A 72,089-nucleotide genomic window follows, 5' to 3' on the forward strand; every position below is an offset into this window, starting at 1 on the left:
TCCCCCGCTTACACCGCATAGCGTGAGCCATTCGAATCAATATGTGTGACAATCCATGCTACTCCCTATCATCTACAACAATCATTCAAGCCATGGTGAGAAACACTTCATCTGCGGAAGAGCGGTTGGCAAACTTGATGGAAGCAATCGCTGGCTTGATCAAGTGCATGCAAAATCAAGATGTTAGAATTGACAAGCTAACAGTCAGGGTTGGAAACTTGATTGAAGAAGAATCCACCCATGCACCTGGCAAGCTCCCAAAAGTTCCAGAGATTGATTCTCCCCCAAGACGAGCTATCCCTGTCTCATTTGAAAGGATGATTCCCATCGATCAACTGAAGGAGTTCATTGAAGGAACGATTAAGAATAAGTATGAAGTTGCTGCTAAGTCCTCCCTTACGTACGCAAAGCCGTACACTACAAGGATCAATATATTAAAGATGCCTGCTGGCTATCAACCTCCAAAGTTTCAACAGTTTGATAGTAAGGGCAATCCAAAACAACATGTGGCGCACTTCGTTGAGACATGCAATAATGTTGGGACTTATAGAGATTACCTTGTCAAGAAGTTTATCCGCTCACTAAAAGGAAATGCTTTTGATTGGTATACAGACCTCGAGGCGGGATCTATTGATAGTTGGGATCAACTAGAGCAAGAGTTACTCAATAGCTTTTATAGCACAAAGCACACTGTGAGCATGGTGGAACTCACAAATACTCGTCAACGAAAGGGTGAACCATCTATCGACTTTATCAATCGTTGGAGGAATACAAGCCTCAACTGTAAAGACAAGCTTAGTGAAGCTTCTGGCATAGAGATATGCATCCAAGGCATGCATTGGAGATTGCGCTATATCTTACAATGTATCAAGCCTAGCATATTTGAAGAACTTGCAACTCGTGCCCATGACATGGAATTGAGCATGTCCCCCATTGGAAATGAAAGGTGCCCATCTATGAACCTCGTAAAGGGAAAGACAAGCAAGAAGTCAGGAAGTGGGGCAAGTTCGTACCCAAGTCTGAAAGCAAAGAAGCCATGAATGTCAGCACATCACCTGTGAAGTTCACGACGAAGGTGAGCAAGAAACAGAGTATGAAATCCACTTTTTTTCAAGATAAGCCAAGTGGAAAGTTGACTCTAAAAGAAATGCGAGAGAAAGAGTACCCATTTCTTGATTTTGATGTGCCAGCCATTTTTGAAGAACTCCTCGAGTTAAATCTCATTGAGTTTCCGGAGATGAAGCGGCCAAATGAAGCTGGGAAAATTGGTGACCCAAATTACTACAAATATCATCAACTTGTGAGCCACCCTCTGGAGAAGTCTTTTGTATTCAAGGACAAAGTTATGGACTTGGCTCGTGAAAATAAGATCGTGCTTGAAGATGAGAAAGCAAGCACAAACCAAGACTCTATCACATTTGGCTCATTCAATCCAGATGAATTATGATAGTTTTAAAGAACGTAAAGATGAAGAATTACTGGAGAATAACGAAGTTGAAGACGATCAACCTGATGATGATGAAGGTTGGACGTTGGTGACTCGTCGCAAGCGCCACAAAGGGAGCCCACGAAAATGATCAATGGAACAAACAACAAGGAAAATGATGGTGAAAAGACCGAGGAGATGAAATCCAGTTAAGCATTTAAAGAAAGCAAAAGTGGAGGTGCACCACCCTTAAAAGCCACGACATCCAGTGACCTTGGAGGAGTTTTTACCAAGGTAGTTCTGCACGAAGATTTCCCATGGGGGTATTGATGCCTCTTGTTGCCATGCTGACAAAGGAGAAGAAAAGAGTGATGACCTACCATTGGCACCATCTTCGGAAAAGCTCATCGAGTCCACTCCTCAAGAAGTTAATGCTTGTGAGGAAAAAGTTACGTTCACGAATGACGATCTTCTACTGGGTGACACTCTTCACAACCGTCCATTATACCCGGTTGGCTATATGCGCGATGAAAGAGTAAATCAAAGTTTGGTTGACGGAGGATCCTTAGTGAACATCTTGCTAGTTCGCACTATGAAAGAACTCGGCATTCCCATGAACAAACTCTCGGAAAGTCGTGTGTTTATTCAAGGATTCAACCAAGGGAGGCAAAGAGCCATAGGCGCAATCAGGTTGGGAATCACCATTGAATATATGCAATCAAGTGCATGGTTGCATGTGAACGATGCAAAGACTTCATACAACGTCTTGCTTGGAAGGCCTTGGATACATGAGAATAAAGTAGTTCCATCTACCTACCATCAATGTTTAAAATGCTACGAGGGTGAAGTCGAGAAGAAGATAGTTGCTGATGATGAGCCATTCACCGAGGTTGAGTCACACTTCGTCGAATGTCTTAATATTTGAGCAAATAGTATAGTTTCGTACCACTATTTAAGTTTTGTCCTTATTTAAGGAATTTGTGCAAAAATAACATTTCTAAGTATAACGAAAAACATTTTGAATACCCTCCTTATTCCTCCTTCCTTTTCCTTTACTCACTCTAGTCACTATTGTATGAGGTGTAGTTAGTGTATTGGGAAAAATTTACTCTGCATATTGGAGATGACGTGTCATGACACGTAGACTGGTCAAATAGTCAAAGAATCAAGGTTGTTCAATAGGTACGAGCAACAACAGACACGAGCAAGTTAAATAGAAGAGACACGAGCAGTCATGTGAGACATTCAATGCTCGTACCCGTTCAAAGCATTTAGACGCAAAGACCGTGAAGAGTCAAAGGAATGAATCTGAAAACAAATAAGATCCCAGATACAACATTTAATGCGAGAAACGTTAGAGAATATGTATTTAATGTATATGATTACATAACGTAACATTTAAAGTCTTTAACTGCCCATAATTGTCTTATTATGACAAAGGTAAAGTCTGAATTCCAAAAATGGCTATAAAAGGGAAAGTCATAAACAATTGTAAGCACAGAAAAAACACTATTGAAATATATCTTGATTTACTAGCTTTCATATCTTATTCTCAAATTTCTTTCTTTATACTCTTTTTCGATTATCAGTAACCCGTGTTCTTCTAAATTCAAGCTTTGACCTCAAATCTAATTTTTTGGTTAAACAAATTGGTTCCGTTACCGGGAATCTGATAATCAATTATATCTCAGCTTGATTTCTTTTGTGGAATCAACTATGTTGAACAACAATGACAATATCTAAGGAAACCCAATCAATCAGCAAAATCAGGGAAATCCACAAAATGATCAAACACCACGAGACTCACCATGACAATCTCGTGAAGGCACTCCTGAAGGATCTCACACAGAAGAACGAGGTCAATTTGAAAATGCTGAAGCTATGGATGATGCCTTACAAAAACTTATCGCTACTTAGGTCAACAAAGCTTTACAAGCTTTTGTTAGTCAATTACCTGCTGCTCCACCCACACCTACTCCAAATAACAATACTTTGGAGAACCCTTGTTATGGACTAGTTAATTCAGGCAGCGGTAGAACCCCCAGTGAAACACAGGAGGGAGACCCAGGTAATCCAATTAATTCTGATTTGCAAAATCTAGTGCTAACATTGCAGAAACATCTTAGGGAGCAAAACGACCGCATAGAACAAATACCCGGAGTACCACCCGTGATCAAGGGAGTAGATATAGATAAATATTCCCAACAGCCATGGAAGCCAAGTGTCGCCCTCTCCCAATTCCAAAGAAGTTCAAAATGCCCGATGGGACAACAGACCCACGAGATCATGTTACTGCATTTACAACAGGAGTCAAGGGCAATGATTAGACTAAGCAGGAGATTGAATCAGTCTTGGTCAAAAAATTCGGTAAAACACTCACTAAAGGGGCACTAACATGGTATTCTCTCTTACCCGAAAATTCTATAAATTGTTTTGCTGAGCTTGCAGACTTATTTATCAAAGCACACTCGGGAGCTCAAAAAGTTGAAAAAAGAATGGAGGATATCTTCAAAATCAAGCAAGGAGATTCAGAGCTGCTCAGAGAATTCGTGGATAGATTTCAACGGGAAAGAATGACATTGCCACGAGTACCTGACAATTGGGCAGCCATAGCCTTCACCAGCAATTTGAATGAGAAGAGTTCAGAAGCCACGAGGCGACTCAAGGAAAGCCTTCGAGAATTCCCAGCAACAACGTGGAATGATGTCTACAACAGATACAGTACAAATATGAGGATTGAAGAAGACATTATTTTACGATATAAAATAGAAGAAAAAGTAAGCTCAAGGCGTGTGGAAAATGAAAAGAGATCCGGTAAAAACAGGTACGAGCCTTACATGGGACCTGCGGGAAAGGACTCACGGTCAAGGAAAGATAATCAAAGGTACGATCACAAACCTAGAAATAGGAAATCAGGCTCCTCATCAAGGTTCGGGAATGATCAGAACACACACGGGTCACGAGACGATGATGGAAGTCTAAAGGCAAGGTTCGGTGGTTACAACTTCAACGTAAGCACCTCTGAACTCGTAGCTGTTTTAAGAAGCATGGGAGATAAGGTACGGTGGCCAAAGGAAATGCGATCGAATCCAAATAGACGAAACCCTGATCATTGGTGCGAATTTCATAACGATCACGAGCACAAAATAGTAGATTGCAGGTTTTTGCAAGGTGAAGTTGATCATTTGCTAAAACAGGGGCATCTCACTGAGTTATTCAGTGAGAAAGGTAAACAAGCATACATGAAGAACAGGCAAGAGCCTCCGAAACCACCTTAACCCAAGAGAACTATGAATGTTATAAGTGAGGGTGAAGAGATCAACGATGTATCATATAAAAAGGTTTCAAAAGTATCAATTACCCACGGGAAACGGCCTCGATATGTACTGGAAGAGGAGAATATTATATTCAACGACGCAGACGGCGAGGGACTCTTAACTCCGCATAACGACGCACTTGTAATATCGTTACTTGTACATGACACTAACGTGAAACGAGTTTTGGTTGATCCAGGTAGTTCTGTAAATATTATTTTAATACGAGTATTGCGCGAGATGCAAACGGAGGATAAACTGATTCCAAAAGCACATACTTTGTCGGGATTTGACAACTCTAGTATTGTAACGAAAGGGGAAGCAATACTTACTACATTCGCAGAAGGCGTCGTTAAAGATACCAAATTTCAAGTCGTAGATATGGAAATGGCTTACAACATGATTCTTGGGAGGCCATGGATTCATGACATGGATGCTGTTCCTTCAACCTTACATCAAGTTATTAAATTTCCATCTCCATGGGGAATACGTCAAATCAGAGGCGACCAAAAAACATCTAGAAGCATCAATTCCGTTGAAGATTCAACTGTTAAGGGTGAAGACAAATAGCAATTACAGAATTTAGGTGAGGGTAAAACGGTGTCAACCTCACTTGAACAAAGGCAAACGGATGTGGATTCGAGACCTGATATCATTCAAGAACCGGAGGAGAATGAGAACATAAAAACAATGATAGAAGAGCTAGAGGCCGTGGTGTTATTTATACATTGGCCCGAGAGAAAAGTATATATAGGAGTTAATCTTAGCCCGGAGGTAAAACGTAAATTGATTGAATTTTTAAAAGCTAATGCAGATTGTTTTGCTTGGTCCCATTCTGACATGACAGGGATACCACCGGAAGTCATGACCCATATAAATTGAATGAAGATCCATCATATCCTCCAGTCAAGCAAAAGAAAAGAAAGCAAGGAACTTTCAAGAATAAGGTGATTCAAGAAGAAGTTCAAAAATTGCTAAAAATTGGTTCAATTCGTGAGGTAAAATATCCTAACTGGTTAGCTAATACTGTCGTGGTTCCTAAGAAGAATGGTAAGTGGCGAGTCTGTGTAGATTACACAGACCTTAATAAAGACTGTCGAAAAGATTCTTTTCCTTGACCGCACTTAGATCAATTAATTGATGCTACTGCAAGGCATGAGCTATTAAGTTTTTTAGATGCATATTCAGGCTATAATCAAATCAAGATGGATCCAGGAGATGAAGAAAAAACTTCTTTCATAACAGACAGGGGGACTTACTGTTATAAGGTAATGCCCTTTGATCTTAAGAATGCAGGTGCAACGTATTAGAGGTTAGTTACCCAATGTTTCAAGAACAGGTAAGACCATGGAGGTATATATAGATGATATGCTAGTTAAGACTCAACATACGGAAGATCATATATCACACCTGTCTGACACGATTAAAATTTTACGAAAACATAATATGAAGTTGAATCCAGAAAAATGTGCATTTGGTGTGGCATCAGGTAAGTTTTTAGGTTTTTTTGTTTCTAACCGTGGTATTGAAGTGAATCCTGTGCAGATTAAGGCCATTGTAGAAATACCTGATATACTTTCAAACAAGAAAGAAGTTCAAAGACTGACAGGAAGAATCGCAGCTTTGGGAAGATTCATTTCTAAATCATCGGAAAAATATTTCAAATTCTTCTCGGCCCTTAAGAAGCAGGATCATTTTGAATGGGATGAGGAGTGTCAACAAGCACTTAGGGATTTGAAAACATACTTGTCAAATCCACCTTTGCTAGCAAAACCAAAGGCTGGGGAGAAACTTTTTATCTACCTTGCTGTTTCAGAAGTTGCGGTAAGTGCAGTTTTGGTTCGAGAAGAGCAGGGTAAACAATCTCCTATCTATTATGTTAGTAAATCTTTGTCAGATGCAGAGACACGGTATCCACAATTGGAAAAACTAGCACTTGCTCTAATCATGGCATCTAGGAAGCTAAGACCATATTTTCAATGTCATCCCATTGTTGTAGTGACTGCATACCCCTTACGTAATATATTGCATAAACATGAATTGTCAGGGAGGTTAGCTAAATGGGCCATAGAGATAAGTGAATATGAAAGCACGTACCTACCTAGAACAGCAATAAAATCCCAGATATTAGCTGATTTCGTGGCTGACTTTAGCCAAGGGATGCAGTTAGAAGCAGAAAACGAAGTACAAATACTTAATGGGGCTAATCCAGGAACATGGACCTTATTTACTGATGGTTCATCTAACGTAAAAGGCGCAGGATTAGGAATTGTTTTAGTACCACCTACGGGTGAAACTATTAGGCAAGCTATTAAATGTCATTCCATAACTAACAATGAAGCGGAGTATGAAGTTGTGATTGCAGGTCTAGAATTAGCACGAGAACTTGGTATAAATCAAGTGGTGATCAAAAGTGATTCGCAACTCGTGGTTAATCAAATGCTGGGGACTTACACAGTTAGGGAAGCAAGGATGCAACAGTACTTGGAAAAGGTACGGGAACTGATAAAGCAATTCCAAACTTGGAAGGTCATACAAATATCAAGGGATGAAAATGTTGAAGCAGATGCCTTAGCTAATCTCGCATCCGCAACTGATGTGGCAAATGATGCAAACGCTTCAGTTATACATTTATTTCATTCAGTTCTCGAACCTAATAAGAATGAGGTAAATTTTAATAATTTAACTTGGGATTGGAGAACGAAATTGTTGCTTTTTTTACAGTATGGTACCGTCCCTGATGACAAGAAACAAGCGCATGCACTTCGAAAAAAGGCTGCTCGTTACTATTTAAAACAGGGGAACCTTTATCGTAAAATATTCGGTGGTCCCTTAGCAAGATGCCTCAGACCTTCTCAAACGGAGTATGTAATGAGGGAAATACATGAGGGGCATTGCAGGAATCACGCAGGAGGAAGATCACTGGTGAGAACCTTGATTAGAGCAGGGTACTACTGGCCTAAAATGGGAGAAGAAGCGGAAAGTTTTGTGGCTAAATGTGATAAATGGCAGAGGTATGGTAACAATATGCACATGCCAGCAGAATTATTACATCCAGTCATTGCGCCGTGGCCATTTATGAAATGGGGAATGGATATAGTAGGACCATTACCTCAAGCAAAAGGACAGGTAAAGTTTCTTCTCGTACTTACCGATTATTTCACTAAATGGGTAGAGGCAGGAGCATTTAAACAGGTGCGAGAAAAGGAAGTTAAAGATTTTATTTGGCGAAATATCATCTGCCGATTTGGTGTACCAAAGGAAATTATATGCGACAATGGCCCTCAATTTATCAGAGCTCAAGTCACAGATTTTTTTGAGAGTTGGCAAATTAAAAGGCTTACATCTACACCTTATCACCCAGTGGGTAACGGGCAAGCAGAATCAACGAACAAAGTCATAATCAACAATTTGAAGAAACGTTTAGAGGAGTCAAAGGGTAATTGGCCTGAAGTGTTACCCGGAGTTTTATGGGCATATCGCACGACAACAAAGACGAGCACAGGTGAAACCCCTTTCTCTTTAGTTTATGGAGCTGAAGCACTAATCCCGGTTGAAATAGGAGAACCAAGCATAAGGTTCTCACAAGCGACACAGGAATCAAATGATGAAGAAATGCGGGTCAATTTGGATTTGTTGGAAGGTAGGAGAGAAGCTACATTAATAAGAATGGCAGCACAAAAACAAGTGATCGAACGATATTACAACAGGAAAGCACGCATGAGATACTTCAAAATTGGGGACTTCGTGCTTAAAAAGGTTTTTCAATCTACAAAGGCAGCCAACGCGGGTAAAGTAAGTCCAACCTGGGAAGGACCCTACAAAGTTCGAGATATTGCAAGAAATGGAGCATACGAGTTGGAAACAATGGACGGGAAGGTGCTTCCTTCACATTGGAATGCAGTTCATTTGAAGAGATACTATTTTTAAGGAAAAAACCAACGGTCAGGTATCACTATGTTAAATTATATATTTTTTTGAATTGTTAAAATTTTACTAACGATTTTAGATGATAGGCAAAACGCTAGCCCGTACTAAATGATGAGTCACGACCTGTAAGGCAAAATGGAATAAACTAAAATTCCTAGCCCAGGTTTACAATTATTCTGATAGAAGTATACACGGGTTAAGCAGTCTTCGTCTATAATCGCACCCCGAGTCTCGTATGTACTTCCTTTTCAGGAAAAAGGACCAGGTGAAGGAGACTATCAAGTGCTCGAGGCTTCATACTTCAACACTCAAACACTTGGGGGACTACATAGTATATACAGTCACGTGTATAAAAAAGGCAAAGAAAATTTAGAAAATCAAGCCTAGAAGAATCAAGTACGGAGTGAAAGTTACGAAGTCATGGCATTCATCATAGTATTCTTTCCCATGAGAACAATGGCATTCATCATAGTATTCTTTTCCATGAGAACAATGGAGTCATCTCTCAAACTCTTCCTAATGTTCTGGAGCTAAAGGGACTATGTACTAAAACGGGTTATAAGGAAAAACCCCGTATCTATTGTTCTTCTTTTGTATAAATCTGTTACAAGGAAAATAGTTACGAGAAAGTTATAGATGTATTTCAAATACATGTAAAGTATTACTCAAAACTTGTCAAGGTTCAGAAATAAACACTTGTCGAAGTTATTGCAAAAAACATGTGTGTTCCTATTTCTTTTATCGTATGATAACACCATTATGAAGTTGAGACGTCTTCTTCATTAAGTGTCAAAATATAAAAGGGCCCTCTTTTATAAAACTCATGTTATTTAGTCATGGGATTAACAGAAGCATTTTTCAAAGAACAAAAATGCAGACTATTCTTTAAGTCCTTGAAAATAAAAAGGCAAGAATAGAACAGACAGTTTAATGATAATAAAAACTTCTTAATATTTAAAACTAAAGACTAAGTATAAACTTAGTCATCGAAGTATTTATACAAAATGCCCCATAACAAGACTTGGGGACTTGTACTTCTAAAAATAAACCCTCAAGTGATAGCCAAGGGTTTGATTACAGAAACTCTCAAATGAATTCAAGAACTTTAAACACAGTTTTCCAAACAGGTACCTGCAAAAAGGGAATTTAAAACAGATATAAATTTTTTCACTAAGAGGAAAGGACTGAAGAAGGATCATCAGCGAGCTCAACTGGAACAACATCGCCAACAGAAGCGGGTTGATTTTCAACCACAGCAATTGGAGTATCAATAGACGAAGTTTCAACTTGACTTGCAACATGAGGCACGGTTGAGCTTGAAGAGGGTGCATCACCCGAGACAATTTTAGCGTTCATAGGGACTTCAACTGCAGAAGTTTCAGCCAAGGGAGCCTCACTCACCGGAACTTTACCCACGGGAACATCAACTCCGGGAACTTCAGTTTCGAAAACTTCAATTGCGGGTGAAGGGAAGTCCAGTGGTTGTTGAGCTTTTTCAATAGTCTCCATCACCTTAGCTAACTCTGACTCCAGATTAAAGTTTTCTTGGCTAGCTTCAACTAAGGCATCACGACGGGAGTTCAGAAAAGCCCAGCTTACATCAACTGCAACCTTATCTTCAAGAAGCTCATAATCTCTTTCCCAAGCAGCAATTTCATTCTTGAGACCTTCATTTTCATCCAAGGCTGAGTTGTAAGAGGCTTGGAGAGAGGCATGAGATTTTTCCAAGGCCTGCATCTTGTCTTTAGAAGTTCACAGATTTTCTTGTGTCTGAGTCAAATTCTGTATCAAATCTCCAGCATAAACTTCTTTTTGACTTAAAAGAGCTTTCAGCTCTCTAATCTCTTCACTTGCCTTAGATAATTGTTCTGAGAATGAAGACTCGAGACACTCTCTTTCTTTCTCTGCCTGACTTGAAGAAGCCTTGACAACCGCAAGCTCTGAAGTTAATGCTCTTATCTGCTGTTCCAGGTTATTCTTGTTCTCTTGCAAATCTTCTATAGTAATTTGAGCACTATCAAATTGTTCCTTCCAATTAGCTGCTTCCAACTAAAAGTCACGAGCTTCCCTCTCTAAATCAAGAACAGCCTTTTCAGAGTCACGTGCCACCTTCTCTAATAAAGAAACTCTACTCATCAGCTCTGTACCAATAAGGTTGGCCTGAAAATGGTAAGGGAAGAAAAATTAGAATTCTAGAAAAATTCTGGTAAATTAAAGAAAGAAAGGACATACCTTCAAGGTGGAATGAACAATGTCGTTCATCAGAGTCAGACAGCTATGGCTATTCAGTTTTTCTTTCTCAATTGGGCCTATTAAAGGTTCAAGCCAAACATCCACCTGACCGGATTTCCTCAAAAGGCTGTTGTTAGCAGGAACTTCGATAGTCACGCTCCTCATAGCAATCCTTATACTTGTAGAACCCACTTCTGTATTATGGACAGTAGAAGGAGGAGCGGTAGAAGAAGTAATAACAGCAGAGGGAGGTTCGGAAGCAGGTGGAACAGGTACGGAAGCAGATGGAGCAGGTAAGGAAGGAACCAAAGGCACTGCAGAAGAAGGAAGAGAAGGAACTGAAGATATGGGAGTTGAAGAGGAAGATAGGGGAGGTTCATCCAAAACAGGTCCTAACTCACCACTCTTAAAACCACTAACGAAAAGCTGGTTAATCGACTCATGAGTGTCATGAGGGGTGGCAACGTCATCATCAGAAACAAGATTAACATGCCCAGTAGGAGAAAGATGAGGGGAAGTTTCAGTTTCATCAGAAATGATACGTCTCCTAACTCTTGGCCTTGTCATCAATGAACCACCCTCTTCTTCTTCGTCGGAGCTATCATCGTCTGTGGTTTTTCTTTTTAGAAGAATATCCTGAGCACTTTCTAAGGAAAGTTGGGTTCCTAAACGAGAGGCCGCAACTTTATCAGCGGTAACACCTCGAATAGCAAATCATGACAAAGAGAAGGATGAAAGTTAAAGCAATGAATTTTTACATACGAGAGAGATAGAAACTCTTACCGTGAGTCTTCACTCTCCAACCGTAAATACTGGAAATGTATTTCCAAGACCTAGCCTCCATGGGTGCAGTCTTCAACAATTTATCTACCCAACCACGAAAATTGGGAATGTTCTCCACAACTCCCATGGTTGCTAAAAAAAAGAGGGAAACAAAGTTAAAGAAATTGATAAACTCGAAAGAAAGAGGTACGAGAGAGATAAGAGACTTACGTGCAAAGTTCCACTTCTTAGGGAAGGGAACGTTTTGTTCACCCACTAAACCAACTGTGGGGGCAGCAACAAATCGGGCATACCAGCCACGATCCTTGTCATCTTCCGGACTCACCAAAACCCTTTTACTCCTAGCCACTAAGGTGAAAATGCCATTACAAAATAACCTAGGGAAGTAGAGGTGAATTACGTGAGGGAAGGTAAATTTAACATCTGCTAAGTTAGCCAGATGACTTAAACAAGCCACAGCCCTCCATACCAACGAACCAATCTGTGCTAGACATACTTTGAAGAAACGACAGAAATCGAGAATTACTAGGTCGATAGCTGGTCTAAACCCAAGAGTAAAAGGGTATGTGTAAACAAAAGAGAGTACAGTCATATATGAAGTAATCCTTTGATTTGGATTGGGGATTACAATGGGAAAATCGTCATTCTAGTGGCAATCTTTGCGAACTATGGGAGCTAAAAGCTCTGTAATCAAAGTGGGGAAAGCATCAACACGATCTAGACCTGCAACTTGGTTTTGAAGTGATTGTCTATCATGGTGAAAAGAAAAATCGTTAGGAATTATCTCCTCCACCAAAGGCTCTTGTAATGGTTCAGAGGTTTTCTTGCCCTTAGAAGATGATTTTTGGGTAAAAGAACCCCTGGTTCTAGAAGAAGAGCCAGGATTAGAAAAAGGCATGGCAGAACCACCACCACGAGAAGATCCTAAACTATGAAGTCTTCCACCCCTTCTATGTCTAATAGGGCATTGGGATAATTTTCTAAAGCAGGAGCTCTTCTAGGGTTAGGGTTTGAAGAAGACGAAGTGAATAAAAATTTGCACAGTTTGAGTGTTCGAAAGAGTTTTGTGTGGAAAAAATTAAACGGTAAAACTGTATTTATAGGTAACCGTCAAAAAGTAAAAACGCAGTAATGGAAGGGTCACAATAATGGTAACTGGTACTTCGTGAATAGTGGAGCTGTAAAAAAAGACCTTAAAAAGGGGTGCAAGTTGCAGAATCAATAAGGAGTTGACACGTGTGAAGAACATTAAATAGATGTGACCATTGAAGCGTCAATCTTGTCACAACATTAATGATGACAAAAATTCTCCTTTTATGAAGTCCACTTCCCAAATATTCAACTGACGAATAAATGGAAAGTGGGGGGACTATTTGTATTGGGAAAAATTTACTCTGCATATTGGAGATGATGTGTCGTGACACGTAGACTGGTCAAATAGTCAAATAATTAAGGTTGTTCAATAGGTACGCGAAACAACAGACACGAACAAGTTAAACAGAACAGACACGAGCAAGTTAAACAGAAGAGACACGAGCAGTCATGTGAGACATTCAATGCTCGCACCCGTTTAAAGCATTTAGACCGCAAAGATCGTGAAGAGTCAGGGGAATGAATCTGACAACAAATAAGAGCCCAGATACAACATTTAATGCGAGAAATGTTTGAGAATATGTATTTAATGTATATGATTACATAACGTAACATTTAAAGTCATTAACTGCCCATAATTGTCTTATTATGACAAAGGTAAAGTCTGTATTCCCAAAATAGCTATAAAAGGGAAAGTCATAAACAATTGTAAGCACGAAAAGAACACTATTGAAATATACTTTGATTTACTTGTTTTTTGATCATATTATTCACAAATCTCTTTCTCTATATATTTTTCTGATTATCAGTAACCCGTATTCTTCTAAATTCTAGCTTTGACTAAAAATCTAATTTTTGGTTAAACAAAATAACTAAAAAATAAAATAAAATAGCCAAATCAGAAAAAATTTAATACTACACAATACTTACTAAAAGACTACAACTTTAAAACTAAACTAAGTAAATATATTTTTTTGAAATTTTCTTCTTATCTTCTGGAAAATAAAATGTCAAAGCTATTTTTTTTTATATTTTTTCAAGAGTAAAACTAATTAGACAAAATATCAACTAGCTAAAATAAAAAAAAATATTTTTTGTAGTTTTTATTTTTAAAATAAGACAAAGCAAAAGAGTCAAAACTAGTTAAAGTAGCAAATTAGACCAAAAAGAAATATATATAAGCACTAAGATGTGTAAAATTTCGGGGAGGGTCAAAAATTACATGTTTGCAGGGAGATCTCAATGAAGAAGTGTATATGATCATGCCTTAGGGGTTCTCTACTACTGAAGGTAAACAACAGGCATGCAGGTTGCTCAAGTCCCTCTATGGACTCAAGCAAGACTCAAGTAAATGGAACATCAAATTGACAACTGCTTTGATTGCATCAAGCTTCACTCAGAGTCATCTAGACTATTCTTTATTCACCGGATGTTCAGCTGAGAAGACTGTCATTGTCTTGGTTTATGTGAATGATTTTTTGATCACTGGAGATGATGTCACACTTATTCAAGACACTAAGGATATCTTGCAAAAAAATTTCAAGATTAAGGATTTGGGTGAGCTTATATTCTTTTTGGGAATTGAGTTTGCTAGAAGTCATCATGGAATTTTGATGCATCAACGCAAGTATGCATTGGAGCTTATTTTTGATATGGGCTTTGCAGGTGCTAAACCTGTAGTAGACCCTGTTGAACTCAATCAAAGTTAACAACTGCCGAATTTGACAAACATTTAGGTTTGCAGAATGATCCACCACTTGATGATCCTAGTAGTTATCAACAACTTGTTGGGTGGCTTCTCTATTTGACAGTCACTAGACAAAACATCTCCTATGTTGTCCAAACTCTTAGCCAATTCATGCATTCTCCTAAAGCATCTCACATGGAGGTTGCAATCAGGGTTGTCAAATACATAAAGCAAAAGTCCTGGCATGGGAATGCTTATGTCATCTACTGCTTCTACTCACTTACACGCCTATTGTGATGCTGATTGGTCATCCTGCCCATCCACTAGAAGGTCTATTACTTGTTATGTGGTGAAGTTAGGGGACTCTTTGATTTCATAGAAGTCAAAGAAGCACACCACTATCTCCAGGAGCTCAGCAGAGGCAGAGTACAAGAGTTTAGCTTCTGTAGTTGTAGAGATCGTGTGGCTTGTTGGTTTACTCAAGGATTGAGTGTAGAAGTTAAGTTACCTATTCCTGTTCACTGTGACAACAAATCTGCTATCTAGATAGCTGCTAATTCAGTATTTCATGAGTGTTGTTTACCGTGAAAATGGTAATAACAATTAAATTTTTTGATGGGACTCTAAAAATACGTGATCTATTTTTATGCTAGTTGTTAAGCAGTTGATGCTATGTGTATGAAGTTTAAGGACAAAATGCAAGCTAAAATAGAGTTATAATCGAACCGATGAGTTAGCTATTCAGGGCCTCGAGCTTGTCGGTTTGGGGCCTCGAGGTCGATTCCTGGGCTCGGGCTCGAGCTATTAGGGGTATTCGGGAAAGGACTAACAATCTCGATATAATTAAGAGAGGCTCTTTATGGCCAATGATGAGCAATAAATGAAGAACAAGTATGAAGTGATAAATAAGAGAAACAATATCGAGAGAATATGTCAGAGAGAAAAGAGAGAGTTCTTGTATATTTCGTGTAGAATAGTTGGAGTGACAACAGTTGTTTACAAAATGGTAAGGATCCCCTTTATATAGAAGGGGAATCCCAAGATAGTGCAAAATGCATTAGTTATAAAGATATGGAGATAGGACGGCTAGACATGACACCCTGATACGGGTTCAGGGAAGGCCGACTAGGCTTTGTCAGACTTATCCGCGTGTCTTGGGAACTCCCCATTTTTACTCTAGCCTCGGTCGATATTCCCTTCAGGACGGGTGTCGACGAGCTCCGAGGAAGGAGACTCGAGCGCATCTTTTAAGCTTAGGTGATCTTCCGACACGCCTTAATGACGGGAAATCGGACCCTTCGATTTTGCCGTATACAGATAGTCTCCATGTTTCTTAGAGTGAAAGTGATAAGAAACAACCTTGAGCTTCTTCCTCCTCCGGTACTCTTGTAATCGGCATCGGTCACAAGATGCCAAGATACGATACGCACGCAGCCCCTGAAAATCTCTATATTGACTATGGCAGTTGGCTGTCTCTTGGCCTTCTTCAGTGCGCACGCAGAGCTTCTATAAATACTCCCCTTCTTATTTTCTTTAACCCATTGTATTCCCAAACCCCAGAAAAGGTTTGCCCTTCCTTTGCTTTCGCAACTCTTTTTCTCCTTCCAAAATTTTCTAGGAATGGCGAAAACTTCCGCCTCTGCTTCTCAGGAGATTGCGGTCTCATCCTCTTCACTTTTATCTCAAGGTGAAGTGGCCACACCCCCTCGCGCTGAGGAATGCGCCCCAGGATCCTTTGCAATGACTTCTGATTTCAAAGTCGAGAGACCTTCTTCGAAGCTAGAGCGTCGCGAGCCCGTGACTCGGTATATCAGCTCGATAACAAATGTCGGAGGAGTGAGAGCTGACTGCCGCTGGGGGGATACCGTGCTTGTGGAGATCCCTGCTCGGGAAGAAGATATTACGACATATAAAGCGGGCTTTCTGAGTGTGTATACCTATCCATTCACCTTAGGGCCGGTGGGGCCATCCTCGCCCCCGCTCGACCCCGTGATTTTTGACTTCTGCCGGCGGTATCAGGTAACCCTTGGTCAAATTCATCCTTCGTTCTGGTGCGTCGTTTATATGATCAGGCATTACACAAACATGATCGAGGAGATGCCCTTCACCCTCCACCACCTGATCAGGATGTATAGCCTCGTCTCCTCCGCGGGGGCCTGATCAAGCTCCGCTGTTGAGCCCCGAGGTCTTTCTTTGCCTGCATTGATGAGCTCGGGAACGGGGGACGGGTAAGCCGATTTTTCCGAGTGAGGACTTCCGACCTAATTCCGGCGGAAAAGATGTCGTTCCCTGAGAGGTGGAACGCGGGGCGTAAGTAGACGTGTTATCTAGTCTTCCTTTGCTTCTCTTTGACAATGTTTCTCCAAGCATCTAACTTTACTTCTAATACCATTTCAGCCGTAGCGACCTACCCCGACGCGGTTCTGGATCTCAGGGATTGGGTCAGCCGCTTGTATTCGATCTGCCCATATGCTGAGTGAGTGTGGACCGATTTATCCCGAGCTCGGTGGGAAGCCAAGGATCATGGTAAACTCCGAACCCTGCAGTAGCCACATTCTTCTATCCAAATCGCTATTAGTAGCGTTCCCTATTCTTTGTATTTAACCTCTGCATTTATGTAGGTCTGGGGGAAGTCCCATTGATGAAGGGAACATTACCCGTTGAGGGGAACGCCCTAGTGCCCGGCGAGAGGAAGAGAATGCAGGGGGATCCATCGAACGGGCCGCCGGAATTCAAGAAGGTTAAGGTGGGAGAGTCTAAGGTCGACCTGGCAGCTCTGACTCCGAAAACGGCATGAAACCCTCGAGCTAAAGGTGAGGGGAAAAGTAGCTTCCCGACGGCTCCCGAGAAGTGTATAAATTTGGCCGATCCCTGGGCCGTAGGGACGGAGGCTTCTGAGCGGAGTTTGATGCCATTGTGGTTCAGATTCATGGCTGGGAGACAACGGGTGGAGTATCGAGTACTACCCCCGAGTTGGCTGGTGGCCAGGATTCTCCTCGAGCTGAGGTGCCTTTAATAGGCAGTTTGGCGGGGCCCGACTTTGGGGCCCTGGGTGGACAAGGGATGGAGGCTTCGGTTGATCCTGCTAATGCTGTGGTCATGATTGATTCTCCTCAAGGAACGACCCTACTTCCTAAGGGAGTGCTAGATGCCCCGTATGAAGAGCCCTCCGTTGCAGGGGCACCAGTCAAAGGCGGAGATGCGCTCGAGAGACTACCAACCTTTCTCGAGGGAATTCCTGAGGTTGATGCTTCACTCGTCTTTGGTGAGATGAGCAGGCTTTGCAAGCGGGTGACTTTTTCTAACTCTGTCCGCCGCTCTGGGCTGCCCCGATTTTTGTTTTTCTAACTTATCTTTTTTCGTGGCTTTTAGGCCAAGGCTCTTTATAACCAGGCTTTCACCCGATACCAGGATGAAGTGACCCGTCGTGAGTGTAAGAAGGCCTACCTTACCGAGCAGGTTACTCAGCCCCCGTTTACTATTATCTGAATCTTTGTTAGGTTCCAGTGCTTTAACATCTTGGACCTAATTCGTGCAGTTTGAGAAGGAAGGTGCCTTCCTGAGGGAGGAGCTCCGGGCCATAGATGCCGAAATTTCCGAGCTCAGACGGTATATAGGGGAGATAACTTCCGAGAGGGATGCCCTCCAGGAGAAAGTGACCTCAGTCGGGCGTCAGCTTAAGGACGCAAAGGAGGACAGTGACAAGTACAGAGATCTCCATTCTGAGATGGTAGCTGCACTATTTGGGATCAAAGTCGAAGCCGAGGTGCTTGTATCCTCGCATGGGGATGATGCTATTGCCGCTAGCGCTCGCGCCGAGAGGGCGTCTGAGGAGGCTAGTCCGAAATTAACTCGAGCTGTGGATCGTGCTCGGTTGGGATCTCGAAAGCAGACCTTTGGAGGCATGCCGGGCGGCGGCTCAGGCGGTGCTGAAAATGAGGGTGGAACCCCGGAAAGGGGAGATGCCGTTGAGAAGGGGCCACTGGAGGACTCGTAGTTATCGGGATGCAACCCTTGGTAGAGCCATTGATAATATAGGCTCGACGATGGATTAGGATTTTGTCTGTTTCCCTTTTTGTACATAGTGCTTTCATAGTATGATGTAAGTGATGGTCGCGTTCGTATAAAAGAATACTTTGTGGCGTTGCTTCTTCTACTTCCCGTTCTATCTCGAATTCGGCCGGGTGATCTGGTTTCAGAGTTGGTAAGAATCCTTAAATTCGTGATATGGCCCTGGGCTGGCCCGGGGGCTCTTACCCGCTCGGTCGATGAGAGCTTCAGTATAAGCTGGCGTTAGAGCTCTTATGCTTTTGCTCAACTATTTTGGGTTTAGTCTCCGAGTCGAGCTTCGACTCGAGCTCATTTGACCCTCAAGCCTTTATGTTTGCATGGGCTGGCGACAGTGGCTCTTACGCCTTTGATCGAAGCGATGTTTTATGTGTGTGGACCTAAGACTCATTAAGCTGGCGACAATGGCTCTTACGTTGTGCTTTGAGGCATATGCAGGTAACTATTTTGGGTTTTGTCTCCGAATCGGGTTACGACTCGAGCTCATTTGACCCTCAAGTTTTCAGATAAGCTGGCGACAATGGCTCTTACGCTTTGGGCCGATATGACCTTTTAATGTAAGCTGGCGGCAATAGCTCTTATGCTTTGGGTCGAAGCGACCTTTTATTGGCTTTATTTTCCTCTCGTTAAGGTCTTTTGAAAAGATTTTTCCTAACCCGTCGTCGGTTCGGGAAGAACCTCGATTTTAAGTCATTTGCGGCAATGTTCGAGCACCTCGGGAGGTTTGGCTCGTAGGCTGAGTAGATCGAAGCCTTATGATTTGGAGATGAAATGGTCGAAGCTCTATTGCCTATGTCGAGGGTAGCCTGTGTAACCGGTTCTTTTCGAAGTAGATTCGAAGTAATGGCCTATAATTTTATAGCGACGGTCGGGCATCCCCGAGTCGTGTCAGTCTGGCTGGTACAGCCGTATGACCATAGTCATTTGTGTTTGGCTGGAGCCCTTTTTTGGTCCCGAGTGTAGTAGTTTAGGTGTCTATATCGAGGGTATGCCTTTTCAGGAATCTTACAAATGCGATATATAGCCTAAACTTCGGGGTCAAGTTTATGCCTGTAGTAAGGTCTTACAAAATTTTCATGCCTTTGAGGTCTTACAGTTTTGTTGATACTTGGCACAAGTATGATTCATGCCTTGCTTGAGGTCTTACAGTTTTGTTGATACTTGGTACAAGTATGATTCATGCCTTGCTTGAGGTCTTACAGTTTTGTTGATACTTGGCACAAGTATGATTCATGCCTTGCTTGAGGTCTTACAGTTTTGTTGATACTTGGTTCAAGTATGATTCATGCCTTGCTTGAGGTCTTACAGTTTTGTTGATACTTGGTACAAGTATGATTTATGCCTTGCTTGAGGTCTTACAGTTTTTTGTTGCTGCCTTACGTAGGTCTTTACGAGACCGAGTCTGCCCGCTCGGGGTCTTATGGCCCCGGGTTTTTTAATGGAAGGCGATTGGCGACAGTCTCCGAGTTATCGAGTTTGTTTTGGCTCGAGAGCCGTCACTCGTGAGCTCAGAATTGCCTCATTGAGGGCTTGCGATTTCGGAGATTCTGACCCTGAGGTCGTGCGTTTCCTGAGTTTTCGACGCCAATCTCCGAGTATTCGGGATGTTTTTCTTTTTTGGAGATGTTTCGTGATTTCCGTGCTGCCTCGTTGAGGGCTTACGAGTTTGGAGTTCCGACCCTGAGGTCATGCGGGTGTCGAATTATTGACACCAGTCTCCGAGTATCCAGGGCGTTCTCGATGGAGGAATATTCTTTATTGCGAAAGTGCTGAGTTTCCTTTGGAGTATGAGATGCTTTGGCGAAAGATATTCTTTCATTACTTGGCACAAGTACATGTCGTCTTGTTGTCGTGGGACCGACAATATAGGCATGGTTCGTTTGACCATTTGGCCCGATACATCATTTTAATATTGCGACCCCGAGGGGGATGCCTTCCAGATTCGGGGTTGATTGTAAAGGAAGCGTCGAATACTTGTTGAGTCTTTCTTGGGTAGCGCGTGGATGTTGCCTCGTTAAAAACCTTGCCAGCAAAACCCTTCCGGGGACAAAATCCGGTCGAAGGAAAAGAGTGCAACACCTGCTCGAGGGCATTCATGGAATTTTCAATCGGATGTCCTAGCAATAATATCGTTTTAGCATTGATACGTTCCAGTTGCTCGGAAGTTGTTCGCCCTCCATGGTGCCGAGCTTATAAGATCCTTTGCCGACTACTCCGAGGACACGGTACGGTCCTTCCCAGTTCTGTCCTAGATTTCCTTCATTAGGATTTCGTGTGTTGAGAGTGACTTTCCTTAGAACCAAGTCTCCGAACCCGAAATACCGGAGGTTTGTTCTCCTGTTATAATACCTTTTGATTCTCTATTTCTGGGCGGCCATTCGGATCAGTAAGGCTTCTCGTTTTTCATCTAGTAGTTCAAGGGCCGTTGTCATGGCCTCGTTGTTCGAGCTCTCGGTAGTGTGTTGGAATCTGGCGCTCGGCTCCCTGACCTCCACTGGTATCAAAGCCTCAGCACCGTATACTAGTGAGAAAGGCGTTTCCCCTGTGCTTGACTTTGAAGTCGTTCGGTATGCCCATAGTACTTCGGGCAGTGTTTCTCTCCACTTTCCCTTCGCGCTCTACAGCTTCTTTTTTAAGTTCTGAATGATGGTTTTATTCGTGGATTCAGCCTGGCCGTTTGCACATGGGTGGTAAGGCGTTGATAGGATTCTCTTGATTTTGCTGTCTTCAAGGAACTGTGTTACCTTTCTCCCGATGAACTGCCTCCTGTTATCGCATGTTATTTCGGAGGGGGTTCCAAATCGGCATATAATGTGATCCCATATGAAGTTGATGACTTCCTTTTCTCTTATTTTTTCTAAGGCCTGCGTTTCCACCCATTTTGAGAAATAGTCAGTCATAAATAAAATGAATTTAGCTTTACCTGGTGCCGTTGGCAGGGGGCCGACAATTTCCATTCCCCATTTCATGAGTGGCCATGGCGATAAGACCGAATGTAGTTGCTCGCCCGGCTGGTGAATCATAGGAGCGAATTTCTGGCATTTGTCGCACTTTCGGACGAATTCTTTGGTGTCTTTTTCCATGTTGTCCCAATAGTAGCCTGCTCTGATCACCTTCCGGACCAAGGAGTCGGCGCCGGAATGGTTTCCGCAAGTACCTTCGTGAATTTCTCGGAGTACATAATTTGTGTCACGTGGCCCTAGACATACCGCCAGGGGGCCATCGAAAGGTCTTCTATACAGAGTCTCGTTTTCGTCGAGCGAGAACCGGGCTGCTTTGGTTTGCAGGGCCCTTGATTCTTTTGAATCTGCGGGCAACTTCCCGTCCCTTAAATAATCAATATATTTATTCCTCCAATCCCATGTTAGGGTGGTGGAATTAATCTCAGCGTGACCTTCCTCGACCACTAATTTAGATAACTAAACAACAGCCCCGGGGAGTAGGTACTCTTCTTCAACAGAAGATCCCAGATTTGCGAGGGCACCGGCCTCGCTGTTTTGCTCTCGAGGTACATGGACTAAGGTCCATTCTTTGAAGCGACGTAATGCGACTTGGGTTTTGTCCAAATATCTCTGCATCATGTCTTCTCGAGCTTCATAGCTCCCATTCATCTGGCTTACTATCAGGAGTGAATCGCATCTCGCCTCGACGGTCTCGGCTCCCAAGCTTTTGGCCAGTTCTAAACCTGCAATCATAGCCTCGTACTCGGCTTCATTGTTAGTCAATTTTGTAGTTTTTATAGATTGTCTGATTACGCTGCCAACAGGTGGCTTCAGGGCTATACCGAGCCCAGATCCTCTTATGTTTGTGGCACCGTTCGTGAACAGGGTCCATACCCCGGAAGACATGCCTGATTTTAATAAAAGCTCCTTCTCTACCTCGGGTACGAGGGAGGGCGAGAAATCGGCCACGAAGTCCGCCAGAATTTTCGACTTGATGGCCGTTCGAAGTTGATACTCGATATCATACCCCCCGAGTTCGATGGCCCATTTGGCTAATTGGCCCGATAGCTCGGGTTTGTGCAGTACGCTCCGGAGGGGGTACATCGATAGAATTCAATTTTCGCGAGGCGCTTACCAGCGCGAGGGCCAATTTTTCTAGATGGGGATACCTGGTTTCGGCGTCCCCTAGGGTCCGGCTTACATAATAAACAGGGAATTGCGTACCTTGTTCCTCTCGAACCAGTACGTCGCTTACCGCTATTTCAGACACGGCCAGGTATAGGTATGGCGTTTCATCTTCCTTTGGCATATGGAGCAAAGGCGGGCTAGTCAGATAGAGTTTTAGCTCCTCTAAGGCATGTTGGCATTCTGGAGTCCATTCGAAGTTGTTCTTTCTTTTGAGTAAAGAGAAGAAGTGGTGGTTCCTATCTGATGACCTTGATATGAATCTGCCCAGAGCTGCTATCCGCCCTGTTAGCCGGTGCACGGCCTTTACATTGTTCACCACCGTGATTTCTTCGATGGCCTTGATTTTGTCGGGGTTAATCTCAATCCCCCTGTTTGATACCATGAAGCCCAAGAATTTTCTCGAACCTACTCCGAAGGCACACTTCTCGGGGTTGAGCTTCATGTTGTAACTTCTGAGGATGTCTAAAGTTTCCTGCAAGTGAGTTAAATGGTCCTCCATGCGCAGGGACTTAACTAGTATATCATCAATATATGCTTCCATTGATTTACCTATTTGATGCTCGAACATTTTATTAACTAGGCGCTGGTATGTTGCCCCTGCGTTTTTAGCCTGAAGAGCATTACGTTGTAGCAGTAGGTACCATACTTCGTGATGAACGAGGTCTTCTCCCTATCCTCAGGGTTCATCTGGATTTGATTATACCCCAAGTACGTATCGAGAAAAGTAAGGGTCTCGTGACCGGCCGTAGCGTCGATCAGACGATCGATGTTAGGCAATGGGAAGGAATCTTTGGGACACGCCTTATTCAAGTCTTTATAACTACACACATCCTTAGCTTATTTCCCTTTTTAGGTACCACTACTACATTGGCCAGCCATTCGGGGTACTTTACATCTCTAATGGATCCTATTTTAGAGTTTCATTACCTCTTCTTTGATGAAGGCGTGTTTTACCTCGGACTATGGTCATCTCTTCTGCCTTACTGGTTTAAACTTAGGATCGACAATCAGTCTGTGGGAGGTTATTTCTGGCGGAATTCCTGTCATATCTAAGTGGGACCAAGCAAAACAGTCGATATTGTTAATAAGAAATTGAATGAACCCTTTCCTGAGTTCGGGGGTTAGTCCCGTTCCCAGGTATACCTTACGGTCCGGGAGGCGTTCGATCAAAACGGTCTGCTCCAATTCTTCGACTGTTGACTTAGTTGCGTCCTATTCTTCGGGGGCAACAAAGGTTCGAGGAGCGAAGAAATCTTCTTCGTCGTCCTCGTGGGTCTGTGTGTTCCTAGGCTCGTCCGAGATCGGGTGCGTGGGGATCGGTACCTCACGGTGAACCGCGAACATTTCTTCCGCCGCCCTCTGTTCTCCATATATGGTCGTTATGCCGTCCTTTGTGGGAAATTTTATCACCTTGTGTAGGGTTGACGGTACTACCCTCATGCTGTATATCCAAGGCCTGCCAAGCAATGCATTATACCTCATGTCGCCATCGATGACTTGGAACTCGGTGTTCTGAACCGCACCGGACGTGTCGATTGGGAGGGTGATCTCTCCTTTTATTACTTCGCTGGTCATGTTGAAGCCGTGGAGGACTCGGGGGATGGAAGTGACTCGATTGAGCAGCCTCAGTTGTCCTACTACCTCTGATCTAATTATGTTGGCCGAGCTGCCTGGATCCATGAGCACACGTTTTATCCTAGTATTGTTTAAAAGAAACGAGATCACTAGTGCATCATTGTGCGGTTCCATCAGGCCTCGAGATCCTCCTCGCTGAACGCGAGGGTGTCTTCGGACATGCGGTTTCGGGTCGACCCTTCTTCCGTGATGGACGTTCTTGTCCGTTTGAACATGGGTCCTTGGGGGATTCGGTCCCTCCAATCATCATCTAGACGTCGTGTCGGAGAATCTCTTCTTCCGCCCAGGTTGAGTTTTGCGGTGGTGTACCGACATTCGGAATGGCCATGCCTTCTCTTTGTGGTTTTTGAGGTTGTCATTTTCCACCCTTCTTACCGAGCCAGGCATTTTGACCTGAAATCGAAGATCGTGGACAAGAAAAAATGTAAAAGATAACTTGCGTTGTGTAACGAAACCAGCAAGAAAATAATCACTATTATTTTTAGCCCCACGATGGGCGCCAAACTGTTTACCGTGAAAATGGTAATAACAATTAACTTTGTTGATGGGACTCTAAAAATACGTGATCTATTTTTGTGCTAGTTGTTAAGCAGTTGATGCTATGTGTATGAAGTTTAAGGACGAAATACGAGCTAAAATAGAGTTATAATCGAACCGATGAGTTAGCTATTCAGGGCCTCGAGCTTGTCAGTTTGGGGGCTCGAGGTCGATTCCTGGGCTAGGGCTCGAGCTATTAGGGGTAGTCGGGAAAGGACTAACAATCGCAATATAATTAAGAGAGGCTCTTTATGGCCAATGATGAGCAATAAATGAAGAAAAAGTATGAAAGTAATAAATAAGAGCAACAATATCGAGAGAATATGTTAGAGAGAAAAGAGAGACTTCTTGTATATTTCGTGTATAATAGTTGGAGTGACAACAGTTGTTTACAAAATGGTAAGGATCCCCTTTATATAGAAGGGGAATCCCAAGATAGTGTAAAATGCATTAATTATAAAGATATGGAGATAGGACGGCTAAACATGACACCCTGATACGGGTTCAGGGCAGGTCAGCTAGGCTTTGTCAGACTTAGCCGCGTGTCTTGGGAACTCCCCATTTTTACTCTAGCCTCGGTTGATATTCCCTTCAGGCCGAGTGTCGACGATCTCCGAGGAAGGAGACTCGAGCGCATCTTTGCAGCCTCGAGGCTTCGAGGTGATCTTCCAACACGCCTTAATGACGGGAAATCGGACCCTTCGATTTTGCCGTATACAAGTGTACTAAGCACATAGACATCGATTGCCACTTCATCCGAGAGAAGATTCAACTTGATCTGATTCACACCGTCTATGTGCCTACCACAAAATAGCAGGCTGATATCTTGACAAAATGATTGACATATCTTTGCAACATCAGTATCTGCTTTCCAAGCTAGGATCGAAGAATGTCTTCGTACCTCCTAGCTTGAGAGGGTGTAGAGGATCATAGTAGTACAACCATTACTAAACCATTGTGTAGTTAACTTAACTATGAAGTAGCTAATTAGTTGAAATCATAGTTAAGTGAGTCGGTTAGTATAGTTAGTTAGGTAATTAGTTGTATAAATGTCTGTCTCCACTGACTTGTATAGTACAGCTGTCATTTCTAACAGATTTCATTTCTGCATCTCAGTCTTCATTCTCTTCTTCTCTGCTCAATCTTCTTCTTCTACAATGGCTAACAAGATGTGAATTGCACACACCTTTTTTTTACCAGTCGTTGTTAGTGAGGTTTTTAATTAAAATGCAGAATAACCTAGTTAGCATCATATACGCACAACTCGCAATCTTCTTCTTCTACAATGGCTAACAAGATGTGAATTGCACACACTTTTTTTTTACCAGTCGTTGTTAGTGAGGTTTTTAATTAAAATGCAGAATAACCTAGTTAGCATCATATACGCACAACTCGCAGGTACAAGTTCTTCATAACCCATTTTGAATCAAAACCCACAGAAAGTCTATTACAGGAAAATTGAAGGAGTCAAATCGAATATTATATTCAGCTTTTTTTTGTTCTTTGGAATATCAAGCAAGTCAATCAAATCCCAATGCTCACCCAAAATGCAAAAAGTTAAATGATTAAAATCAAATTATACAACCAATTTTCTTTTTAGAATATAGATAAAACAAATCAGAAAACAGCAAAGAGATTGTTTGGTAGCTGAGATTTGAACTGACTTGGACGATGAAACGAAACCAGAAAGAGAAATATTTATTCAATTAAAAATTTGGCATATCTTCTTAGACTTTATCTTTTGGTTAGATATAAAGATATATAGGTGGAGTAGTATATGATTTTACTGGTTTATCGGGAAGAAATAAAAATGTGACGGAGAGAAGAGGAGATGGTGGGAGCAAAAAGGAAGAAGAAAGATGGCTTGGGTGGCTGAGTTTGAAACAAAACTGGGTCCTGTTTTTCTATTATTTTTTCGAACCTTTTACCCCTTTTTCTTTTGCCTTTTCCTTTTTGGTTTTATTTATTTTAATCATTTTTAAAGTTAAATTCACCAATTCGCTCTACTCAAAGACATGTATTTCGCGCTACTCAAACACATGTATTTCATATATTTTGTCCAATTTATCTATATCACTGCCACGTAAGTTTGGTCAACAACTAGAGGGGTTTAAAATATTAGATTTGAGCAAGTTCAGGTGTTCAGATAAAATTTCGTGAAGTAGGAGAGACGGGATGTCAAATCAGTACAAGTAGAGGTGTCTACTTTAATAGGCACATTTTAAACATGCATTAGGTTTTTAATAGGTCAAGGATTACCTGAAGTATTAAAATGACAATTGAATTTAAGTTTAGGAGCTATTTGTGCATTAGGTAAAGCTTTGAATTTTATGATTTACAATTACCATGTTATACTAGTAGTATAGCTGATTTAAGTGAAGAGCACAAACAAGTAGATCTTCAGCTCCAAGCGTGATTGTGTTTTTCATTTGGTGCGAACAGTTTCTTTCCATCACAAATAACAAGTCAAGATGTAGTGAATGAGATAGTGAGAAGTATGGTCCTGCACCTACAATTGCGTAATTATTTTTGTATGTAATAAGACACGTTTCAAGTTTAACTAATTAATTAGGTTTGAAATTTTCGAACATTGCGTCCATGGTCTTCTAAATGCTTAGTCATGTTCACGTCAAGTCTGAGACCCCATAATTAACTCAAAGAGTTGAGTTATATGCACTCACAATATTATATATGCACTCACATAACTTCATACTCAAGTCATTTAATGGGTAATATAATAGTGAGTCACCTGTTATAGCAAATGAAATTACCTAATGATCGATATAAATAGGGCCGGCTGGAGCCTAAGGCCACTAAAGTAATATTTAGGGCCCAAAATCTATATATATATATATATATATATATATATATATATATATACATACATATAAAAAACGAAAATAATAAAATAAAATAAAAAACTACCATATATATATATATATATATATATACTTTATTTGGATCAATAAATATAGATATGTATTAATAAAATAAAATAAAAAACTACCATATATATATATATATATATATATATATATATATATATATATATATATTTATATATATATATATTATGTACTATTCATAGAATTTTTAAATCATTTGGTAAATATAGTTATAGCTAAAAATTTTACTCATTTTAAATTGTAGTTACTAGTTATGTTCTGTCTTTAATTCGTCACAACTTAAATCGATCTTCTTACAATGTTAGTTTAGAACAATTTCTTAATTCTTGAGTGCCTTTGTAGACATGCTTCAAGCTATTTTGATAAGTAACTATTAAAATTCGTCCTTAATATTGAATGACTCTTGAAACATAGTAGTTACTACAGTATTATTTGTTTCAACTTATATTTAGAATTAAAAATGCTAAGAGATACTGTATAAGTAAAAGAATACTCTAATTGGCAAACTCAATCAGGTAAAAGCATTAATACAATTACCGTTAACAGTGCCTCGGTTGAAAAAGTTTTTCAAAACTAAATCAATAAAATTCAACACGACTACACAAGAGAAATTAAATAAATTGATTAGACATTGGCAATAACTAAAACTGATTATAACTTCTTTAGATTTCGATAAATTATAAGAGTTACAAAAATAATTTAAAAAATTTAATGCCCCACTTTTTATTTTCGCCTTAGGCCCCATAATATGCCGAGCCGGCCCTGGATATAAAGACTGTCGGTGTGTATGATTTAGATCCCTTCTCAAAAGTAACCATAGCTTTAAAGCGTTAAATCTTCGGCTTAATGTTGCTTACCAGAACTTATAGTCAACTAGCTTTAATGTACGTGCGTCGGGCGTGTCTTTCGCGTTAATCAATATAGAATATGTACAAAATAATAAATTGGTGCATACATTAAAACAATAGCTGTATTTTAGTATCTTCTATACATGCAAAGATTATGGGGCCTAAGGCGATATAAATACGTATGTTGTTGTATCTCGTCTAATTTCTCTTTAGAATACAAGTAATATAAATTTGGACTATCAGTTGACCACTGACACTAATAGCTTGTTTGGCCAAATTTCTAAAATCAGCTTATTTTGAAAGGTGTTTTTCGCAAAAATACTTTTTTAACAAGTACTTTTGGTGAGAACCAACTTGTGTTTGGTTATTAATTTGAAAAGCACTTTTGAGCAATAATTAGTATTTGGCTAAGCTTTTAAAAAGTTTTTTAAGTGTTTTTTTCTCAAAAATATTTTTCGAAAAAATACTTTTAGGGAGAAAGCTATTTTTCTGCTTCTCGAAAAATTCTTCTGCTCCTACTCAAAAATACATTTTTCCTTCTAAACGCTTAGCCAAACACCTTAACTTATAATACTTTTGGTAATAAAAAAAAAATTTGACCAAAAAGAAGCTTGGTCAAACGTTCTATAAGTATTTATATTACATCATAATTTGTATAATGGCTATTTCATCAAAATATTATAAAACTTAATTACTGAATATATTTATCTACTTGTTTATCCTGGAGTGCGCTTCTACATTCCCAAATATATATTTTGGAATTCTAATCTATTAAATAATGCATTTTTTTTGTAGAACTCTAGTCACTGAATTAGGCCGGTCTTGAGGAAGCTGTTCTTTAAAACTAATTCTAGATCTTTATCCCCAATCATATTATAAATAGTTATTATTTTTCTTAATATGTTAAAAAGCTTGAAAAACTAAATAATAATTTAAAGTTTTGAAAAAGAGATCTAATGCATTCCTAATGAAGCTTGAAAATTAATGGTAACTTTTTGATAATTGATTCATCATCAAGATTTTAAAACAAATTATGTAGAAAAATGATGCTAAGCTACTTTATAATAAAAGAGATAAAAAAAACTTAAAATCTTGCTTGACACAGAAAAAATACATTGTATATATTAGAGAATTACATATTTAAAGATTGATTTTTCTAATTAAGAGGAAGGTTCAGTAACAATATGTATTATGACCATAGATTATAAGTATAATTAATTTTTCATTTCCACGATGAATAATAAATAAATCTGATTTAATTTGTCAAGATTCTAAACTAAATATTTTATGTAGGAAATAAATTAGAGCTACTTTTTATAACATGAGAAATTAAAAGTTAAAAACATGTTCTGATTTTTTTTCTCGGGTAGAGTCATGTTCTTAATTTTTTTCTTTAATATTTATAAGTCTATTTTTTACGTGGTAATGGAAAAAAAAATTGTAACCTAGATACATAGAATTCGTTCTTTCCAACTTTGTATAAAAACTAAAAGAGGAACAATATAATATTTATTTAGATAAGAAAAGTAATTTTCTTAACTTAAAAAGGTATGATGGTTGGTAAATAGAATATGGTTATATGGAATTTGTACACAAAATATGGTTACTTGGATGTCGTTTCTGGTTATATGAAATTGGTAAACAAATATGGTTACTTGGATGTAGTTTTGGACAATTAAATCAACGTATAATTGTTGTTTTTAAATTCTTATATATTAGAAATTCTTACATAACTCAAATAAGGAAATATATTTTATAGTCAAAATTTTATTGATTTAATGGTACTAAATCTTAGAGAGATAATTAAATGACTATTTTGTCTATTGTGAACTCTATTTTTAAAAGGGTAAAAAAGGCGAACGACATTTCGTTAATGGCATTCGTACCTTTAATATAGTATAAATTATTTAACCCCGAGGCGTTGTTTCTTGTGGGAGGGCAATATCGGGGAGGCTAGGGAAATATGGTGAAATATTGTGGGACCCACATATGCTTTTAGAAATATAGGGCCTTTATGGCTTTTTACAATATTGAAATTAAAAAGGGTCTTATGTGTAAAAGATAGATTTTTCATTTGTAAAAACAAATTTTCTATGTATAAAAAAAGAAATTGAGTCATAAAACTAAACTAAATTTGTAATGGGCCACAAACCCATTTGACCTTGTCGTTCTAATTCTTATGTCAAACTCTTACTTTTTATTCTATTTAAAAAAGAATAATTCTTCATATATCTAGTAAATTCTTAATTTTAACATTTTCGTTATACTTTTAATGACACTCCTTGTGGGTATGACATGAGATATTTAAGATTACAAAAGAACAGAATATTTTAATATATTATACACACCTTTAGTTTGAAACTGTAAGATTTCAAAAGTTTTCTTTATAATCTTGATTTCGTATCGTGTCAAACTCATGTTTGATTTCCCACTTTGTCCAAATTCATTTTCTTTTAAATAGAGCCTCTCTCGTATGTGAACACAGAGAACAACAGGGACTTCTCTAGTTTGAGAAAATGGCCAGCTCATCTCTCCAATCCCCAGTAGCCAAAAAGTTATTTCCTTTCTTTATTTTCCTTAAATCTTCATGATTCTTTTCCTGTGCACTTACATAATGATCGTACTAATCCTTATTTTAACTTCTTTTTACAGGTTAGAAGGTAAGGTAGCATTTATAACCGGTGGTGCTAGCGGCATAGGAGCAGCTACAGCTAGGCTATTTGTTCAACATGGTGCAAAGGTTATAATTGCAGACATTCTGGACAGCCTCGCAACTAGCGTAGTACAAGAGATTGGTACAGAAAATGCAACCTTTATCCATTGTGATGTCGCGATCGAATCGGACGTCCAACATGCGGTGGATGCAACAGTTGCCAAATTCGGAAAGCTCGACATAATGTACAGTAACGCTGGTGTATTGGGTAAGCCAATTTCCAGCATCTTAGAAGTCGATTACGACATAATTAAGACTGTTTTCGACGTAAACATTGTTGGCGCCTTCTTTTGCGCGAAACATGCTGCTAGAGTGATGATTCCGGCCAAGAAAGGTGTCATTATATTCAATGCAAGTGCTTCGACAGAGGTCTACGTTAGTGCTATCATGCACACCTCTTCGGCCTCGAAAAATGCACTTGTGGGGCTTTCCAAGAACGTTGGAGTCGAATTAGGGGAGTATGGAATAAGAGTTAATTGTGTTTCTCCTTATTACATTAGCACCCCGCTTGTGTTAAATGGATATGGAATAGACAAACAGACGGCGGACAAATGGTTTGCAGAAGCAGGAAATCTGAAAGGAGCATTACTAGGTGTAGAGGATTGTGCAAAGGCAGTATTGTACTTGGCAAGTGATGATTCCCAATACATGAGTGGTATGAATCTCGTTATTGATGGTGGTTTTAGTACCACAAATGTGGCTTTAACAGAAACCTACAAGAAATTATTTCCATCAACTACCAACAAAACAGAGTTACCATTTGCTTGGCGAGAGTGAGAATGTGTGTGTAGTGTGTGTTATGTGTTTGTTTTGTGCTTAAGTTATGAACCTATATCAATAAAAACAGAGAATAAAAACTTGGTCACTTTGATCAATTGGATTGTAGTACGAAATAAAGTTAAATGATTGATTCATGTTTCCTTCTTATTATATCATAATATTCCAAATTGATACAGTATACTTCTGAACCAGTTTAAGTAGCTTATGTTTTACCTTAACTTTAGTATGCTTGATTTGTTGTACATTATTATGATATTATAAATTAATAAAACATCGGGGAAGGCTCTCAAGCAATTCCTATCTCTACCCTTCATCTCAAACTTAGCGATGAATTTTCTGCAGACCTCCACATTTCGAACTTTCTCAACTGATACTGTTCAAGTCTGCCATGTTTCGTGTAGTCAAAACTATCATCATTGTTCGCATTTGTAACCTAATTAGCGACATCAAAGGACATTAATTTCCTGGATTAGTAAAACCAGAAATGGAGAGAAAGAAACAAGTTACTTCATTAATTCCTTTTTATATGACATTATTTGTTTATTAGTCTTTCCAAAAAAAAGAATGACAGTTAGCATATTTGGAGAGAATTTTACTTATTCCCATTTTACCTTTAAGAACATATTTTTATAGTATGATCACAAATTTTAAATCTTTCTTCTTTTAAAATCTCCATGGTGAGTCAAACTTCGCAATATGAACTCGAGGACGGTCACTCAACTATCCGAAATTATCAAGTAAAGTTATCTTTTTTTTGTTTGTAACAGAAAAGTCACTTAACAATACCTAAATCACTCAGAAGGTCATTGAACCAGATTTCTCAAATTTTTTATTGTCAAATACCGATTTTACCCTCTAAATTATCAATTTTTATCTTCTTCTTTTTAAATTTTTTAAATATTATGATTTTTTTCTCTCCTGTTAATCAACATTATCAACTTTTGGGTAATGAACAAATAAATTTCATTTATAAAAAACTAGAAAATTATTTTTTAGAATATATAATGTTGGAATAATAATATAATTGAGCATAATTTTCAAGAATATATAATGTGTATTATAAAAATACCTTTATTTTAAATGAAGTACGTGATGGAATATATATTTTAAAACTTTTATTTTCTTTCATTGTCAACTGCGCAAATAAATTTTTAAGTTTTTGTTGTTAATATCGAAATTATTATTCCGAACAAATTGTTCCAATTATTTTTTTTACTATGCTCATTATTTTACTATTCCAACAATATATATGCTTAAATAGTATTTTATTTTTTTAGTTTATAAATAAAATTTATTTATTCTATAGGTAAGTCCATAATATAAATTTAAAAAATAAAAAAATTATAATATTAAAAAGCTAAAAAAAACAAAAGAAGGCAAAAATTGATAATTTAGAGGGTAAAATAGGTATCTGGCAACCAAAAGTTTGAGAAATCTGGTTGAGTGATCTTTTGAGTGCTATAGGCATAGTTATAAAACTTTACTGTTACACACGAAAGAAAGATGACTTTAATAGATAATCGCGGATAATTGAGTGATTATGTGAGTAGTGGACTCAGGAAGTTCAACTTCGGTTTGTGTAACGACCCGGCCGGTCGTTTTAAGAATTAACGTCCCGATCCCCTATTAACTGCATTCCCCATATTTGTTTCTGCTATTGCGAGTTGCCGGGAGGATTCGTTTTGAGTTTCGAAGTGTTTTGGGACACTTAGTCGCTAAATGAGAGCTTAAGCTTTACAATTTGGACCGTAGTCAGAGCAGTGTGAAGGCAGCCTCGGAATGGAATTCCGTCGATTCCGTTAGCTCCGTTGGGTGATTTCGGGCCTAGGGGCATGTTCAGATTGTGTTTTGGAGGTCCGTAGCTTATTTAGGCTTGAAATGTCGAAAGTCGAATTTTTGAAGTTTCTGGTTCGATAGTGAGATTTTGATATCGTGGTTGGAATGGAATTCCGAAAATTAGAGTAGGTCCGTTATGTAATTTGGGACGTGAGTGCAAAATTTCAGGTCATTCGGACGAGGTTTGATAGACTTTTTGATCGAATGCGGAATTCGGAAGTTTTGGAATCCTTAGGCTTAAATCCGAGGGCGTTTTGATGATTCGATGTTGTTTTTAGTGTTCCGAAGATTGGTACAAGTTTGAATAATGGTATATGACTTGTTCCTACTTTTGGTTGAGGTCCCGGGGGCCTCGGGATGATTCTGGATGGTTGACGGAAAGTTGGGAGTTAGAGTATGCAGCAGAAGCTGCTAAATTCCTGTCATAAACGCACCTGCGGATTGGGAACCGCAAGTGCGAAACCGCAAAAGCGTGTGGTCAGCCGCAGATGTGGCCAGATGTGGGAAAGTCAGAAGTTGCAGGTGCGGTTGCTTTATCGCACCTGCGGGACAAAGCAGCCGCGGGACCGTAGGTGCGGCTAGATGGGCGTAGGTGCGGTCCTAGTGCATTAAGTGAAAACCGCATATGCGGTTGGTTAGACTGCATAAGAGGTACCGCAGAAGCGGGAATAGGGCCGCAGGTGCGGAAACCCTGGGCCAGAACCTATATAAGGGTTCCTTCGCGATTTTCAGCTCTAATTCACCATTTTTATCCGGGATTGAAGCTTTTTGGGAGATTTCTTAGAGAGAATTCAAGGGAGCTTCGAGGAGGTAAGATTTTTGGAACCAAAACTCGTTTATATGGTGTTATTTCACTGATTTGACAAGGAATTTATGGAAAATGGTGGTTAAAATTGGGGGTTTAGGGTTTGAATTTGGAGACTTTGATTTAGGGATTTGAGGGGTTATTTGTGGTCGGATTTTGATGTATTTGGTATGCTTGAACTCGTGAGAGTTTAAGGATTCTACTTTTGTGAATTTTATCCGATTCCGAGACGTGGGCCCGGGGGACTTTTTGGGCGATTTTCCTAATTTCGTGTGTTAGCTTCGAATTTATTAGTTGAATTAGCTACTTGAAGTTATATTTACATTATGTAATAAATTTGATTAGATTTGGGCCACCAAGGAGTTGGATACTCGTGGCAAGAGCGTGGTTTCGGTTTGATTTTGAGCTGGTTCGAGCTAAGTAGCTTGCCTAAACTCCCCTTATGATTTGGTATTGTTGATATATGAATGCCGTGTACGTGAAGTGACGAGTGTGTACATGTGCTAATTGTTGAAAAATGTCGTTTTCATTAAGTAGCTATAATTATGTTTTCTTCCTTGTTGTACACTACTTGCAATTAAAGCCTAGTGTCTAGTTTAGGGAAGCATGCCTAAGTGACTTAATTGTTCTACTTGCTTAAACTGTTTACCTGAATTATGCGCAACATGTTAGGATAGAAATATCTGTGTTTCATTGGTACGAATAAAATTGAATATTCTTCGTGATACTGTTGTGTGTTTACTTTGGGACTACGGGCGATATCCCGGGAGATCCTCCTTACTTGTTTATTTGGGACTACGGATTGGTATTCTGGTAGATCCCCCTGCACATTTATATTGGGACTACGGGTCAGCACTCGGTAGATTTCCCCCTGTATTGGATATTTATATTTGGGACTACGGATTGGCATTCCGGGAGATCCCCTGCGCATTATGAACTGGACTACGGGACGATATCCCGGGAGATCCTTTGTGTATTTACATTTTGGGACTACAGGACGATATCCTGGGAGATGCCCTGTTGTCATCTTGGTGTGGAGTTACATTCTTTCTGTGATTTTTCCTTGCGTTATAGTTGTTATTATCTTTATTTTTCCTGTCTCATTTCATACTGCTTAATCTTATGCCGTATATATGTATATAACCAGTAGAGCCCTAACCTTCCTCGTCACTACTCGATCGAGGTTAGGCTTGGAACTACTGGTTACCGTCGTGGCGTACTCATGCCCTTTCCTGCAAATATTTTTCGTGTGCAGATCCAGGTTCTTTGGCTTAGCCATACCGTCAGTTAGGCGAGGCGATCTTTAGAGACTTCGAGGTATTTCTACCGCGTCCGCAGACCGAGGAGTCCCTCTCCATTCCGTCTTTTAGCTATAGATCCTCCGTATTTTCTTTTGACTAGACATTCTGGAGTTAGAGCACTATGTAGTATTCTCAGCTTGTGATTTCATGAGATTCCGGGTTTTGGGAGTTGATTCAGTTTTTGAGAGTATGTATTGGTTTATGCCGAGCGGCATCTTATACGTTTTATTATTATTTATCCTCAGTTTTTTCTTGATTCGTATTCGTTTCTTTCCGCAAATTATTAGGCTTACCTAGTCGTAGAGACTAGGTGCCGTCACGACAGTTTACGGAGGGCGAACTTGGGTCGTGACAGTTTGCCGAGATAATTCTCATACTCCATCTAACAAATGACTGGCAAGAGTGTATTTCTCTTCAGCATCGACAATTTTACTTCTAGTTTAGTGGGCTCGCAGCCTTTGATGAAGTCATTTATTTTAAAGGAAATTTTACCTCCTATAGAAAATTATTACACCCTATTTATTATATACTAAAATTATTCTAAAAAATTATTATCTATAACTACATTTTATATTTTATAGCAAAATAGGTATTTATTGTATACGCTACCATATAGGTGTGAAATACGCTATTTATGTTTTTTCTCTCTCTTTCTTTCAGTTAACACACGTTCTCTCAAAAATCACACCAAGATTTTTCTTCTTTCTCTCTCCATGATCTCTCTCTCTCTCTCTCTCTCTCTCTCTCTCTCTCTCTCTCTCACAACAAGATTGTAGGAACAAATTTCTCAGAATTGATCCTCAACATTTTTGCTCCAAAAGTTCGTGATAATTGGTAAAGCTTTTGTTCGGTTCACGCCAAATTACTCTGCCATTCTTCTTTTTCTGTTCACTATTTTTTTAAATTTTCTCCATTATTAGATTTTGAGGAAGATACTTCAAATTCATCTTCAATGACTGATTCATCAACTCCGAAGAGGGTTACATGAGGTATACCCACTAAAGCACTCAATTTTGATCGTCGGTGTCATCATCCACTGTTGGCTCAGCCTCTTAGGCGAACAGATCTGGCCATGCCTAGCCGGAGAATAAGGCCGGATATTTGTTTGTCTCCATTTTTAATTTTAATACAATATATACAGTATTTTGCTTGGCTGGCAAAAGCCATCTCCGGCGAACTTTCTTCTCTTATTGCTTTTTTAGTCACATACAATGATACAAATTCATTATATTTTGTACAAAGACACTCAAATACATTATATTTTTGTATAAGTACATTTTTTTCACCTATAATTATGTATTCTCAAGGTCTGTATTTTTTTAATACTGGCGAATATCACTGTGTTTTGTGATTTTTTGTTGTTTGCATAAAGTTGTATTGAATACACTGAATTGAATATAATGTATAATAGTAAATAATGAATACCTATGATTGAATATAATGTATACAGTCAAATTGAATAGAACAGTATATCACCATATTTCTTGATTACCTCATTGTATTTATTAATACGGCTGCGCGAATACAAGGAATATAGCACAGTAGCAGCGAAATTTACGTAGAAGAGATTTTGTTGAGTTAAATTAGGAGTGATACACGCTACCTGATCCTCTTTTCGTTATTAAATAGCTGGAATCACCTATTTTTAGGCGAATTCCGCTACTGTATTTATGAATACAGTAGCCCGAATACAGCGAATACAGTCGCACAACTGGACTCCCCTATTACTGTATTCATGAATACAGTAGCGTGAATACAGTGAACACAGTCGCATAGCAGCGAAATTTATGTAGAATTAATTTTTGTTGAGTTTAATTAGGAGTGATATACGCTAATTGATTCTCTTTCTGTTATTAAACAGCTAGACTCGCCTATTTTTTAGGCGAATTCCACTACAGTAGCGTGAATACAATTGCACAGTTGGATTCCCCTATTTTAGACGAATTCTGCTACTGTATTCATGAATACAATAGCGTAAATACAGAGAATACAGTCGCATAACAACTAAATAATAGCTATAGAAAGTAATTATATATATGGCAGCTATAGGAAGTTAATAGTCACTAAACAATAGTAATTTCTGAAAATTTTTCTATTTTTAAACACATGTGGTGGAAGTAATTAGTAAATGCCAGCATTAACCTTTGAATTTCAAGAAAAGATTATGAAAGAAAATAGAAGAAACGAAACCCAAAATGAAGGGGAAAAAAACTAACCTGGAGAAGTAAGATACATTCTAAAGCTATAACCAAATTAAAGATTCAATTATTGCGAAAAAGGGGAAAACCATCCTAAGCATAGTTTTGAAAACTTTTTCTAGAAAAGCTAGAGAAATGTAAGACCTTTTCTTTCTAAACACCACTACTATCAAGCTACTTCATACACCTCATTAATGTTCTCTCAAACACCACTGATGAATCATAACTCACATAAATTCCTTTTGCAACTTTCCCAAGAACCACCTGATATAGGAAAAATGCAGATTGATGACCCCCCCCCCCCAGGACCACATAAAACGTTTCTCAGACACTGATTTCAAATAATTCATCACTGTCCATAGCTGACAGCCAACTTACTCAACAACTGGCTGTGGATCTCTCTGATGAAACTACTACTACTGATGTTGAAGAAGATCTATTTATACCTTTATCTACTAATGATAAATCACGGCTATATACACCTTGGAAATCCTCAGTAATTGTTATTGTGTTTGGAAAAAATCCGGGTCATCAACTACTAAAACAAAAACTCATTTCCCTATGGCGACTTACTGAACAAATGGCTTTAATTGACCTTGGGTCTGAATTCTTCCTTATCAAATTCCAAAAAGAAGAAAATGTGCACAAAGCATTTCATGGGGTCCTCGGTTTGTTCTAAACCATTTTCTATCTGTACGATTGTGTGAGCCTATGAACCTACTATCTCTCCAACTCCAATAACCCTTAATGACTATACTCCATGTGAAGACCGTCATCTCTCTGTCACCCCTTCATCCTAATATATACACATTACAAGGCCACCAGCTATACTCACTACTAATTCTGAAGAGGATATCTCTTCTCAATAATCCTTTCAATATTACCTTCCATCACAGACTCATCTCATCTTCCATCTTCATCTACATATCATGCAGCGCCCGAACTTCACAAACACACACTACAACAGCTACTTCAGAGAAAAAATCCACCACAACAATCAGTTTTTTCATCTTCCTCATCTAATCATGCAAGGTCCAAAAATACCACACCCATCAACACCACTGATTTACACTTCACAACCTCACATGGCGGACCGGCCATTACAATCTTGGCTAGAGATGGGCCTCCAGGCTATGCTCTAATCTTCACCTTAGAGCTCAACAATCAGGAAGTAATCCTTCTAGTCCAAAATCTAACACACCTAGCCTAAATTGTAACGGAGGGAATAAGGTTTGGGATAGAGGCATATGCTCAAACACAATGGTACACAACTCAGACTCCACTACTACTAGACCATCAAACGTCGACTTTGCAGCAACCACACAGGGCGTATCCCATGCACCACCCAACCCCATATGTCAATCCACACATGAACCTACTTCCGTTCTATACTCCACACCACTGGGGTAAGATATATGCCCCTTGGTTTTAACCAATCGACTCATTCAACCCTCTATCACCCTACTCCACCCCACTCAGTCCATACGATCCACTAGCTCTACAAATGAGCTCCCCTCCAACACCATCACCATCTCCAAACGTACTAGACATGCAAACAAATTAGGAACTGATGGCAATCCTAGTGGAGATGAGGGAAACTCGCACGAAATATCTGTGGCTAAAGGGTATTCATCTTTACAACCTCAAGAAGCAGTACGAAAAAAAGTTCATACTGAAATGCCCGCCAGAGTTAGTCACATGCAGTCTCAATTTCCGTCTAATGAAAAATCAAGAGGATGAGAAATATGCCATGGTCATAATTCCAATGCTTCGAGCGAGTCGTGTAGTAGAGGATCAGGGAAGGATGGCCATGCAGGCTGTCAATCCCCAGATTCTAGTTCCAGCTGAAAGGGTTACTTTTTCCCCTAGCTGTATGAATTTTATAATTTGGAATTGTCGGGGTTCCCATAATGCTGATTTTAGGTGCCACTTTAGATCTTAATTGGACAATCACAGGCCAGCTTTGGCTATACTGTTGGAGACACACATGCAGGATCAGACAGTTCTTCGCGATGATTTCCAGTTCACTCACATGTCGCAGGTGCCTGCCAATGGGCTCATAGGTGGATTGGTAGTGTTATGGCATGACCGCTAATTCATGTGGAAGAACTGAGGATGTCGGAACAGAAAATCCATTGTCTTGTCCAGGTATGTCCATCCACTCCTAAATGGTTATTGTCTGCATTTTATGGTAGTAATTCTTACGGTGCTGGAAATACACTATGGGATAGTTTACTGTATTTTCATGAAAATTATGTAATTGGTCCTTGGATAATAGGAGGGAACTTTAATGAAATACTTAGCGCGCGAGAAAAATTTTGTGGTCTACCAATAAGTAACAATAGAGCAGATAACCTTAGCAATTTTATTAATTCCTATAATTTGATGGATTTAGGGTTTAGGGGTAGCCGGTACACGTGGACTAATAAACGCCGTCATGGTTACATGATTTTAGAATGACTAGACCGTATTTTAGCAGACTATAATTGGCTTAATATATACCATGAGGCAACGATTCAACATTTACCACGCACTTACTCGGACCACTGTCCGCTATTATTAACAATGGAATCTAGACGCCCCTATTATAAGAAAATGTACCGCTTTGAGACAGTGTGGACAACACACCCTCATTTCCAACAACTAGTACATGAGGTTTGGGGAAATAATGCAGACCTCATTAGCACCACAAAAATGTTCGAGGAGGAAGCATTAAATTGGAATAAGTACACATTTGGAAACATATTCACTCGTAAACGAAAGTTATTAGCTAGACTCACGGTCATTCAATCTTCTGTTCACTATCCTACAAGTAATTTCCTTCAAAATCAAGAGCAACAGTTAACAATTTATTATAGTAACATTCCGTGCTTAGAAGAAGATTTTGGAAAGTTAAATCTCGTATATCATGGCTAAATGACGGTGATGCCAATACTAAATTTTTCCATATGACCACACTACAGAGAAGAGGAAAAAATAGGATTACTGCTTTACAAGATGCAGTAGGGAATTGGACTTTTAACACTGATGATATACATATACAAATATATGAATACTATCAACATTTATTTTCCACAGATCACACTTTCTACTACTAATGTTCAGGTAGCTCCTTCAAATATAATGGAGCATACTGACTACCAACTCCTACAGGTTGTTCCTACTGATGTTGAAATTACTCAAGCTCTGAAAGGATCCAAACCTTATAAAGCACCCGGTCCGGATGGACTACATCCTTTTTTTTTTACCTAAAATATGGAATGAAGTAGGCACTAAAGTTATTCATTTTTGCAAACAAATTTTCATTGATAAGGTCATTCCCCCTGACCTCAATCGCACTTATATATGCCTTATCCCAAAAGTCAAGCACGCACACACTATTCAACAATATAGGCTTATAAGTTTGTGTAATATTATTTATGAATTAATTACTAAAATAGTAGTTAACGTGCTAAAGCCTATTCTCTCTAAAGTTATAGGTCCCACACAATCTAGCTTCCAACAAGGAAAGAGAGCTTCTGACAATGCTATAATAGTTCAGAAAATTATTAGTCATTTTCGTAAGATGGAAGGCAAAATAAGCTATATGCTCCTTAAATTAGACCTTGAAAAGGCCTTTGATCGGTTAGAATGGTCTTTCATAAGAAAGACTCTATTATATTTTAATATTCCTAGCTCTCTTACAGCGTTAATAATGCTTGTATTACTACTACAACTACGTCAATACTCATTAATGGAACATGTACATTCTACTTAAATCCTTCACGAGGAATTCGACAAGGGGATTCTTTGTCTTCGTACATATTCATCATGTGTATGGAAATATTCTCACGCATGATTAATAAGTCAGTAGATTACCTACACTGGCAGCCAATTCGAATTTCCAAACATGGTTCGGATCTTTCCCATCTTTTCTTTGCTGATGATATCATACTGCTTTCTAAAATTAATACACAAAATTGCCATGCTATTATTGATGTTCTTAACCACTTCAACCACATTTTTGGTCAAAAAATAAATTTTGATAAATTTAAAATATATTTTTCAAATACCTGCTCCCTTTCTAACAAAAGATTTGTGTTACAATCCTTTGCAATAAAGGAAGGTCACTCTTTTGGAAAATATATGGGTTTTCCAATTTTTACTGATCGACCTCAAAACAGTGACTTCCAATTTATACTTGATAATTTTAAAAACAGGCTAGCTGGTTGGAAAATTAAGTTCTTAACTATGGCGGGAAGAACCACTCTTATAAAATCCACATTCAATTCTCTACCTAACTATATCATGCAATATATTGATATCCCGTCCAACATCAATAATAAAATGGATCGTTACCAAAGAATTTTCTGTGGGGGAGCACTGACATAAGAGAGAAATTGCATCTTCTTAAATGGGAGCAAATTACAACCCCTACGATAAAAGGCGGTTTAAGTATCCAAACCCTAAGTACTAAAGTTTCTGCTTTGTTGGCCAGCCTAGCCTGGAGAAATTTCCAGAATCCTCACTCTCTTTGGGCAATGACCCTCCTAAATAAATAGCTCCATCTGAAACCTGACACTACTTCTTCTTCAACCTGGCGTAATATTTTAAAGAGTTGGAATCACTGTCAATGGGGTATCAACTAGAGAGTAGGAACAGGGACCCATATTAATCTATGGACTGATCCATGGCTTAAGACGGGTAGAACTCTGAGATCCATGTTCATATAACTAAGTCAAATGATACTCATACTGTCTCTACTATTCTCAAAAATCACGTCTGGAACAGGACAAATTTTTGTTTTGACATTCCTACAGAAATAGAAATGATAATAAACAAACAATACATCTCCATCTACACACAACAACATGATCAACTTCTATGGGGTCTAACAACTAGTGGTCAGTTCACTATGCAAACTATGTACAAAGAGCTGACCAACAATGGCAAATATTCCACAAACTTTTCTAATGATTTTAAATGGATATGGAACCTTCCCGTCCAATCGAAGATTAGAAGTTTTTTAGCTGCTTCTTCATAATAGATTACCTACTCTTCATTACCTAAACTACATAGGAATTTCTATAAATCCTAACTGCATTTTTTGCCATGCTAATCAAGAAACAATAAATCATATTTTTCTTCATTGCTGCTGCGCTAAACAATACTAGAACCACATAGGATTGCACAATTTCCTTACAAACTTTCCACTCGCTGCTGCCCCTATTCATTAGTTGAATAAGCTCATAAACTATAAAGGAATTCACATTCAATACAAAGTAAACTCAAAAAAATTCCTAGATATAAGTCTTAGGAATCTTTGGACAACTCGCAATAAGAACCTTTATGAGCATAACGAAAAAAGCCAAATCCTTACAATGTTTTAAGTCATGCTATAGAATATGCGTACAGGGCAGCCTCAAAACACATGCATGCCAATAGAGTTCCAACTGCACCTAAGATGGATTCCACCAAAGACGAATTATTACAAACTTAAAACGGATGGGGAAAAATCTTCTTAAACGGACACGGATGAATTGAAGGGGTCAATAGAAATCACATGGGTGATTGGATGGTGGGATTTGCTGGCCCAGTTCCTCGTATGCACTGTATAACGGCTGAATTGCAAGCACTCATTAAAGGATGAAGTAAAGCAATACAAATGCAATTGCTGCCGCTGGAAGTGGAAATAGATGCAAAGGAGGTAACCGCACTGTTAGGTAGTGAAATCTCAAAATATTTCTAATTTAATGTTTGATTGCTAGCACCTCCTCAGGATACTCCATAATCCAGTAGTTCGGCATGCGTATAGGGAACAAAATGGGGTAGCAGACCATCTTGCACAGCTAAGAAGTAGAATGCAACTTGCTGACATGTTGCAAATTTTTGTTAAACCGCCACTTTTAGTATCAACTCAAATGCTAGCAAACCAGCCGGGCTTGACATCTCAACGCATGGTTCCTATCTCAGATGTGCAATAACTTGATGACCTAGCCAGTAACACATGTTTTGTTATTAATCATGTATCTAATGAGACTGTTAAACATAATTTTGGGAACTTAAGCAGCACAAATATAGTCTCTACTAGTATAGAGGATCGTCAGTGTGAAAATCCTAGGGGTGATACCTCATGTAGATATGACAGAAATGATAGTATTGTTACTACTAGCAGATGTAATATGGTGTACGAGCACCAAAACCCTGTACACATCTTTTAATATATATATATATATANATATATATATATATATATATATATATATATATATATATATATATTAGTTATCTTTTGCACAAAAAAAAGATACATTCTTGTAAAATAGTGACGTTCCTCTAGACATATAATAAATGATATTTTTTATAATTATTTGCTCTATGTTTAACCTAAAAATAGTTTTTAGGGTCAAAGTTAATATTAAAGAAAATCGGCTCACTGATAGGTAAATTTACTTCTCTTTTCTGGTAATGTGGAAATAAAATAAATAATTGAAATAATAAGTAAAGGAAAGAAAGTTTATTGATGATTGCTGATCACTCCCAAAATTGCAGATTGGAATCTTAAGTAAAATAAAAGACTGATAACATATATTTTGAGAGATTCAGATGATTGTACAAAATGAGGTACGGGGCCTTATATAAGGATATACAGGTGTAACGGTTTTCCTACTTAATTCTGACTCGTTATTGGCATTAATAGCCTTGATTTTCCGTTACCAAATTTACTTGTAACAGTTATGGTAATAATACATAATCAAAACAAACAATTCCCTTTTTCATATTTATTACCAATTCGTGAATCTTTCCCTTTTATGGTTTTCATACATCTCGTACCTATTTTCTCTTTTCCAGCTATCATATACGGTACCTTCTCTGATAAATATCGTGGGTATTTTATTCGTGCCTTTCTGTCTTTCTTTATCGACACAATTATTAGTGCCACTTGTCAGCTCGCTGTTGGTCCATGTGTCATGACTTTTTGTACCAATACAAATAGTCCTCACTTTCTCAATATTCACAACTGAATATTCGGGAAGTGGTAAGTTTAATTATGGCGGAAATGTCTTATCGCTCTTTTCACAACCATCATAATGTTCTCTTCAGAAACAATGATACGTATGTCTTGTCAATTCAATATTCAAAACACATGTCCTATTGTAATTGGTTCTACAATTTTCAGCACCTTTTAAGGGATTTTTGCGGCTGCATTAGTTTGGAAGTGATGGTTCCATGATGATGGTTCATAATGACGGTTCCTGATGACGGTTCTTCCCTATAAATACCGTATAAGAAATAACTTTGACAACCTTTTCTTCTCTCTTGCATTCATATTCTAACTCTTATTGTAGTTCGTCTGCTTTCTCTGTGTTTTCACCATTAATGACTTCCCGTCCTTCAAACCGTTCTTCATTATCGGACCACCGTAAAGTAGTGATTGTTGATGAGCTTCCTCCCTCTTCTGCCCCTGCTAGAGATAGAAGGGTGGTAGACTTTGTAGCTTAGGCTCTCTATCTAACCGCAATTCTACTCCTTCTCAAAAGAGTACTGCCAAACCTTCTTCCTCTAACTCAAGAGCTGGTAACCCTTAGAGCTTCATCTAGAGGAAAAGATCACAATGAACCCATGCGAGAACTCATTGTGTTTGAGATTGTTCCTCAAGAGTTTTTCATCATATCAGATGGTGAAGATATGAGAAAATAGGTTTATTCCATAACATCTCTTAACCCTGCTGATCGTTACCCTAGTTTGATCACTCCTGGTATCCTTTCCTTGGTTCGCCGTGAATCCAACTAGAAACTAGATTTTCATGTGTGACCCCTAGTGCTGATGATAGAGTTACCTCTTATAATGAGGGTTATTATTTTATTACACCTACCCTTTTACTTTAGGGTTCAACCCTCCTATATATCTAGTAATAATTGAATTTAGTCGTTACTTCAATATCTGTTGTAACGATCCAGCCGGTCCTTTTGAGTGTATTAGCCCCGCCCCTATTTATTGTTTCCTCTATTTTATACGTGACTTTCTGGGGTGCTTGGTTTGGATTTCGGGAGAGTTTCGGAGTGAAATGAGACACATAGTCCCTAAGTTGGAAGGCTAAGTCGTAGGAGTTGTCCGTAGTTTGAATTGTGTGAAGACGACCCCGGCATGGAGTTTTGACCATTCCAATAGCTCTGTTTGGTGATATTAGTCTTAGGATCATGTCCGAACGTTGATTTGGAGGTTCGTAGGTCGTTTTGGTGTGATTTGGCGAAAGTTGAAAATTTGGAGGAATTTGGGAAGTTTGACCGAGAGTGGACTTTATTGATATCGGGGTCGGATCCTGATTCCGGAAGTTTGAATGGGTGCATAATATCAATTATGCCTTGTGTGATAATTTGGTGTCAATCAGAGTTATTTTTGTATGAATCGGCGTCGGTTCCGAAATTTGGAAGTTCATAGTTGCTTAAACTTGAATTTGGGTTGTGATTCGTTGAATTCATGTTGTTTAATGTGATTTTTTGCCTCGAGTAAGTACGTTATGTGTTTTGGAATTGGTTGGTATATTCGGACGTGTCACGACCCAAAAATCAACCGTCGTGATGGCGCCTATCACGAAACTAGGCCAATCACAACTCAACATCTCAATACAGTAAGCAATTTAAAAATAAAGGCGTAAGCAATCAATATTTAAGGAAAACCCTTTGAAAATAGAAACAATCCAAAATACGATATCTATCGCAAAACCGAGGGTCACAAAGTACATGAGCGTCTAAACCGAAATACTGTCCACTACAGTATCTAGGAAATGAAAACTGAAGTACTGATAAAGATAAAGAAGGAGATTCAAGGCCCGCGAATGCCATGCAGCTACCTCGATAGTCTCCGAACTCTGATGCCTTAATCAGCAGCCGTCGCCGTGACCAGAAGCGCCTGGATCTGCACTCAATGTGCAAGGAGTAACGTTAGTACATCCAACTCAGTAAGTAACAAGTCCAACCTTTGGACTAAAAGGTAGTGACGATCTCAACCAGTACGGTTACAATTGAAAATAACGGTGCAAAAACGTAGGCATGATTTCAAATTAAATAGATAGCTCAAAACAGTGAAATAGATAAGATCCGAACAATGTGAAGAATATACTGTTCTATCTCTACATGCCAATGCACATGTCGTATGTGATGCACCATACTGTCAACGTCGCATGCTCATTCTCTCTATGCTCAACCACTCGCTACTATATATGGACCATACGGCCTAGGGAAGATCCATCCCGGAATATATACATCACTAACCATAAGTTACCCAGTATCGAGGAAGGCCAATCCAGCCCTGTGGAGAAGATCCATCTCTAGGTATCAAGTACTTCGGACAAGATCCATGTCCAGGGAAGATCCATCCCTCAATAATATCAACCGCACTCACGGGGGGTGTGTACAGACTTCAGAGGGGCTCCTACAACCCAAGCGCTATCATAATATCAGTATAACCGCTGCGGTGCGCAGCCCAATCCCATAACTATCACTCATAATCAGGCTCTCAGCCTCACTTAGTAATCAATTTCTCCAGTCTCACTCACGGGCTCAAAATATCACGAAAACTATCCCGAAACAATAATATGATGAACCAATAAATAACAACTGAGACTGAAATATGATATGAAATGCATGTATATGACTAAGTACGGAATATCAATAAAATCTGTAAAGTGACACCAAGAAACGATAACTATGGGTCCCAACAGTACCGACATAAGCCTAAATATCACATCTAGCATGATAGATACCTTAATTACTTTATCACATGATGAAAACTCGGATATCAACAAGATAGTATCACTACGTAGTGCCATGGGACCAACCAGGTCATAATTCTTACGGTGCACGCCCGCACGCCCGTCACTTGGCAGGTGCGTCACCTCAATACCAATCGTATAACACATAATTCCGGGTTTCGAACCTTCAGAACCAAGTTTGAAAGTGTTACTTACCTCAATCTGGGAAAAACTCTACTCCGAAATGCCTTTACCTCTCAAATCGGTCTCCAAACGTCCCGAATCTACTCACAGTCAGTACAATACAATTAATATAGGCAAAAGGGATCAATTCCACAAGAAAACTACTAAATTATGGGCAAAATCCAAAATTAGCCTAAACCCGGCCCCCGGGCACACATCTAGAAATCCGACAAAAGTCACGAAATCTGAAAGCCCATTCACTTACGAGTCTAACCCTACCAAATTTATCAAAATCCGACACCAAATGGCCATTCAAATCCCCAAAAGTCATTCTCCAAATCCCTAGCCTCAAACACCCAAATTTCACCCCAACACCACAAAATGTAGGTGGGAAAAACAATGGGAAAACAAGATTTATGATAAAAAACGAGTACAAGAAGCTTACCTCAATAATCCCGTCGAAAATCCTCTCCAAAATCGCCTAAGTCCGAGTTCAAAATGTTGAAATGAGACTAAAATCGCGAACCCTTGTTTTTAATCCTTCTGCCCAGGATTTTTGCACCTGTAGCCATTTATCCGTAGCTGCAGAACCGATTATGCGGAAACATTTAAGTCATTGGGCTCACACCTACGCTCCAAGTCTCGCACCTGCGGAGGAGCTTATGCGGAAACAGCCAAACCTTCAAACGTCGCATCTGCGGACTGGCATATGTGCATTTAAGCCTGAGTTCAAAATGTTGAAATGAGACTAAAATCGCGAACCCTTGTTTTTAATCCTTCTGCCCAGGATTTTTGCACCTGTAGCCATTTATCCGTAGCTGCAGAACCGATTATGCGGAAACATTTAAGTCATTGGGCTCACACCTACGCTCCAAGTCTCGCACCTGCGGAGGAGCTTCTGCGGAAACAGCCAAACCTTCAAACGTCGCATCTGCGGACTCGCATATGTGCATTCTCCTTCGCACCTACGCTTTCCCCAGGCCATCCACAGCTCCGCATCTGCGCCGACCCTGCCGCACCTATGGCATCACATCTGCGGCTAATAACCTCGCAGGTGCAATTACACCAGCCACAGACCAACTTCAGCAATGTCATCAACTTAAAACCAAGTCCGTTAACCACATGAAATCAACCCGAGGCCCTGGGACCTCAACCAAACATACCAACAAGTCCAAAAAAATCATACGAACTTAGTCGAACCCTCAAATCACCTCAAACAACATCAAAAACACGAATTACACCCGGATTCAAGTCTAATGAACTTTGAAATTTCTAAATTCTACTAACGACGTCGAAACCTATCAAATCACATCCGATTGACCTCAAATTTTGCACACAAGTGATAAATGACACCACGAACCTACTCCAACTTTCAGAAATCTGATCTGACCCCGATATAAAAAAGTCCACACTCGGTCAAACTTTCTAAAACTCCAACTTTCGCCAATTCAAGCCTAATTCTACTACGGGCCTCCAAATCACAATCTGGACACACTCCTAAGTCCAAAATCACCTAACGGAGCTAACAGAACCAGCAAAATTCAAGCCCGAGGTCGTTTACAAATAAGTCTACATTAGGTCGACTTTTCCAACTTAAGCATTCAACTAAGAGACTAAGTGTTTCAATTCACTCCGAAATCTCTCCGGACCCAAACCACCTAACTCCGTAAGTCATATAACAGCTGGAGAAGATAAGAGAAGCAGAAAATAGGGGAACAAGGCTACAACTCACAAAATGACCGGCCGGGTCGTTACATCATCCCCCTCTTAAACAAACGTTCGTCCTTGAATAGGTCTAGAAAAATACCTAAAGTCTCAAATAGGTGTGGATATCTGCTCAACATCTCCGGCTCGGTCTCCCAAGTAGCCTCCTCCATGGGCTGACCTCTCCAGTGCACCTTCACTGAAGCTATATCCTTTGACCTCAACTTTCAAACTTGCCGATCCAAAATGGCCTCCGACTCCACATCATAAGTCAAATCAACATCATACTGAACCATGATGAAATCCAAGACATGAGACGGATCGCCGATATACTTCCGAAGCATAGAAACATGAAATACTGGATGCACACTCAACAAGCTAGGTGGCAAGGCAAGCTCGTAGGCCACCTCCTTAATCCTCCGAAGCAACTCAAACGGCCTAATAAACTGAGGTCTCAACTTGCCTTTGCTGCCAAATCTCATAACACCCTTCATGGGTGAAACCTTCAGGAGAACCTTCTCCCCAACCAAGTAAGACACATCACAGACCTTCCTGTCAGCATAACTTTTCTGTCTAGACTGCGCCGTGCGAAGCCGCTCCTGAATCAATTTTACCTTGTCCAATGCATCCTGAACCAAGTATGTACTTAAAAGCCTAGCCTCACCTGGCTCAAACCAACCGATCGAAGATCTACACTGCCTCCCACATAAAGCCTCATACGAAGCCATCTAAATGCTCGACTAATAACTGTTGTTGTAAGCAAACTCCATGAGCGGCAGAAACTGGTCCCATGAACCCCCAAAATCAATGACACAAGTGCGTAACATGTCCTCTAATATCTGAATGGTGCACTCAGACTGTCCGTCCATCTGAGGGTGAAATGATGTACTTAACTCAACCTGAGTGCCCAACTCTCACTGCACGGCCCTCTAAAACTACGATGTAAATTGCGTGCCTCTATCTGAAATGATGGAAACTGGCACACCATGAAGGCGAACAATCTCTCGGACGTAAATCTCAGCCACCCGCTCTGAAGAATAAGTAGTACCAACTGGAATGAAGTGCACGGACTTGGTCAGCCAGTCCACACTCACCCAAATAGCATCATATTTCCTCAAAGTCCATGGGAGCCCAACTACGAATCCATGGTGATCCGCTCCCACTTCCACTCTGGAATCTCCATCCTCTAAAGTAATCCACCCGGTCTTTGATGCTCATATTTTACCTACTAACAGTTGAGACACCGAGCTATGAACCCAAATATATCCTTCTTGATTCTCCTCCACCAATAGTGCTGCCCCAAATCCTGATACATCTTCGCAGCACCTAGATGGATGGAATACCGCGAGTTGTGGGCCTCCTCAAGAATCAACTCCCGTAGCCCATCCACATTGGACACACATATCCGGCTCTGCATCTTCAACACCCCATCATCACCAATAGTCACATCTCTGGCATCGATGTGCTGAACCCTGTCCTTGAGGACAAGCAAGTGAGGATCATCACACTGGCGCTCTCTGATGCGATCAAATAAGGAAGACCGAGGAACCACACATGCTAGAACCCGAGTGGGCTCCGAAATATCTAATCTCACGAATTTATTGGCCAAGGCCTGAACATCAACTGCAAGATGTCTCTCACCAACAGGAATGAATGCAAGGCTACCCATACTCACTGCCTTCCTACTCAAGGCATCGGCCACCACATTGGCCTTCCCCAGGTGATATAGAATTGTGATATCATAGTCCTTTAGCAACTCCAACCATCTCTGTTGCCTGAAATTGAGATCCTTTTGTTTGAACAAGTGCTGGAGGCTACGATGATCAGTAAATACCTCACATGACACACCATAGAAATAGTGGCTCCATATCTTCAAGGCATGAACAATAGCATCCAACTCCAAATCATGAACATGGTAGTTCTTCTCATGGGGCTTCAACTGGCGCGAAACATAAGCAACCACGCTACCCTCATACATCAAAACACACCCAATACCGATCCGAGAAGCATCACAATATACTGTATAAGAACTAGAAGCTGATGGTAGAACTAGAGCTGGAGTTGTGATCAAGGCAGTCTTGAGCTTCTGAAAGCTCGCCTCACACTTATCCGACCACCTTAAAGGAGCATCCTTTTGGGTTAATTTGGTCAAGGGAGATGCAACAGGCGAGAAATCCTGCACGAACCGGCGGTAATAACCAGCCAAACCAATAAAGCTCTGAATCTTTGTAGCTGAGGACGGATTGGGTCAACTTTGAACCGCCTCTATCTTCTTTGGATCTACCTGAATACCATTACTGGACACCACCTGCCCCAAGAACTCCATTGAACTGAGCCAAAACTCATACTTGGAGAACTTGGCATAAAGCTTCTCCTCCCTCAACCGCTGCAACACAACCCTCAAGTGTTGGGAATGCTCCATCATCAATGAACACAATAACAAATGAGTTGAGATAAGGGTGAAACACATTGTTCATCAGATACATGAACGCTGCTGGGGCGTTAGTCATCCAAAATACATCACAAGGAACTCATAATGACCATAACGGGTCCTAAAAGTTGTCTTAAGAATATCCGAGTCCCGAATCTTCAACTGGTGATACCTAGACCTCAAATCAATCTTAAAGAACGCCTTGGCTCCTTGAAGCTGGTCGAATAGATCAACAATACGCGGTAAAGGATACTTGTTCTTGATTGTGACTTTGTTCAACTGCCTGTAGTCAATGCACATTCTCATAGTTCCATCCTTCGTCTTCACAAATAGAACCGATGCACCCCAAGGTGACATACTAGGCCTAATAAACCCCATCTCAAGGAGTTCCTAAAGCTGCTCCTTCAACTTCTTCAACTCAGTCGGTGCCATACGGTACGAAGGAAAAGAAATGGGCTGAATGCCCGGCACCAAGTCAATACCAAAATCAATATCCCTATCAAGCGGCATGCCCGGTAGGTCTACAGAAAACACATCCAGAAAATCTCGTACCACCGGAACAAAATCAATAGTAGGGGTCTCTACACTGACACCCCTCACAAAGGCCAAGTAAGATAGACAACCCTTCCCAACCATCTGCTGGGCTTTCAAATATGAAATCACTCTATTGGGAACTTCGTCTAAAGAACCTCTTCACTCAATCCATGGCAACCCCGGCATTGCCAACATCACAGTCTTAGCGTGGCAATCTAAAATAGCATGACATGGAGACAAATCCATACCCAATATCACATCAAAATCAACCATACTAAGCACCAAAAGATCAAATCTAGTCTCCAATCCCCCAATAGTAACTATACACGATCGATATAACGGTAAACAACAATTGTATCATCCACTGGAGTAGATAGACGAACAGATGAATCTAAAGACTCACGGGCCATATCAAGATAATGAGAAAAATATGATGATACATATGAATAGGTGGAACCAGGGTCAAATAATACAGAAGCATCTCGATGACTTACAGAGACAATACCTGTGATCACCGTGTCTAAAGCAATAACATCTGGTCTGGCAGGGAGTGCATAGAAACGAGCCTGACAGCCACCTGATCGGCCTCCCCCTCTAGGGCGACCCCCAGTTGACTAAGCTCCACCCCAAGCTGGCTGGGCGAGTGGTGAAGTAACTGGTACTGAAGTCGAAGTCTGACTCCTCTGCTGAGATAAACCTCCTAAAAGGTGGGAAAAATGCCTCTTGATATGACCCAGATCTTCGCACTCAAAGCAATCACTCCCAACAAATGGCGGTGGGGACTGAAGGGAGCCTCGAGCACCGGGATAACTACTAGAAGGCCCCGACATAGATGAACCCTAAGTTGATGGTGCATGCAACGAACTCTGAGCTAGAAGGGCACTAAGAGATGAGTGGCCCTGATGAGAACTATGAGAACCATGGCCAGATGATGCACCACGGTGAACTGGGCGATCCGTCTAAGCATGCCAATAAGGACGACCTCTGCCATGGTGGAACTAACCTCCAGAAGGAACACCTCCAAAGCTACCTAATCTACAAGACCTTTTGGTCTCCCTCTCAACTGAAGGCAGCTCTAGAGAACTGAAAAGTAGTGAACGAGATCCCACTGGTCACCAAAATACATGTTGTACGGAGCATCCTCTGACACTTATCCAAGGAGCCCTGTGCATCCCGTCGCTCGCCCTTTTTCCTTCGCGGAGTTCGAGTTTCGACATTCATGGGAGAACAACTCATTTCCTTTTAGGAATTGGGTATTTGAAGAGTCGCCACCTAACAGATTAAGGTGCTTTAGGGCACCTAGAGCAGTTAACTCATGTAACCAGTTTGCATTACCAGAGATTAGGGTAAGGGCTCGAATAACCATAAGGGGAAGGTGTTAGGCACCCCTCGCGGTCCACAACGGTGGGTCCCGACCGAACTTAAACTATGTGAATTAGTCATTTAACAAGTAAGGGGTCTCAGCACATATTTGCAAATAAAAGGTAGTTTACACAGGCTAAACACATATACAATCAAGAAAGATAAGCGTAAATTAAGGAGGTTTGAACAGTCCGAGCATACATAAACCAAGGAAGTTTAGGAGGTCTGAGCACACATATGTAAAAGGGATAAGGGAGGTCCTAAGTTATTTGTCCTATAGGATCATATCCATACAATGCCCGGTAATCACTCCTCGATGAGAGGGCTACACGTTGTATTAGCGCACAGGTCATCATATCCTTTTACTACCCACTATCCCACCCCTTAGTGGTTATATAAGCGAATTTGATACGTGCTGTTACCCCTCCCTTCCTTGTGGTCCCGGAGGAGTTTAGGACCTCTAGACTTAGACAGTTCTAGCCAATCCTAAGGTTTTTAAAAGGCAAAAATCTAGGCGACAACAAATAACACGTAAGACTGTCAAATAGGAAACAGATAGAAGGCTCATGTTTACCTCCACATATACATAGGCAAATAAACAACACGTCTCAAACACAGATTTTTAGGTAATTTCAGAGAAATCCTAGGACACGGTATCTAGGTGAGTATCAAAACATAGAACATGCAACATTGTTCTTAAAACAAATTGGTAGAACCCTAATCAGTTTGCCTACTGATTTTAAAAAAAACTATTAAACCTGAGTAGTTTATAAATAATCATAGCATAATTTCTCAGTTTTTACAAGGACATTAATCACCTAAGGTTTGCCTAGGTGTGGGGCGATATGCAATCATAGTTATAAGGGACGTTTAAACAATTTGAAGTTGTTTCAACCTATAGGCATGCTGGTCTAAGTGAACAGGTGATTTTATACAGATTGCTGCTGGAACTTGATACCTATGCATGAGGCTGTTTTTAACCTTTTCTTAGACAGTTGTTTATTTAGGCGATATAGACATGATTTAAAGCAGATCCAAGCAGAGTCCTGAGGCAGGATTTCTAATGCACATAGAGATGGTCGTTTTATTAAGCAGGATTTCTTAGTGATAACGACTTATGCAGAATCAGAAGTGAATTGATGAACTATAACATGTAATATACGAAACAGTAAACATGATTGTCCTAAGACATGGTATCTAATGCACAAATTTAGCATGGTTTAATGCGAATAAGCATAGCAATCTTAAAGCATGATATCTGATGCATCACACAAACCTAGAACATGATTTCTACAGCAACTCAACATAATGTAAAACCTAAAACATGGTTTCTACCCAGTTTACCCCACAGAATCATATAGCTACCCTCCATTTTTTACTAATTACCCCAATATATGTTTACAAAGGATTATTACAGACCAGAATTGAGTAAATTACATAAAGGAAATGTAAACTTATACTATAGGGAGCCTGAAGCAGGCCCAAAGTAAACCCGGGAGTACCAGGCCTTCAGTGTAGTCACAAGTGCCAAGAATATCATAGCCAATAAGTGTCCAAGTGTGTCGAGTTCCCTAAAGACCTCAAGGATCCCGCGTAGTTCTCACACAAAGATATTTCTCAAAATAGGGACTAGTTATGTGCAGTGTAGAAGGGTCAGCCCCAGTGTGCCAGAGTTCGGAGGAATCTCAGGGGATTCCTAGGCAGTACACACACTGGAGGGGCAGAACCTAATGTTCTAAGAGTAAAGTGAGAGTGCTTGACATAGTTTTGAAAGACTTAGTGAAAAACAATGTGGAGATGACTTTTTAAGGAGATGCTAAGAGTGAAAACCAGTTTTAGAAGAATACTAAGAATAGTTTTTGAAATCAGTTCTGAAGAGAGCAGATTCAGTAAACAGCCAATCAATCATAGAATACTCAGATTCACAGGCACTTAGCAAGCAAGTTTGCACACATGGTTGAAAGGGATTGGGAACATATAGGAATCATATTGAGATACATGAACAAGGTACAGGGGAACAACAAATGCATGGAACACATAGGAGCTTCATAGCCTTAACAAGTTAACCAGGATAATAGGTGATTAAGACATGGAGCAAGGATGTAGTGGACAGAATCAAACACACAAGTTGGGTCAATCACATGCATTAAGTAACCAACATGATCACATAGTTAAGGGACTAAAAAGAAATCAACAAACAGGCTGCTCAAGTATTAGATAACCAGGTCAAGTGTAGACATACTAGTTATACATTGAACAGGATAGAATTTAGACATGCTAAGCAAAGAAGTAAATAGGAAGATAGGTTGAATTCATAGTCAATGAACTAGTGCAGGAATGAACACATAGAGTTTGAGTTTCAAAATTTAACTAGAGACATACCAGTTGAAGAAAAGAGTGCAGAATATAAAGCAGGTGTAATTCGAATATCTAGCCTTGGCTTTCAGCCGGCTAGATCTAGAGTTATCAAGAGTAGCAAAGAAAGAAAAGAGAGTTTGGGTGTGAGTGTGTGTTCTTTGAACTTGTGTTCGTGTGTTAAGAAGTAAAATAGAGGAGTTTATATAGTAGTTCAAGAGTAGAGCAAATAAGGTAAAGGAATCAATAATCAACAATTAAGGGATCACAGAATCCAATCATACAAAGAGTTCAGCATAGTCTTCCCATAATTAAGGGCAATTAGCCAACGGTAATGACATGATTAATTAAGGAAAGAGGTTCAAATCAGACCAAATGAAGGAGTAAATAATCAGGGGTCTAATTAAGGAAAGAAACATGTAAAGAATTAGTAAATATTCAGCAATCAAATAAGGCAAGACGACTAATTAAGGTCGTAATCATAGAAACAGGCAAGACTTAGGAGTACAGATTCTTAACAGAGCAAATCAATCAACCGGATTAACAATAATTCTGGAAAGAATATATCGATTCCCATAAATAAAGTAGACTAAGTAAAACTTTATAAACACAGAGAAGTTAACCGGAAAATTGATTCAAAAAACCCTAATAGAGATTAGTTAGGGCAAACATCACAGAGTAATGCATTTGACAAAGGAAAATCGTGTAGGTCAAAGATACAGAGTGAATCAATACAATTGGTAACATTGGAAAACTCAGAATTGAAGCAAAAAATTAGAAAATCGGAGTTTCACATAAATCAACTAGGATTTAAGCAACTTTTGCGTAAATCAGTCAAGAACACTAAAGGATAATCGATAAACATTTAAAAATCAGAAAGACCTTGAGAAAATGACTTATAATGACCCTAGTTTAGGAAAAATCGGGAAATCAGTTGAAACCGAAAAATTTCAAGGAAATCATGTAAGAGTTGCTCGATTCGTCTCAGATCTATACAGACCTGAGAATATCAGAGATAATAAATTAGGGTTTTTTTAGAAAGCATAACAGAGAAGAGAAAATAGGCCTAGAAAACCATGGATTCGTAGCAAAATAAGAAAGGTTTCTTACTCATGGTCGAGCAAACGGCCTGAAACAGGCAAAGAAATCAAAGGTGCAAAGCAGACCGCCTAGGTCCCATGAGATCTTCTCAAGGATCTAGGAAACTGATGAACCATAGCAAGTAGGAGGACAGTATAGGCCTGACACGACAAAGAAGTATCATAGAACGGAGGGCTAAGCCGGTGACGACACCTGAGGATTAGGGTTTAGGTAGAGAGCGTTTGAGAGAGAAGAGAGGGGGTGACGGTGGGGAAAAGGGTGGAAATGAGAGGGTGTAAGGGGGGTCATTAGGGTTTAATTATGGTAGGGGAAATCTGGACCGTTGATAAAAAATGATCAACGACCAGGATTGGCCATGGTATTGGGCCGAGCAGGCTAAGTTTTGGGCATAAGGAGTTGGGCCAAATTATAAGGGGTCTTGAGCTGGTCTCTTGGGTTAAAATTGAAAACAAAAAGGGCTATTTATTAAATACCCAAGCAATTGAATAAAATTAATTTATAAAATAATTAACTAATTATTAAAAATAAATTTCATGCATAGAAATGTTTTAAAAATAATAGTACTTTGAAATATAATGGGCTAATTTCTGGTAAAAAAAATGCAAAAATTGTATGCATGGGCTATAATTGCAAAGTTATTGCAATTATAACCAAAAGGTGACAATTTGGCTATTTGTGAAATAATTTGGACTTAATAGGACCATAAATAGTAATATTAAATCAAAAAATATGTTAAAATCATTTGTGATGCAGTTTTATTATTATTTATACAAATAAAATACTAAAATAAATTAATTTAAAAATATAGATATTATGGAAAAATATTGATGCTAATGCATAGTTTTAAAGGTTTATATGCATTTCAAAATATTGGAGGAAAAAATTGGGTATTAACACATCCTCCGCCTCTGTACCACTAAAAGATGGAGACTGGAGTCTCCCAAACCTCTCCAATCTATGCTGCTCATCATCAGGCATGACAGGAACCACATAGTCCTGAGCAGCTGCAACAGGCTGGGCTGGTGGTGCCCCCGATGTCTGAAGTTCCTGCATCACCTGCTCTGGTATGCCGACGGCGGGAGTCTGAGTACCTCCCCCGGCCTGAGAAGTGGCTGCTGCGGCCGGAATAGAGACTGCCTGAGCAAGACTGAGATAAGGCCTCCTGAAGGCCTGGAATCACAATGGCCACGGGCGGTGCCTGGGCTGGCCCTACAGGCACATCCACAACTAGGACCCGCTCCTGAACTGGGGCAACTGGTGGATCTGCAGGTGCTGCCCGTTTTGCTGTGGGGGCTGCACATTTGCCCCTACCGCGGCCTCTATCGTGACCTCGGCCTCTCGCGACCCTAGCTGGTTGTACTGGTGGCTGTTCATCCTGCCCAGTAGTACATGTCCTCACTATCTATATGAGAAAATATAATAACAGAAGTTTAATTACCATAATAAACAGATTCGCACGACAAGAATTCAAGAATGTGAAGTTTCCTAAGGGTTCAACAGCCTCTCGAAGATAAGTACAGACGTCTCCGTACCGATCCGCAAGACTCTACTAAACCTTCTCATGAATCGTGAGACCTATGTAACCTAGGCTCTGATACCAACTTGTCACGACCCAAAAATCAACCTTCGTGATGGCGCCAATCATGTAACTAGGCCAGCCATAACTAAACATCTCAATACAGTAACACTATAGAAATAAAGGCGTAAGCAATCAATATTTAAGGACAACCCTTTGAAAACAGAAACAACCAAAAATACGTTACAATCTATTCCAAAATCGGGGTGTCACTGAGTACATGAACGTCTAAATCAGACTACAGTCCACTACAGTATCTAGGGATGAAAACTGAAGTACAGATAAAGATAAAGAAGGAGAGTCAAGGCCTGCGAACGCCATGAAGCTACCTCGGTAATCTTTAAAATCTTATGCCTCAATTAGCAGCCGCCGCCGTGAGCATAAGCGCCTGGATCTGCACATGAGGTACAGGGAATAACGTGAGTACATCCAACTTAGTAAGTAACAAGTCCAACCTTTGGACTGAAAGGTAGTGACGATCTCAACCAGTACAGTTAACAATAGAAAATAACAGTGCAGAAACGTAGGCATGCTTTCTAATTAAATAGATAGCTCAAAATAGTGAAAATAGATCAGATCTGAACAATGTGAAGAACATACTCTTCTATCTCTACATGCCAATGCACATGCTGTATATGATGCACCATACTGTCAGCCTCGCGTGCTCATAGTCTCAATGCTCAACCACTCGATACTGTATATGGTCCACACGGCCCAAGGAAGATCCATCCCGGAATATATACATCACTAACCATAAGTCACCCACTACCGAGGAAGGCCAATCCAGCCTTGTAGAGAAGATCCATATCCAGGTATCAAGTACTTTGGACAAGATGCATGTCTCGGGAAGATCCATCCCTCAATCATATTAACCGCGCTCACTGGGGGTGTGTACAAACTCCGGAGGGGCTCCTACAGCCAAAGCGCTATCATAACATCAGTATAACCGTTGCTGCGTGCAGCCCAGTCCCATTGCTGCTAGGCTCTCGACCTCATTCAGTCATCAATCTGTCCAGTCTCACTCACGGGCTGAAACTATCATGAAAACTAGCCCAAAACAACAATATAATGAACCAATAAATAACAACTGAGACTGCGATATGATATGAAATGCATGTATATGACTGAGTACGAAAAATTAATAAAATCAGTAAAGTGACAGATAGAAACGACCCCTATGGGTCCCAACAGTACCGTCATAAGCCTAAACATGATATCTAGCATGATAGACAACTCAATTACTTTATCATATGATGAAAACATGGATATCAATAAGATAGTATCACTATACGGTGCCATGGGACCAACCAGGTCACAATTCGCACGGTGCACACCCGCACGCCCATCAATTGGCATGTGCGTCACCTCATTACCAATCATATAACACATAATTCGGGGTTTCGAACCCTCAGAACCAAGTTTGGAAGTGTTACTTACTTCAATCCGGGCAAAACTCTACTCTGAAATTCCTTTGCCTCTCAAATCCCTCTCCAAACATCCTATATCTAGCCATAAGCAGTACAATACAATTAATATAGGCTAAAGGGGTCAATTCCACAAGAAAGCTGCCAAATTATGGCCAAAATATGAAATTGGCCTAATTCCGACCCCAAGGTCCAGATCACGAATTCCATCAAAAGTCACAAACTCGAAAGCCCATTCATTTACAAGTCTAACTCTACCAAATTTATCAAAATCCGATACCAAATGGTCATTCAAATCCCCAAAACCCATTCTCTAAATCGCTAGCCTCAAACCCCTAAATTTCACCGCAACACCATACAATCTAGGTGGGAATAACAATGGGGAAATTATATTTATGATAAAAACGACTACAAGAACCTTACTTGAGTAATCCCCTCGAAAATCCTCTTCAAAATCGCCTAAGTCCGAGTTCAAAATGTTGAAATGAGACTGAAATCGCGAACCCTTATTTTTAAACCTTCTGCCCAGGCTTTTTATACCTGCAGCCATTTATCCGCACCTGTAGAACTGCTTATGTGGAAACCACTTAACTCACTGGGCTTACACCTGCGCTCCAGGTCTCGGACCTGCGGAGGCGCTTCTGTGGCTGCGGAAACAGCCAAACCTTCAAACATCGCATCTGTGGAGCCCTTCTCACATCTGAAGGCTCGCAGATGCGCATTCTCCTTCGCACCTGCATTTGTCCCAAGCCAACTGCAGCTACGCATTTGCGCCAACCATTTCGTACCTACGACATCGCAATACGGCTAATACCCTCGCAGGTGCAATTACACCAGCAATAGACCAACTTCAGCAATTTTACCATCTCAAAACCAAGTTTGTTAACCACCTGAATTCAACCTGAGGCCCCCGGGACCTCAACCAAACATACCAACAAGTTCCAAACATCATATGAACTGAGTCGAACCCTCAAATCACCTCAAACAACATCAATTACACGAATTACACCCGGATTCAAGCCTAGTGAACTTTGAAATTTCTAAATTCTACAAACGACGTCGAAACCTATCAAATCACGTCCGATTGATTTGAAATTTTGCACACAAGTCATAAATGACTGTAACTTCCAAAAATCTGATCCGACCCCGATATCAAAAAGTCCACCCTCATCAAACTTCCCAAAATTCTAACTTTCGCTAATTCAAGCCTAATTCTAATATGGGCCTCCAAACTACAATCCGGATACGCTCCTAAGTCCAAAATTACCTTACGATGCTAACAAAACCATCAAAATTCTAATCTGTGGTTGTTTACTCATAAGTCGACATCCGGTCAACTTTTCCAACTTAAGCTTTCAACTAAGAGACTAAGTGTCTCAATTCACTCCGAAATCTCTCCGGACCCGAACCAACTAACCCGGTAAGTCATATAAAAGCTGCAGAAGAAAAGAGAAGTAGAAATTAGGGGAACGAGGCTAAAACTCTCAAAACGACCGGTGGGGTCGTTATAGGATACGGTCCCGGGGGCCTCGGGTGTGATTCGGATCGTTATCGGGTCATTTTTGGACTAAATGTTCTGTTGAAGCTGGGTTGTTCTGGTGTCATCGCACCTATGGAAGGATTGACCTCATGTACAAGCTCGCTAATGCGAGCCATTGGTCGTAGAAGCGGAATTGGCCTAGCCCAGCTGGGATCGCAGGTGCGAGGTATTGACCGCATCTGCAAGCCCACATATGCGGAAGGTAGGTAGCAGATGTGGCATTGGCCAGGATGGCCTAGGATCGCAAAGCGGACATGGTCCGCAGAAGCGCATATTGGTCCGTAGAAGCAAAAATGTCTGAATTAAGCTAGGACTACACCTGCGATGGTTTTTCCGTAGGTGCAGCATCGCAGATGCGACTGAGAGATCGCAGATGCGGATTCACTGGCAGAAAAAGAGGGATTTCGAGGGTTACTCTTCATATTTAATTTTGAGATTTTGGGAGCTCTGTTTGAGACGAAATTTCGAGTGTTGTACAAAGGAATTATTGCGGCAAGGGTTCTTGACTTGTTTTTGATTAATTCCCATGAATCTACTGATAATTACATCTTTTAATTATTTAGAGTTTAAAATTTGGGGGAAAAGTGTAGAAATTCTTTGACTAAGTTTTTGGATTTTGAAAGGTTAAATGAGTTTGGATTTGGATAATTCTTGTATGGTTGGACTCGATATTGAATGGGTGTTTGGATTTTTGTAATATTGGTCGAGTTCCGAGATGTGGACCTAGGTTAACTTTTTGGGGCAATTTTTCAATTCATTGCTAAGATCTTAATTTCATTATTTAAATTAGTTTCCTATAGTTATATTTATAGTATGAAATTATTTTGGCTAGATTCAAGACGTTCGGAGTTGGAAATCGAGGGAAAGGCCTTCTAATTGAATGATTTAGCGTGGTTTGAGGTAAGTAACTTGTCTAACCTTGTGTGGGGGAAATTTTTCTTAGGATTTGGTATTGTTGTCACAATTGTGATATGTGAAGGCCATGTATGCTAGGTGACTAGTGCGTACACGGGCTAAATGTTGAGATTCCGGTTTTAGCTACATAGTTTCTTTTTCATTCCTTAATTCAATTACTTTAGCATGTTATAGTCGCCATGTTTAGTCTAATCTCACATGTCTTGTCTTATCTCTTATTTGCAACTTGTACTACATATTTAACTGAATTACTTACTTTCTTAATTCTGTATTCATTATTTAACTGTGGGATTCTTTATTTGTAATTTGCTATACTTGAAATATCTTGATGTTGAGTTTGGTGTAGAGTTGTAAAGGCCGTGGTTTCTATTGAGGCAAAGTGTAAGTTGTGAAATATCATTGTTATTGTTGAGAGGACTATTTTATTATTTGCACGAGAATCCTGCCATGTTGTTGTTACTATTTGCACGAGGTTTCTCCGTGCTATTGCTATTGTTGATAAGTATGCGGTGGTATAAGGTCTGGGTGTTGAAACACATGCGGTGAGATAAGGTGGACTTGATGCGCGTAGCTAGGAAGGGAACTACTAGAAGCCATGTTGTGTGATAAGGTGGGCTAAAATGCGGGGTGCTATTTCGAGAAAATGATTTTTAAAACTAAATGTAAAGGCTCCCACGGTGATATAAGGAAAGACTGTGAGTTAATTTTATGATTTGGGACTACGAGGCGGTACCTCGGTAGGGCCCCCTGTTGATCTCTCTCTATTTGCTGTATTTGTTTGGTTGTTGTTTCCTCAACATGTAAACTCCTTGTATTCCTTTCGTGTTGTATTAACTGCCTTGATTCCGTGTCATTAAATTTCCGTAAATTATTTACTGTTTCACTGCCTTTGTCATTTCATTATATCATTATATTTTCTATCCACTGTGGGTCTATGTCTTCATCCCGGATTCTTCATGATAGATTCTATTTTCTACCTAAAAACAACTTGTTTTCCTGTTAGCCACCTTGCAGCTAACCATCTTCGTCTTATCTTTTCATCTTCTAAGTGTCTTATCCACGCCCCACCTTTTCATTTCTTAATTGATATCAAACAAAATGGCCGAGGGCTCTTTTTTAGTGATTTCCCCCTAGCCTCAATGAGAGAGGGGATTCGTTTCTCCTCGGGAAACTCGTCCACGTCTATAAGATACATGACGATGTCGACGAATTTTTCCAGCATGAGTTCGTCCCGCACTCATCCCTGCTCACGGGCAACTTCTCTTGCCTGCACACAGATTTCATGCAAGATCCTGTCACATTGGGCGACATTCTCTTCTGTCTCACCAGGTTTTGGGAATTGTACGTATTTGGGTTTACAGTTCTATTTATGATATTTTTGGAGTTTTGAAATTCTATGTTTTATTTAATGTTTTCGCATGTTGTTAGGCTTACCTAGTCTTAGAGACTAGGTGTCACAGCATTCTACGGAGGGAATTTAGGGTTCTGACAAGTTGGTATCTAGGTTCATAGGTGTTACGAGTCACAAGAAGGTTTAGTAGGGTATCGCGGAACGGTACGGATGTTGATACCCAATTTTTCCCTCATATATTTTAAATTTTGCATAAATACTTTCAAAATATTATACATGTATTTGCAAACATGCACAAGTATTTTTACAATTTTTCAACAATTTTCAAGGCCCTAAATCCATTTATTTCTGCATTTTTAATTACATAGACGTTTAAAATTATCCCTCATATTATTATATGATGATTTAATCATCTAAATTAGTCATTTCTTGTCATATGAGTATTCAAATATTTTAATTATATTTTTAATAATCACATTTACATTTTTGGGTTATAATTGCAATAACTTTGCAATAATAGCCCATGCATGCATCATTACGTTAATTCACCAGAAAATAGCTTTTTATATTTTTTTATAACATATAGTAAATATTTCAGATCATTTTATACATAAAAGTCATTTTTTATAGTTTGTTAATTATTTTTATAAATTATTTTACTAATTAATTGGGTATTTAACAAATAACCATTTTTAATTTCATTTTAACCCAATTATACCAGCCCAGATATCCTGAAACTTAGCCCAAATCTATCCAGGCCCAATTTTTTATCTGACCCGCCCAGCCATTGACTAATCCTGGTCGTTGATCTCAAGAGATCAACGGTCCAGGAATTAGTTTCCATTTTAATTAAGTGATCCCACCCCCCCAAAAAAACCCTACCTCACTTCTCATTATCCGCCGTCTTCGTTTCCCTAATCCCTACATTGTCTAGCCGGCTGAAAGCCAAGGCTAGATCGCCGAGTTCTGCACACTTTCACCTTCTGTTTTGCTATCTTTAACTGGTATGTTTCCATTCCTAATGCCATTCATCATGTTATGAAGCTTAAACCTATGTGTTTTCTTGTCTGTTGCTTTACTTCTGTTGAATCCATGACTTTTCTGTATTTCAATTAGCATGACTACTTATGGACCCCAACTAGTATGGCTACTTTGTGCGATTGAATCTTTGTGGTTCTTCCTGTATTCTTCAGCATGATTGCCTCTGTATCCAGACTTATGTCTCACTGTGTTTAGCCAACATGTTTATTGCAGTGCTTAAGCCTTGTGTGTTCGTAAATAGCATGCTTATCACTATGTATGATTGTAATTTAGACCTTAAATCAGTATTCCTGCCTGCCTTATTAACTAACATGACTGCCTTCACCCTTCTTCTTATGTGCTCCTATTTCAAGTGTCTTGTGTTCCCAACCCCTGTTCTCTTTTGTGTAACTATTTGTACATCTAGAACTGATTGACAAAGTGAAGTTGAAACTGGGCAATGTGATGCTTTTGTGACTATGTTGTTGTTTGCTGAACCTTCCTTTCCCTCAAAAGGTTTTCAACATGTTTTTCACTCTTAATATGTTTCTCCAAACTATTACTACTCCTAAAGTATTTTCACTCCTAAAGATTTTATCTCGATACTGTTTTCAAAAAAAAAATCAACTATGTCAAGCACTCTCACTTCCACTCTTAGATTACTTAAGTTCTGCCCCTCTTGTGTGTGTACTGCCTAGGAATTCACGAGATTCCTCCGAACTCTGGCACACTGGGGTTGGCCCTTCCACACTGCACATAACTACTCTTCTATTTAAAAGGATCTTGGTGTGAGCATTGTCCGGGGTCCCTGAGGCCCTTGGAAACTTTGACGCACCAGGATACCCTTATTAGACATCATGAGACTATGGCATCTGAGACTGTTTGAAGGCCTGGTATTTCCAGGTTCACTTTGGGTCTATTTCAGGCTCCCTATAGTATAGCTTTTACTCATTATGTAATTCATTTATTGTCTGCAATAATAATCCTGGCAAACAGATATTGGGGCAATTGGTAAAAGGGGAGGGGATTCTTATACAATTTTTGTGAGAGAAATCGGGTAGAAATCATGCTTTAGGTTTATTATGTTTACTTGCATTAGAAATCATGCCTTAGGTTTATTATGTTTACTTGCTTTAGAAACCATTCTTTAGGATTGTTTGGCATACTAGAAAATATGTTACAGGCTCATCACCTCATTTGTTACGAAATTCTGCTTCTGCATAATCATGATCACCTAGAAATTCTGTTATTAAATTACTGCTATAATCCTGCTTAACAAAAACGTCCATTCGTTATGTGCATTAGAGATCCTGCTTTAGGACTGTTATTGCATTCGCTTTGAAACCATGTCTACAACGCATAAATTAGTAACTATCCTGTTTAAAAGCAATCCCAACACCTAGATATCATGTTCTAGGATTAAATGTATGTAAACCAGCTCTGTAATGTTCAGTACCTAGACCATCATGCCTATAGGACTTAATAAGTTCAAAACTGTTTGTTTTAAATTGATCCTGATTACATTTTAGACAGCATGTTTATAGGGTATCTCCGCCTAGGCAAGCCTGTAGGTAATTAAAATCTTATAAAAACTGGAAACTATGTTATGCATATTTATGAACTGCCGAGATTCAACAGATTCTAAAATCAGTAGGCAAACTGATTAGGTCTTTAACGCTTTGCCTTTACTCAATGCTGCATATTCTCTGCTTGTCATGCTCACCTAGATATCCTGTTCTAGGACCTCTCTGAAACATCTGAAATTTGCTGTTTGAGACGTGCACTTGCTTGCTCTATTTGTGGAGGTAAAATGTGAGCCTTTTAACTGTTCTATCTTTGGTCCAGTCCTACGTATTTTGTTTGTCGCCTAGAATTTTCTCCTTTTAATTAATGTAGGAGTGTCTTGATCCACCTTAGCTAGGAGTCCTAAATACCTCCGGACTATATAAGTAAAAGGACGGGTAATGCTTGCATAGGATACTTCTTAAGGTTGCTAGAACGCTTTAGGCTATGACTAAGGGGATGGTAATTGGGTAGTAAAGGATATGATGACCTGTGCACTAATTCCACGTGTAAACCCTCTATTTGAGGAAGGCTTACCGGGTATTGTACAGATGTGATCCTATAGGCCAACAAACCTAGGACCCCCTTTACCCTGTTTAAATAAACTTTATGTGTTTATGTGCTTTGTTTCTTTAATGACTAATTCACATAATTCGAGTTCGGCCGAGACCCACCATTGTGGACCACGAGGGGTGCCTAACACCTTCCCCTCAAGGTTATTTCGAGCCCTTACCCAAGTCTCTGGTAATGCAAACCGATTTCATGAGTTACTTGCTTTAGGTACCCTAACGCGCCTTAAATCCGTTAGGTGGCATCTCTTCAAAATTCAAATACCCAATTCCCAAAAGGAAGTGAGTTGTTCCCAATGAGTGTCGAAACCCGGACTCCGCGAGGAAAAAAGGGGGCACGACAACATGGCGACTCTGCTGGGGATATTTTAGGCTCTTACCATAACGAACTTGTTTTTGTGAATTAGTCCCAAGCATGCTTTATTTTGTTGATACAACCTTTCCCTTCCCCCTTATTTGGATTTAATTACTTGTTTTCAAGCATTTATGATTTCTTTTATTTCCTGAAACTGACTTGTTTCCTTGTTTTCCTTTTGTAACTGTCTTTCAATTATTTAAATACCGCATTTATCATTTTTAACGTGCAAATACTTGACAACATGCTATTTATTGTTGCATAAATCATGCTCAACATCATATTCCATTCATGCGTAATCAATCCTATAGCAACAATTGATGAGTGTTTGCGCTCTTCCTATATATCACCCTTTTAAATTCGGAAAGGCGTATTTGCGGTAAAACTAGTCGATCAGCGGTGCGTTCGACGGTTCCGTGCCTTTCCCCCTCAAGTTGTCCGCTTGAGGGTCCTAGTTTAGACCTCTATAGTAACCTTACTCTGATCAATTGTGCATGCATCATGATCAAACCTAACCGGGTTAATATGTTGTCCGCATAATGACCCTTTAAGACAAGCCTCACCTAAAAGTCCATCGGATTTTTCATAATCCCAACAGACGTAACCAAGATTTTTTGCATTAATTTGGAGAAGTAAGTGCCAATATGCTAATCATTGTTGTATAAATAGACGAACCTGGAGGGGGAAAGGTCCTAACCATCTTTTGTTTTGCAAAAATGAGGCATGAAGTCCCCCGGTTCGGCATGGTTGGTAGCATACCTTCACTTTTGCTAGATTGGTGGAGGGATCTTCCTTGAAGTGACCAAAATCAGGTGAAACATGTCCTAGGAAATTTGCCTTCTTTGTTGGATCTTTAGCCAAACAAAATATTGATCGAGCCTGCCACCATGTTTTGGGACAAAGAAAGGGCTGTGTTCCGCTTCGGAAACATATAAATGACGCCTCTTTTGGAAGAAATAGGGGGATTTGCTGGGCTACCTTGGGATAGCCCTGTTTTGTTGGCACCAGAAAACCGCACCACTAGGGGAATTTTGAAGATAATGGGGTTAAACAAGAATGATGACCTGGAGTGCCTGAAAAACTCTTACATAGCTTTCGACGTCCTCTATGAGCGATACGGTCACAGCAGGTCTTAGCACATCTTCGATGATGAATTCTCCATCACCTCCTTGGGCTGGATTCATCGTAGGGTCTTTGTGTTCATTGTGTATTTCTTGGGCATGCTAGTGTTCCTGATCCAAGGGGATAGAATCCACACCAGGCTGGCCATGGTGGCCAAAACTATGATGGACGGGATCGAGGGGCAGACATAAACCATTGTCCCTATGATCATTGCAGATATGTACCGGGCCTTGGAACGCTGTCAAAAGGGGTTCAGATTCTTCGTGGGTTGCAATTTACTGCTGTAAGTTTGGCTGCTAGAACATCTCCAAAGGGGTCAATACTGTCAAGAGTTTCCATGAAGACCGTGAAATGATCACATAGCCTTCCACCATCCCAAGAAAATGACATATATTCCGGACATGTTTGCTCAACCAAAGGACGCTATAGGATGGGTGCAATTTTTCAGCAATCCGACTGAGGACCAGGTTCAATGGATGTTCGAATGGTTTCCTACCGACAAGTTCATCATCAGATCCAGGGATGTTCCCCACTTGGTACCGATTGGGTTAAGGGGCATATACCTTTACGCTCCCCTCAAGATTATGAGACAGGCAGGCAAGAGACAAGTCGTACCGCGAGTCGCTAAGATGAGTCACTTCATAGCCAATTTTTAGGTTGACGCCATACCATATAAGAATGAAGCACAACATATTGGGAGCTTGAAGATTATCGTGGAAAAGGATACCATCGAGCTGGACCGATATCATGCGGGTCATATATACTTTTACCCCTCATGTTGGATGATAACATAGCGGGGATCTTCGAGCCAAGGTTTGGTCCAGGAAACTGGGTTATAGACGAAGTTGCCGAAGCACATGTGAAGTACAACAAATTGCACAAGAGAATTCGTGCGTCTGAAGCTGAGCAGATAGAGCAGCATAAGGCCGACATGGAAATTATCAATGACTGGAAAGAAAGGGTTGTTAAATCCAGCGAAAGGTTGGAGTAGCTGGAGTACAGTCTAATGGAACTGGAAGGGAAAATGAGGAAGAGAGTCATCGATTCCCAAAACGCTGAGGGAAACGAAGGAGGGCATTTGGCAAGGGCATTCTTGCTGACCTGCGCGAACTGGGGGAATCGATCGACAAGAGCATCCACTCTGGAGAGGGTCCTTCTGGGACCAAATAGATTAGGTTTACTTTCTTTCTAAATGTAATAAGGCCAAGTGCCATTAGTGACATTATCTTATTTAGTATCTTTTTGGGTCGTCTATTTTCACATTAATGAGATGAGGCAATTATTGGCACTAAATTTCTCCAAATTTATTTGTCGCTATGCCTACCTCGGGCACAACGGGGCTCCCAAATTAGGACGTGAATTTATATTCCCGCAATATGTGTTTAAATACTACAAACTTTCCAGAATCATTACTAACTTGGCTACCTTTTGTTTTTCTTTCTTTCTTTTGATTATTCCCATTCCCCAAAGGTTGTTTCGGGCATATTGGCATCATCAGCGTATCACACAAGATCTAGGGGCCCTCTACCTTCTCCTCCTCCTAGTCCACCAAAAGGCAAGGGAAAAGCAAAAATAGAAGATTTGAACGGTGCCAAAAAGGCAAACAACACACAGGTTTAACATGCAAAAACATTTGATAGTCGGGGTACTCAGGCCCCAAATGAAGCAGTTTCACGGCTCGAACAGAAAATACTAGAACTCCAGGGTGAGCTTGAGCATGTCCAAAATGTGGCAAACCTGCCCTTCTAACTTAGCGTCCCAGACATCAGTCATCCAAACACTCAGAACCCCGCACCACCTCAAAACACACCCGACAAGTGCCCACAAAACCCTCCCATACCCCAACATTATACAACTCCACCACAAAATCAAAGTATCCCACCACAATACCAGCCAAACGCTTACCATACTCTACAAAATACTCCACCAGTCATTCCTGAACCCCAGAATCCCACCAATGATCACCACTATACTCAAATTCCAGGTCACCAAAATAACCCTATATATGTGGAGACCCTACCTCACTCCACTAAACCCATCTCCTATGCACCGGAATTTGTTGAGAAGGACATGCTCACTAAGAACCTGGACGAGGAGCTCAAGAAGCTGACCAGCCGAGTTCAAGGCGTAGAAGGAGGCAAGGGGATAGAAGGTCTGAACTATGAAGACATATGCATACAACTGGATGTAGAACGACCAGAGGGTTACAAACCTCCCAAGTTCGAGATGTTTGATGGTACAGGTGATCCTATAATTCATCTAAGGACCTATTGTGACAAGCTTGTCGGGGTCGGAAAAGATAAAAAGATCTGGATGAAGCTTTTTATGAGGAGTCTTATGGGAGATGCCTTGTCCTGGTACATCATCCAGGATCCTAAGAAATGGCCTAACTGGGTGAGTATGGCGTCTGATTTTGTGGACCGATTCAGGTTCAACACAGAGANAGGACCATAATAATGATAACTGACGCTTCGTAAGTAGGGAATCGTAAACAAAGCATAAAAAAGTGCTGCAAAACTGCAGAACTAATAAGAAGGTGACACTTGTAAAACGCATTAAATGGAAGTGACACTTGAAGCGTCAATTCTGTCATAGCATTAATGGTGACAAAAATTCTCGTTTGAATGAAATCCACTTCCCAAATATTCAATTGATGAATAAATGGCAAGTGGGGGGACTATCTGTATTGAAAAAATTGAGTTTACATATTAAAGAGGAATGAAGATGACGTGTCGTGACACATAGACTGGTCAAAGAATTACAACTGGCAAGGAGGCTCGGTGAAAGGATCGAAGAAGGCATCAAGAGTGGGATGGTAACGAACTTTGAGGAATTGCAGGTCACTAATAAAGCATTGCAATCAGGGGGTATATCTAAGAAGAACGACATGGGAGCAGTAATGGTCGCCCAATGGCCAAAACTCCATTCGTATACCGAACCTCCCTACTTGCATATCAAGCACCTCCACCCATAAATGAAGAACCTACACCCACATATCAACCGTCACCTCTACCTACATATCAACCCTCA

General features: G+C 40.0%; 2 protein-coding genes across 2 annotated transcripts; one reads left to right on the forward strand and one right to left on the reverse strand.

Moving 5' to 3' along the window:
- On the reverse strand, positions 9,757 to 11,746 carry LOC109225094 (predicted GPI-anchored protein 58). The gene is made up of 4 exons (XM_019389688.1): positions 11,686 to 11,746; positions 11,082 to 11,216; positions 9,856 to 10,160; positions 9,757 to 9,801 (listed from the first exon to the last, which is right to left on the reverse strand). The coding sequence occupies exons 1-4, from the start codon at positions 11,744 to 11,746 to the stop codon at positions 9,757 to 9,759; spliced, it is 546 nt and encodes a 181-aa protein (XP_019245233.1).
- LOC109225129 (secoisolariciresinol dehydrogenase-like) lies at positions 31,065 to 32,172 on the forward strand. Its single transcript, XM_019389713.1, has 2 exons — positions 31,065 to 31,142; positions 31,241 to 32,172. Exons 1-2 carry the CDS (start codon positions 31,105 to 31,107, stop codon positions 32,076 to 32,078), a joined length of 876 nt encoding a protein of 291 aa, XP_019245258.1. The 5' UTR covers positions 31,065 to 31,104; the 3' UTR covers positions 32,079 to 32,172.

The sequence above is a fragment of the Nicotiana attenuata genome, chromosome 4 (assembly GCF_001879085.1).
Source record: "Nicotiana attenuata strain UT chromosome 4, NIATTr2, whole genome shotgun sequence".
Lineage (NCBI taxonomy): Eukaryota > Viridiplantae > Streptophyta > Magnoliopsida > Solanales > Solanaceae > Nicotiana > Nicotiana attenuata.

What these genes read in the sequence shown, in the direction of transcription:
- LOC109225129 (XM_019389713.1), top strand. Translation starts at nt 31,105, where the DNA reads ATGGCCAGCTCATCTCTCCAATCCCCAGTAGCCAAAAA. An exon ending in CAATCCCCAGTAGCCAAAAA is followed by an intron (nt 31,143 to 31,240) that starts GTTATTTCCTTT and finishes TTCTTTTTACAG; the next exon opens with GTTAGAAGGTAAGGTAGCAT.
- LOC109225094 (XM_019389688.1), bottom strand. Translation starts at nt 11,746, where the DNA reads ATGGAGGCTAGGTCTTGGAAATACATTTCCAGTATTTACGGTTGGAGA. An exon ending in TTGGAGAGTGAAGACTCACG is followed by an intron (nt 11,217 to 11,685) that starts GTAAGAGTTTCT and finishes CTTCTTCTGCAG; the next exon opens with TGCCTTTGGTTCCTTCCTTA. An exon ending in TCGCTGATGATCCTTCTTCA is followed by an intron (nt 9,802 to 9,855) that starts GTCCTTTCCTCT and finishes CCCTTTTTGCAG; the next exon opens with GTACCTGTTTGGAAAACTGT.